General features: G+C 32.3%; 3 protein-coding genes and 1 pseudogene across 3 annotated transcripts; 3 read left to right on the top strand and 1 right to left on the bottom strand.

The window, feature by feature from the left end:
- The first annotated feature begins 1,397 nt into the window (after positions 1-1,397).
- On the top strand, positions 1,398-3,729 carry LOC110426665 (UDP-glycosyltransferase 83A1-like). The gene is made up of 2 exons (XM_021441946.2): positions 1,398-2,147; positions 2,670-3,729. Exons 1-2 carry the CDS (start codon positions 1,649-1,651, stop codon positions 3,551-3,553), a joined length of 1,383 nt encoding a protein of 460 aa, XP_021297621.1. The 5' UTR covers positions 1,398-1,648; the 3' UTR covers positions 3,554-3,729.
- A 1,334-nt stretch (positions 3,730-5,063) lies between these two features.
- LOC110426830 (UDP-glycosyltransferase 83A1 pseudogene) lies at positions 5,064-11,717 on the top strand (annotated as a pseudogene).
- A 17,241-nt stretch (positions 11,718-28,958) lies between these two features.
- Positions 28,959-30,979, top strand: LOC110426715 (UDP-glycosyltransferase 83A1-like). The gene is made up of 2 exons (XM_021442006.2): positions 28,959-29,672; positions 29,878-30,979. The coding sequence occupies exons 1-2, from the start codon at positions 29,192-29,194 to the stop codon at positions 30,768-30,770; spliced, it is 1,374 nt and encodes a 457-aa protein (XP_021297681.1). The 5' UTR covers positions 28,959-29,191; the 3' UTR covers positions 30,771-30,979.
- A 17,638-nt stretch (positions 30,980-48,617) lies between these two features.
- Positions 48,618-49,487, bottom strand: LOC149526485 (uncharacterized). The gene has a single exon (XM_089785360.1). The coding sequence runs from the start codon at positions 49,390-49,392 to the stop codon at positions 49,039-49,041; it is 354 nt and encodes a 117-aa protein (XP_089641486.1). The 5' UTR covers positions 49,393-49,487; the 3' UTR covers positions 48,618-49,038.
- Between the last annotated feature and the right edge of the window lie 12,801 nt (positions 49,488-62,288).

Genomic DNA, 62,288 nt, shown 5'->3' with positions numbered 1-62,288 from the left:
GGGATGTTTGGAAACCCTTGATTGATGGTGGCCCGATTGTGCTTGGTGATGGATCCCTAATTGATATTATGCCTAGGTTGATTTACCCTTGGGAGGTGTGCGAGACCTGTGTGTGCTGCTGGCTTGATAGTCCCTTTGGATTGGCCTAATCATGGTTCCATGGACTGTTACATTAAATCCAAGTTAGTTCATTTATTTTGTTGCGATGCTATTGTTTCTTTTGTTTCTGTATTATATTTGGTCTAGGCAATTGGAAGGATGGTTCATCTTTATTTCCAAATAAATACAAAGAATTTAGTCTCTACCATATTGATTGATTCTTGATTTATAGTCTCTTAGTTTATCTTGTTCCTGTGTACGGAGTTAAGTACTTGGATTATAATCATCCAGAGGAATACATCAAGTGTAGCAGACAATCCACTTGAAAAAAATCTTGAACCATACGTAATTTAGATCAATCTTGTTATCGTCTTGCTTGTAACACGTATCCACCCTGAACATCTATCTTATGGTTAAGAATTGACAAAATCTATCAGATACTGTTTATACATCAATTCAATATTGATAGCCCTTTGCAATCAAATTTTGTTTTCTTTCTATTTAACTGTTGCTTCATTTTTCTTGCATTGACTTCCTTCACCAGATAAACAGTGCCAAAGGCATTTATGCGTCATAAGTCACAAACCCAAGGCAGCCCTCAGCCAGTAGCAGATAGAGGTCTAACTTTTAAAGACAACAGGACCACACTGCTAATAATTCATTTCGCCAACCTTCAGTAAACTGGCAACCTCCTTTCATTGGTCTCACCATACTTTTTATTTTTTCTTCCTTTAACCAATTTTTATTTGTAATAAGGTCTTTTCATCCATGAGACAAAAGTTGTGTAAACTGCAAAAACAGTTTGTTTCCACACGCGACGAAGGAAGTTCAAACATGAATGCTTGAAGCAAAGCTGAGGCGAATGTATATAAGATAATAAAATCATATTAAATAAAATAATAAAATAACAAGCTTTTATATCAAAATTATGAAAAATATAAAATTTTCATGATTTTAAGCTAATTATACCTTACTTAGCACATCCTTAAAAATATTTTTTTTGTCTTTTTTTTTCTTTAGAGTTAAATTCTTCTGATGAACTTTTTTAAAAACTTGATGATATAAAATTGACATTTACTCATTTTGTTATAAAACTGACTCAACTTCTTTTGACTGTTTTTCTTTTAAATTTGATAGTATAAACCTGACATTAATTTTTTTGACTGTTTTTGTTTTTAACTTGATAATATAAAACTGACATTAACTTATTCAGTAATAATCTAAAACTTACATTAACTAAGATAAAACTCTCCTATTTGTTACAAAGTCCTTTCTTCTAATCTCTCTTTATTAATAAACCCAAGATCATAATTGTAATTATAAAATATTGGATTGATGTTTCATTTTATTTTTTTATATAGACTATAACTTAGTAATTAATAATTTTTTATAACATAATTAACTAAGTAAAATATTTTTTTTGAGGGGTATTACAGACATTTTAAAATTCAAGGGGGACACTAGAATCATGTGTGTCTGAAACCAAGAAAAGCATAAGAAATTGTCGGCTGCAAATGAGATCTGAGCTCACTTCTGCAAAAAAGAGAGAATGAGTGTAAAGATGGAAACGAGCAACCCACATATTCTAGTTATACCATATCCAGCACAAGGCCATGTCTTTCCTCTTATGGAGCTATCCCACAACCTGGCTAGACATGGCTTCAAAATCAGCTTTGCCAACACAGATTTTAATCACCAGAGGATCATAAATGCATTTGGAAAGGAGGTTGACGAAAATGGCCTTGTTCATCTAGTTTCAATCCCGGATGGGTTGGAAGATGGGGAGGACAGGAATCAGATAGGGAAGTTAACTGAAGCATTATCCCAGGTTATGCCCAGAGAGCTGAAGGAGTTCATTGTTAAGGTTAATAGAACAGAGGATGATAAGATCACATGTGTTCTGGCTGATTTAAGCATGGGTTGGGCGCTTGATGTTGCAGCAGAGTTGGGAATCCGGGCCGCTGCCTTTTGCTCTTGTTCGGTCGTCCAATTAGTGTTGTCTCTTAGCATTCCGAAGCTTATTGATGATGGACTTATTGATGAAAATGGTAAGATCACTCTTTAACTAACTTGTGAATGGCGTGTCTGGAGCTGACGCTTTAGAGAGCAAGGATTTGGATGAAAAGGAAACATACAAAATGATATTGTTTCTCTTTCTTACTTGCTCTGTTCTGGTTGGTAATTCTTTGAAGGATATTGGGATGTATAGCTGAGAATGAATAGGCTTATGTGAATGTTGTATAGTGATATGTTGATGCGTCTGGCTATCTTTTTGTAAAACCGGGGGCTGATCACAGGGTATTAAGACTGACTTACTCAGGATACTCCGTTTCCTTTTGTTAAGCGTTATACCCTGTTCAGACAATGAAACGATTTTAATTTTCATAAAAAAAAAAAAAACTAACTTGTGAAGCTAGCAAAAGTGTTATGCATGTCTAATGAGGGTGCCTTGAGCTCCAAGAACAAAGTAGTTGCTTTTGATAATGAACAATAAGCAGATGTAATCAAAAGCATGCAATATTCACATATGTTTAGATAGTTGTCAACAATGTTTGAAATCTTCTTTGCAGGTTTTCCAATTAATAAACATAAGATGTTTCAGTTGTCAGCAACCATGCCTGCTGTACACGTAACAAATTTTGCATGGCTCAACATTGACTCTACCGCACAAAAATTTATATTCCATTTTATGAAGGGAAAGAAGAAACTTGTTGACAGAGCAGATTGGGTACTTTGCAACTCAAGTCTGGACTTGGAGCCCGAAGGGTTCACCTTGGTTCCCAAGGTCTTACCCATAGGCCCACTTTCAGCCAGCAATCGGCTTGGAAAGTTGTCAGGAAATTTCTGGCCAGAGGACACATCTTGTTTGAAATGGCTTGATCAACAGCCACCAGGCTCAGTCATATATGTTGCATTTGGCAGCTTCACAGCTTTTGATAAATTCCAATTCCAAGAATTGGCTCTGGGGCTGGAACTCTCCCAGAGACCATTCCTTTGGGTTGTACGACCAGATATTACCAATGGAGAACATGATTTGTACCCGGAAGGATTTCAGGAAAGAGTAGCCGGTCAAGGTAAGATGGTTGGTTGGGCTCCACAGGGTGCAGTTCTAGCTCATCCTTCGATTGCTTGCTTCATAAGTCATTGTGGATGGAATTCTACTATTGAAGGTGTAAGCAATGGGGTCCCTTTCTTGTGCTGGCCTTACTTTGCTGACCAGTTCCTTAATGAGAGCTACATTTCTGATATTTGGAAGGTTGGATTGAAATTCAACAAAGATGAAAGAGGGATCATCACAAGAGAAGAGATTAAAACCAAGGTACAACAATTGCTTGGTGATGAAAAATACGAAGCAAGGGCTGTTGAACTGAAGGAAATGGTAACCAGATGTGTCAATGAAGGTGGTAGTTCTAACAGGATATTCAAGAATTTTACTGAATGGATGAAATCATAGACAAGTTCTTTGCATTTGATTTATGTCAATCTTTTTTCTTTTCGTTTTGAATTATGAAATTCAGAAAACAAACCAAGCAACAACTGTGGCTGCGTTGCCTATGCAAACAACAACAATGATCGATGAATAAACTTGCCTTGTTTTGTTCATCACCAAAGTATAATCTCCTTTAGAATTTTGTACACTTTTTTAAATGTTAAGAGTCCAATGAAAATTTTTCATAATTTCCCACAACAAAATTGTTGTATTTTTAGAGTCTTTTTCTGGAATACACTGAGTGCAAAGTAGTTAATATGTATGCAGCAAAGGGAAGGAGAAAACACCAAAATAAAAAACTATGCTGTAACAAAGGTTATACGACAAAGAGATGCTGCAACAATGTGAGTTGTGCGGTTAATATTCATTAACATGTTGATATATATTACAAACTTGCTAAGCAAGCTGTGACCAATGATACTACAATTGATTACTAGCTAAAATATCACTTTTGCCAGTAGGAGCATAGGCATCATAATTTTGACAGTAAAGTGGCCGTCACAACACAAATCATCATGGTAGAAACCATTGGTTAATAGCAAGCACTATGAAGGTCGTCAATGCAAGTCCTAATTCAACACTCCTCCTTAGGACTTGCTTTGCAACCCCTAACTTCAATCTAAGGTCTTCAAACCTCTGCTTTGGCAATGGTTTAGTGAAAATATAAACAACTTGACCTTGGGAGTTGTAGCAGTTGCGCTTAACTTCACCATTGCTTTCTACTTGACGTATAGTATGGAACCTTACTTTAATGTGTTTAGTTTTACCATGGTTAATAGGATTTTTGGCAATAGAAATGGCACTCTTGTTATCCAAAAATAATTAAGTGGCTCCTTTTTGTTCAAGATTCAGATCTTGAAGGAATTTTCTGAGCCATATTGCTTGATTAGTTGCAGTTGTAGCAGCAATATATTTTGCTTCAGCTGTTGATTGAGCCATAACATCTTGCTTCTTAAAATTCCAATTGAAAGCAGTATTCTGAAGGAAGAAAACATAACCTGAAGTGCTTTTACAATCTGTAGAGTCCTTTACAAAATCAATATCACTGAAACGATGTAGCTAGACTTCAGAAATTCTTTTGTAACTTAAATCAAAGTCTAGGGTGCCTTTTACATATCTTAAAATTCTTTTCGCAGCCTTGAAATGTTGAATTGAAGGAGTTTGCATGAATCTTGAAAGGTAACTTACTGAGCACATAATATCTGGTTGAGTGCCACATGCATATAATAGACTCCCCATTCAAGCTCTTATATAATGAAAGCTTAGTAAACTTAGGATTTGCAACTCACAACCATAAGGCAATCAACAGATTTGCAACTCAACATATTAAACTTCTTGAGAATATTAGAAATGTAGGTTTTTTTTAGAAAGAAAGATACCTTGTGAACTTTGATAAACCTGGTATCCAAGGTAAAACTTCATTTTTCCCAAATCACTCATTTCAAATTCAGATTTCATTGCATTCTTGAACTGCATGGTGAACTTTCTCTCTGGATCTGTAACAAATAGGTCTACATACAGTGATACTAACAATTTCACTGTTTCATTGGCTTGTAGCACATGCAAGGTGTGTTCATTCATGCTTCTAAAGAACCTCTTTGATGTCAGGTAGGTGTCAATTTTACTGTGTCAGGCTTTAAGGGCTTGTTTAAGCCCATATAGAGCTTTATACAGTTTGTACATAAGGTTGACGTTTCTGTTGACTTTTAATGTTTTAGGTATTTCTCTAAAAATATTTTCATTTAAGTCACCATTCAAGAATAATAACTTGATGTCTAGACGATGAACCTCCCAACCAAGACCACCAGCTATAACAAGAAAAAATTTAACTATCTCAAACCTAACCACCGGTGTAAATTTATCAGCAAAATCAATTCTTGGTAGCTGACCATATCCCTTTACCATAAGTCTTGCTTTGTGTTTATTGATTGACCCATCAACATTAATTTTGTCCTGAAAATCTATTTAGTGTCAAGTACATTCATAGTGTCTATCCTGTGCACCAATGACCAGGTTTTGTTCTTATGAATTGCCTTCAACTTGTCTTGCATTGCAACTTGTTAGTGAACTGAATCTTTAGCTTCATAATAGCTTGTAGGATTAGTAATGGCCATATTGCATCTGTTATAGATGCTTTCCAATGTCCTGGTTCCTTTGACAATAAATTCATTATCACTAAGATCATAATCAGGTTCATGAGTGACTTCTGGTAATGACTCATATTCTGTCATCAAATGTCTTAACCAAGTTAGACTCTCAATTCCACCTTGAATTTTCATCAAATATGACATCTCTTACAACTTGAACCTTTTTTGAGTTCACATTGAAGACCATGTAGCTCTTGGCTTGCAAATTGTATCCCAAGAACACTCATACCTCAGCCTTTGGTTCCAATTTAGCCATTTTTGCCTTAAATACATGAGTGTAGCAAATGCTATCAGTGATTTTAAGATGTTCCACTATTGGTTTGACATGGTGCCAAGCTTCATATGGAGTCATTTTATTTAACACGTTTGTTGGAAGGATGTTTTGCAGATAAATTGCAATGTTGGTAGTTTTTGCCCAAAAATGCTTAGGCATTGATTTTTCAAATAATAGGCGTGTAGCCATATTTAACATTGTCCTATTCTTCCATTCACATGTTCCATTTTGTTGGGGAGAATAGAAGATGGTAAATTGATGCCTAATGCTTGCAACAATTAAGAACTCCTTAAACTTAACAGATGAAGACTCTTCACTATTGTTTGTTTTGAGATTCTTTATTTTGCACCTTGATTCAAGTTCACCATAAGCTTTGAACTTCTTAAATGCTGAAAACACATCAGATTTAAGCTTGATGAAATAAATCTAAGTCATCCTAGTGTAGTCATCAATGAACAACATAAAGTACTTACTACCATTGAGTGATTCAACACTCATTGGACCACAAACATCAGAATGCAAAAGTTTAAGGTTTTCTAATGTTCTTTGGTGTTTTTCAAAGGAAATAAGAGCCTTATTTGTTTCCTTAATTGACAAACTTCACAAATTTTTTAATGAACATGTATGAGAGGCATTGTTGTCACTAAATTTTTAAAATTTAACAACTTCATTGTTGAGTAGTTGCAGTGTCCAAACCTTCTATGCCATAGCTCAGACAGATCATAATCAACCTACTCCACTGCATTCAAACATACATGATGCTAATCTTATGGAAAACATTTATTCTTCATATTAACAGTCATTAATACACTGCCATTAGGCTCAATTATATTGCATGCTTTGTTCTTAAACAGTATGGTATAATCATTCTCAAGCATTTAGCCAACGTTAAGTAAATTTTGACACGCTTGAGGCACTAGGAACACATTTTCAGCATACCTAGTCCCATTTGTTGTAGTAACAGCAATAGTGCCTTTGGTTACTACTTATAGGTACTTTTCATCTCCACTTCAATATTTGCACTCTTATTCCTATCAATGGAGGTGAACAAGGACGTGTTCGGAGTTATATGACTAGAGCATGCATTATCAATTAACCATGTTTCACTAGACTTTGTCATATTACCTTCTGAAGCTATGAAAAACAGCTCCTCAGCAGGTTTAATTTCTTCTTAAACTTGAGCTTGCTGATTTTGCACATTTCCCTTGTTCTTGCATACTCTTTCCACATGACCAAGATGATTACACTTTATACACTTAACATTTGGTCTAAACTAACCATACTTTTCAGCATGGTTAGTCATTCCGTAGTAAGAATGCATTGCATTTATGGTTTTTTTACCTTTTTGCCTCTTATTTGAAGTAGCAATCTTCTTTTTGTCTTTCTTTTCACTTGGAGACTTTCTATAATTTGACTTGTAAAGAACATTTTTCTCTTTAAAGCTTGCTTGTGAAGCTATCTCTATTCTTTTTTCAAGTTTAATTTGCCTTCTTGCTTCAAAAGCTTGAAGAGAATTAACCAGTTCCTACAAGGTCATCATGGTGAGGTCTTTTGATTCAAATATCTCAAGAATATTAACTAGCACCTTTTCCATAATTAATGCGTTTAACAACTTAGCTCCTAAAAATCTCACTTGATTGACAATCTTCATCAGTTTATCCATATAATCTTTCATTGTCCCATCATTCTTCATCTTCAACACTTCAAATTGTCTCATTACGTTCAAAATTTGCATCTTTCTAGTTTTGTCTGACCCTTGGAACTCCTCTTTGAGCTTATCCCCAACTTCCTTAGTTGATTCACAAAACAAGATTCTTGTGAATATTGTATCTATCACAACAGTGTGGATGTAAGAGAGGGCTTTGTATCTCTTGGCCACTTTTTCATTATATTGTCTCATTTGATTTATGGTGGGGTTGGCTCTCAGCTCAAGTGTCATCCATTTTAACTACTCAAACAACATAATTTTCACCATTGAAAAGTGGTGGTGAAAGAGATGAAGTGTTGCCACTTGAAGCCATGTTTTGATGAAGTGAGGGTTGCTTAGATTTTTGTGAAGGTTGTAAAGGTTTACTAACAGGCCTCTAAAACCATGAAAGCTCCAATACCATGTTATGTTTTGAGAGTCTTTTTCTGGTATACATTGAGTATATAGTATTAATATGTATGCGGCAAACAAGGGTTGCTTAATAAACTCAAAGGCTTAAAACTAAATACTTAATTGAGTTTTTTTTTTTAAATTGAGAAAATGAGACTTTTTTTTTTTGAAATAGTTGGAGATCTTGAAATACATATTATTGTTTGTTGATTGGGAATAAGAGAAATAGTTCAGAATTAATATCATTGTGAAAATTATGAAGTGATATAAAATTGAGATTTATTAGGCACATAATTAGGCAATTGTCAAAAAATGTCATTTTATTAATTACTTGATTTTTTTATTTTTTTAATGAAAATTGAGATATATAGTTTAGAATTAAAAGGAAAGTGAGAAGTGAAAGAAAATGGATTTTTATTAGATATGAGAGGATAAATAAATATTTTATTAATTATTTTAATTTTTATATATTCTTAATATAAATTAATTATATTATTATAAAGTTATAAGATTTATTAAAGTTTGAGGTCTAAAGCAAGGGCTTTGCCAGCTTTACCCTAGAGCTGGCTTTGGTAGGAAAAGGAAGGAGAAAAAAATAGAAAAAAATAATGTTGTAACAAATGTTATATGACAAAGAGATGTTGCAACAATGTGAGTTATGCTGCAACAATGTGAGTTCTGCAGTTGATATTCATTAACATACTGATATATATTACAAACTTGCTAAGCAAGCTATAAACAGTGATAATACAATTGATGACTATCTAAAACATCACTTAGTCCACCACTAGAAGCATAGTCATCATAATTTTGACATTGAAATGGTTGTCACAACACAAAACATCATGGTAGAAACCATTCGTTAATAACAAGCACTATGAAGATCTTCAATGCAAGTCTTAATTCAACAAAAATCAAATGATCATCATGGACCAAATTGAATGCAGATAGAAATTTTTAAACCCAATCCAAAGTAAAGGATAACAAGAACTGTACTTACATAAAATTTGTTCTAATAATATATAAAATGTAAAAAAATTACATACATAGGCAAATAGTTGATCTAACGTAGAAAACTAAAAAATTAATGATTATATATGTAAGTAAATAATATATCAGTACATTGAAATATTTTACTTTAGGTTAAGTATAGGTTTCCTCAACAAAGGAAGCATTTGCCTAACTTCCTCCTGCCAAAGTACCAAAAAAAACAAAAACAAAAGTCATAAGAAAAATTGTGTAAAATTGTTTTTGAGTTGAGATCATGCATCTCCTCCTTGAGTCATAGATTTGGATGTACCACATGATAGTATTACCAAGTGAGGGGACCATAGCAACTCGTAGCGTCCCTATTCCATTAGTGGAAGGCAATCCTTTGCTAGTACTTCCATGGTCGACACTTTTAATTAATTAAATCACTTTTCTAATCTTTACTCATAAACTACCCGTCTCTATTAATTCGCATCTTCGAAAAGAAAAAAAAAGTTTTCTTTTTGCATTAGATAATTTCTAGTTGTTTGTGTTTTTCCTTCTAATCTCTTCTGATTTGCTTAAGTTTCTGTCATGCATAAAAAAAAGGAGAAATAGATATATGTATATATACATATATATATAAATTATTACTATAGCAATAAGTTTTGCCACCTAACTATATATAAGTCGATGAAGTACAACACAAATAATTGCAACAAGTTGAAAATAAAATTAAATAAATAATATAGTTGTAGTAAAGGGAAACATGAATCACATGCTCACAACGAGGAGAATAAGCAAAAATTGTAGTTGATCACAATGGAGATGGATTATTGGTCATAGCCAAATCTTAGAAGCAAGATATGAGTTGATGAAGTTTGCAAGAGATGGTGAAATTAGTTGGAGCAAACAAAGTGCAGAAATGGCAATCCACATGTTCTAGTTATACCCTATCCAACACAAGGTCATGTCATTCCTCTTATGGAGCTATGACAAAGCTTGGTCAAGCATGGCTTCAAAATCACATTTGTGAACTCTAAGCTCAATCACGAGGGAGTAATGAATGCATTGGAGAAGAAGGTTGACGGTTCAATTCGTCCAGTGTTAATACCGAATGGGATGGAAGATGGGGAAAGCAAGAAACATCTAGGGAAGTTAATAGAAGTGATATGCCAAGTTATGCCTGAAAAGCTATAAGAGTTCATAAAGAAGACTAATAGATCAGAAAATGATAAGATCAAATGCGTTTTAGCTGATATAAATATGGGGTAGGCATTGGAAGTGGCAGTAGAGCTGGGAATCAGGGGAGCTGCCTTTTGGCCTACTTTGGCATTTTCATATCTATTGTGTGATAGTGTCTAGAAGCTTATTGATGATAAAATCATTGATGAAAATGGTAGGACCCTCTAGATCTATAACTGATTGCAACATGAGAAGTAATGGTTGAGTTAAATTTAGATAAGATTTCTTAAATGATTCTCTTTGAGTTACATAAGGCAATTCAGTCAAGCTTTAGAATTCTTTCATGTCATGCTATATGTTAATAAAAATGATGTTTCCAGTGGATCAGGTTGTGCCAAGATTGAGTTGGGCTTTAAATTTTTTTTTCTTTTTTTTTTGGGCGAGAGGTGTGGGGGAAGGGTTGTTCAGCTTATTCCAAGAACTCTAATAACCAATCATATATTTTTAACAATAATCATATGCTTAAATATCCCTTAATCATTTGTGAAATTTCCTTTACAGGTACTCTAATTAATAAGCATAAAGCATTTTAGTTGTTACCAACCATGCCTGCTATGCTCTCAACGGATATTTCATGGGCCTGCCTTGGTGACTTCACCACACAAAAGATTATGTTCGATCTTATACAAAGAAACAACAAAGTTGTTGACAAAGTAGACTAGCTATTTTGCAACTCAAGTTACGACTTGGAGCCTGAAGGGTTCAATTCGGCTCTTAAGGTCTTACCCATAGGCCCAGTTTTAGCAAGAAATCTGGTAGGAAACTTGGTAAGAAATTTTTGGCCGAAGGACACAAGTTGTTTAGAACGGCTTGATCAGCAGCCAACAGGCTCAGTCATATATGTTGCATTTGGCAGCTTCACAGTTTTTGATCAAAGCCAATTCTTGGAAATTAGCTTTGGGGGCTGGAACTCTCCAACAAGCCACTCCTTTGGGAGGTAAAACCTGATATTATGAAGGGGATAAATGATTCCTATCCATAAGGATTTCAAGAAAGGGTGACTAATTAAGGACAGATGGTCAACTGGGCGCCACAACGTAGGGCTCCAACTCATCCTTCTATTGCATGCTTTATAAGTCATTGTGGTTGGAATTCCATTGTTGAAGGTGTAAGCAACGGTGTTTCCTTTCTTGTGCTGGCCTTACTCTTCACCAATTCATTGATGAGAACTCTGTTTACAACATTTGGAAGGTTGGATTGAAGTTTACAAGAGATGAAAGAGGGATGGTGACGCGACAAGAGATTAAGAACATGGTGGAGCAATTACTCGGTAATGAAAATTTCAAAGGAAGAGCTCTTAAACTAATGGAAATAACTAGAAATAGTGTCAAGGAAGGTGGTAGCTCTAATAGGATATTCAACAACTTCATTGAATGGATCAAGTCACTGACTTAGTCTAGGTGTAGAGTTTAGGGTTTAGTTGCTTTCTTGTCATTTCATTCCGAAAAAGCTTGAAAATAACATAATTTTTTAAGAGAAAGGCCGATGCATTGAAAGGAGAAACTACTTTTAACCTTATAGTCTTATGAAGATTTTCCCTAATTCAAGTGAAGCTTTTGAGAATCCTAGAAGCAGGTTGTAGTAGTTTGTATTTTTCTTTGAAATGCAGTCATTATTATTCACAAGTGATCTCAAAAGAAGAGATTACAAAAAGCACTTTAGGAATGCCATTCAAAAGAGTAGCAAATCACAAAAAAAAAAGAGATTTGCTACTTCCGACATTGAGGTACAAAGCATGACAAACAAAAGATGAAGTGAGAAATCATATCAAGTGAAAAGACATAGAGGTAGATGAAAGTAACGAGATTAATAAATCCCTTGCATTGAAAGAAGAGTTCATGTACTCTCCCCTAGTTGGTTTTGAAAGTAGGCTTTAAAGTTTGAGTCTCTTAATACCCCTACTTTGGCCAATCCATTTGCAACATTGTTGGCTTCCTTCATTATCTGCTTGAAGGTGATTCTTGTGCTTCTACGTAAAATGGTTTCAATGGCATTTGAAATATTTTTCATCCGCCAAAAGACTTTGCAACGGTGTTGTGCCCAATTGATAACATTTTCAAAGTCGCTCTCCACATTAAGAGAATGAGTGGTAACTTAGGGAGATGAAAAGAAGAAGTTGATTCCTTCCTTAATGGCATAAAATTTCACAAAATTTGAGTCATCAACACTAATGTTGTCATAGAAGGTTCCTCGAATGAAGCCATGGTGGTCCCCGATCACTCCTTTAATACTAGCAGGTTTGGTTTACCTTTTGCTATGCCATCAGTGTTGAGTTTGAGAGTTCCAAGCGGTGGAGTCGACCAGTTGGTAGCCATTCTTTGGTTTTTCTTTTTGGTGTTCATGTTGATGTTAAAGGCTTCATGAGACATAGGTTAGTGGGAATATGGTCAAGTTTCGATTTCCCTATACACCAAAGCGTGTGGCATAAAAGGGTGATGTCCATCATTTGGTTTGGACTGAAGCTTTTTTCCTTGAAAATAATCTCATTTCTACATAGCCAAAAGGTCCAAAGTGTTGCAATAAAGAGCATTCCCCATGTATCTCTTTTGCCCGTAGGCATGGAAAGTTTAAACCATGTCTCAAAAACAGACAAAGCATCACCAGGTTGAACCCAAGTGATACCCCATAAACAATAGCAAGAAGACCATGTTCTCCAGGCAGTGGTGCAATCAAAGATCACATAAAAGGGTTTGGCGTCATCAATCGTAAGAATTCCAAGATGCATCAAAACAAATTTGGTAGCAATTTTACCATGGAGGGTTTGGCAATAGAAAGTTTCAACTTTCGAGGGAGTGTAGCTAATCCAAACATTTTTTCAAAAGCTTATAAAGTTAGGAAGGGTACCGTTGCTTGCTCTAATAAAAGAGGAAGAGTGTAAAGACCACTAGTGATTTTCTTCCACACCACCATATCTTTGTCAGTGGGGTGAGGTTGAAAGTTCTTAATGACGGTAGTGAAATCTCTCCACTGATTTTGCTCTTAGCTTAGAGACTGCCTTCTTAACTTAACATCTCACCTCCAATTGCCTTCGACCCAACTTCCCATTTTAGCAATCGTGGCTTTCTTGCTTATTGCCAGTGCATGAATGCATGAAAATTTGGTGGCCAAAGTGGAGTCATCAGCACATAAGTCTTCCCAAAAATAGATGGTGGTGCCTTTACCCAGAGAATGAGCAAAACCATTGGTTACAAGTTCATGATATTTGTTAGTTGGGTCAATTAGCCTCATGATGTGATTCCATAAGGGGGAAGGCTTGTGAGGTTTGTCAATAGGAATCATACAATCTAGTTTCAACTTGTTTTTGGCTGAGACAACTTACCTCTATATCTTATCAGGTTTATTTACATGCTTCCAAAGCCATTTATTGAGAAGAGCTCGATTTTCTAGCTCTAAATCTATGATTCCTAATCCTCCTTGAATTTTTGGGTTACTAATAGTGGACCAGTTGACATAATGAATTTTCTTTTTCTCAGAAGAACCAAACTAGAGAAAGTTTTTTTAAATAGCTTCAAGATTTTGTTTGGCCATGGCTAAAAGATGGAAAATGGAAAGGTAATAGAGGGGGAGGCTTGAGAGTACTGAGTTGATAAGTGTAAGCTTGCCTCCCATAGAGAGAAATTGTCCTTTCCAGCCAGCTAATTTTAAGTTAAATTTGTCAATGATGGCCTGCCAAGTACCCATAAAGCGAAGATTAGCTTTTAAAGGTAACCCGAGATAATTTATGGGGAGGGCTCCCACCTTGTAGTTGATTATTGAAGCCTAAGAACTTAACAAAGAATCATCGATACTAATGCTTATTAGACAACTTTTAGAGAAATTGATTTTGAGCCCTGAAACTGATTGAAAAATTCATAAAATCCCTGTAATATTTATAATCTGATCAAAGTGAGGTCCATAAAAAAGTAAGGTGTCATATGCAAATTGTAGATGAGAGATAGCAATGGCAGAGTTCCCAATTCTAATTCCTTCAAAAATTCCCAGATTATTAGCCTTGCTAAGAAGGATGCTAAGAGATTCAACAACTATATTGAAGAGAAAAGGGGAAAGAGGGCATCCTTGCCTGAGTCTTCTTTGAGAAAAAATTAAGTAGTAGGGGTGCCATTCATAAGAATCGAAATGCTAACAGTAGAAACACATTGCCTGATCCAACCTCGCCATCTTGGACCAAAATCCATAAACTGCATGATTAAGTCCAAGTAGTCCCATTCAACATTATGAAAAGCTTTTTCAAAATCAGCTTTGAATAGAAGACTGCTTCTTTTGGTTTTTTTTATAGAGTCGATGAGCTCGTTAATTATTAAATAACAGTTGAGAATCTGCTTTCCTTTGAGAAAAGAAAATTGGTTTTCACCAAGGATAGATCCAATCACCACTTTGAGTTTGTTACCAAGAACTTTTGCTCAAATTTTGTTGATGCAACCTACAAGGTTTATGGGCCTGATGTGAGAGATCGCAGTAGGATTACTTATTTTTTGAACCAAAGTAATAAAGGAGGAGTTTATATTTTTGTTGAATTTCCCAGTGCTGTAGAAATTTTTCATAAAAGTAAAGATTTCCTCTTTGAAGAGTGGCCACTAATTTTTAAAGATCTCCATGTTGAAGCTGTTCGGGCTGAGAGCTTTGTTCCCGTCACATTGTTGAATGGCTAAACAACCTTCTTCCTTAGTGAAAGGGGCTTCAAGGTTGCTATTTTAGTCAACACTAAGTTGTCTAAATTGGCAATTAAACTCTTTAATTTTCAAGGTATCTTGTTTGAGAAAAAAAGTTTTGAAGTGACAGAGTACCTCATTTTTTATGCTAATAGGGTCATGGGTAAAAGTCTTGTTCCTCTGTATCTGATGGATTAAGTTCTTTCTCTTTTTGTTTGAGGCTGTAATGTGGAAAAACTTGGTGTTACGATCACTTAATTTAGTCCATTGCAGTTGTAATTTTTGTAACCATGATTGCTCCTTTCATTTGTATAGGTTCCATAGTTTTGATTTGAGGTTGGTGTGGTTGGGTTTTTCAAGTACAAAGAGTTCTCTTTTTTTGTCTATTTTTTCACGGTATCAATGTCATTCTCGAGGATAGTGATCATTTTTCGGTCCTTAAGATGATATTGCTGTTGCCAAGCTTTCATTGAGAGTTTAAGCCTCTTCATTTTGTCAAAAAGACCACCAAAGCCACTATTATCTTGATTGATCAAATCCCATGTGCTTTTCAAGAAAGTGACAAATTCTGTATTTTCGAGCCAGTGAGAAAATAGTCGAAAGGGTTTTGGGCCCCAACTCGATTGGTCAACTACAAGTGTGATGGGATTATGGTCGGAAAGGGACCTTGGGAGCACTTTCTGTATAATCTCAAGGAAGCTAAGGATAATCTCACTATTAATAAGAAAACGGTCGAGGTAGCATTTGGTAAGACTGTTATCTGTCCATGTAAACAACCCTCCAGAAAGAGGAATATCAATAAGATTCATATTATTGATAAAATCAGAAAATTAAGCCATACTCGTGAGATCCAAGTTGTCTCGTTTTCTCCTCAGCAGTCTTGATAATATTAAAGTCTCCACAAACACACAAAGGTCTCGTTATCTGACTTTTAAGCTCTAAAATTTTAACCTAAAGACTAGCTTTTTCCACTGAGCAATTAGGTGCGTAGATATTCAAAAACAAACATGGGAGATTGACCAGTTTAATGATTCCAGAGGTAAGGATGTATCTTTGTTGGACTACAATAGAAGAGGTCTTAAAAAAATCTTTTGACCAAATGGTAAGGAATTCACCTACCGTACATATGGAGGCCGCCATCTCATAAGAAAATCTCTTTTTTTTACATAAGGATTTGACAAATAAAGGGTTTATAGTGTTTTTTTTTTGTCTTTTGTAAGAAGAGTATTTTTGCCTTTTGGGAGGTGACTAGCCTTTTCACTACTCTTTGCTTAATCCACAATCCTAGGCCCCTAATATTCCATGACATAACATTAATCATGGTGGAAGAGTGAGGAGACGTTTATCACACTTAGGGAAGTCCTTTAGCCTCCTTGGTCGAGTCTACCAGAGACTTCGAGAAGTATTGGATAGTTGTTTCATCAACATTTTCAAAGACAAGTCCCAGCACTGAACATATGTTTAGTGTGTTTCTTGCTTTTTCCAATATAGTGGAGTTTCTCTCTATTTCACCTGTTGCACAGCTTTCGAGTTCCATAAGGTTGTTTGTTTTTATGTGGGCTTTCTTCTTTTTTTTGTTGTTGCCTCATTCTGGATTTTTTGCTCGAATCTTTTTTTTTTACTTTGTTCTTCCTCTAAACAAAGGCACTTTTTGAGTTTTCTTGGCTTCTTGAGTTATAGAATGACTCTTTTATCCTTTTTTCTCGCTTTAATCTTTGCTTGGAGCTTTAAAAGTTGGGTAAAGTCATTGTTTGAGGAGTGGTGATTTTTGCCAATGACTTTGTTGCTCCCTTACTTTGGTTTTTTTGTGTGGAGATCTTGGGCATTCGAGTTAGGTGACGCTATTGCTTTATTTTTGATTGAGTTGCTTGGTTAGCTTTTCAAGGCTGTTGTCTTTTTGGATTGCTTTGTTTTTCTGGTTGAGTTGGTTGGGTTGATGGACTTGAGCATTAGCCATGATACGAAGTTGGGTATCTTTTGGCTTAAATTGTGTGATGGTGGGTTTACTTGTGTGAAGTTGTTTTGTGGGCTTAATTGGTGATAGGGTGGAAACTGTAAACTAACAGCATGAGTGGGACTTTTGTTTTGTAGGTTGGTTAGGGGAGTCATTGTGGTGCTACTCCTAGTTATGATGGGCTCGAGATGGATAGTTTCCCTGAGGCTATCATTCCTTGTATAGTATTCATTTTGGGTTTTACAGGTTGCTCTACTCAAGCCCTACTGTTTTGACATGTCCCATCCAATAGATTATTGCCCATTATCACAGTACTGCTTGGTTTGAATCAAGGGGTGAGATGTCGTTGGAGCTCTACCGAAGCTATGGGGTTTATGAAGGTCTTGCACATCTTTTTCTTTTACGTGGACCTTGTAAATCACTCCATTTGCTTTGAAAGTAACTGAGGTGGGAACACTAGTGTTCTTTTTGATAGAGATGAGCGTTCAAGCAATGTCGTACCATCGACGGTGGTAAGTGTCCTTATTTGTCATCATGAATGAGCCATATTGCTCCTTAATTTCACTGAAAAGTGTTTCAGTCCATAGGTTGATCGGGACGCCATCGACTCTTATTCATGTTAGCTTTTCAATCGAAGGGGTTGTATTTTTCTAAGGGACAATGGATCTGAACTAGAGGTTAAGCCATGCTTTGTGTTCTTTGGTGCAAACTTTCAGGTCTTCCTTGAGACAGAAGGTGAGAAGAATGTTTTTGGCCCCCATTGGCTTGATCACACATTGATATCTTTCCTCTGCAAAAATCTCTTGGAGGATCTAGTGGTGGACGTAGCTTAATAGTGTGCCTACAATACTGCAGTTAAGCCATGCGAATTCTTCTTGACATACCTCAATGTTAAAACTGGCTTGTTATTGTGGTGGTTGTGGTAGTGATTGCAGACTATTTTGTAGGGCCTGGAGATAAGTTCTATCATCTTTTGGCGAGCTTGGCCTTGAAGGGTATTTTGGTGGTGGTTGTGCTGGCTGTCTGCTTCCGTTGGCTTGGATAAGTCATCTAGTATGGCTTGGTTGCGTTCTTACCTTTATTTGGTCCCATCCATACTTAGCTTTTTTGACAACAATATAATGCCCATCAAGTCTCCTTCCATTTCCATAGGTACATGCTTTGTCCATCTCCCGTAGCTCTTTGTACTTGACAAAAGCGAAGGTGGTGACTTTATCTTGGCTTTGTCTGTTGGAGATGAAGATGTACCTTATTTTGCCATAAGCATCGAAAACCTCTTTGAGTCCTTGCCTGGTGACTCTTCTACTCAAATTTGAGATGTAGACTGAGTGGAAAGGTGATTGCCAATGGTAGTCAGCAATTTTTAGTGGGGGGTTTATGGCTTGTGGGTATGATAGTGCAAGTGGATATTTGAAGGCTTGGTTGCTTGGCTACGTTGTTGGCCGTGGCATTGGAAAAGGATGGTTTTGTTGGTAGATGTTACCTTGGGGTGGGGCCGGTTAGGGGTGTTAGGTGTTTGAGAAGGATGAGGTTGGTGCATGATGGTAAAAGGTTGATGGGGCTGGTGTGGGTTGGTGGTGGTATGGTGGGGCTGCGTAGGGTGGTGGGTGGTTTATTTGTTGTCGGTGGAGGTGGGATTGGTTTGGGAGCATGGTTTTTCTGACTAGGAGGGTGGTTTTTTAGACAGGATATTTGAGCAAATGGAACCAGTAGTTTGCAGTTGATGCTTTTAGACCTCAACCATAGTAGAGGGATAACATTAATTGTAGGAAAATTGATTTGAGTTTTTCTATAATACTTTTGACTATTTATAAACTTAATAACCATTTTATCACTTATTTTATTAATTAAATAATTTAATATTTATTTGTTTGGTTAGAATCCTATCTATTAAACAACTTAATTCTCGGCATAATTAACAATCAAACCAAGTGATGGCGTGAATTTCTTTACAAAAATTATGTTCCAAAATATTGTCCTTCACTTCGTGATGTGGAGAATTCCATCGACTCATGGTGAAAAATACATCTGCTAATTGAGTCAGAGTTGACTATTAATGACGACAAATGTTGCATCCATTGAGAAATCTTTATTAATTTGGCTACGAAAATCTGTCACAAACATGAGAGAGAAAATATAATTAGGACAAAAATGTGCTTGGTTTTGTATTAATTAAAAATAAAGTATATTATATATATAAGAGTATTTGACTATTTATATGCAGAAATTATATTCAATAAATGTAAAATAGTATTAAGATCTAATAAAGAGAAAATAGTGCTGCAATACTCTCTCTCAAGATGAAACACGACGATTTTGAATACCATATTTTGGTGCATAAAATATGAAAGCCTCCCTTACCAAGAACTTTGGTGAATAAGTTCATAAGCTGATTTTTTGTGGAAACAAAACAAGGAAGAAGGATGCCAACTTGAACTTTCTCATAAATGATATGACAATAAATTTCAACATGCTTAGTGAGCTCTTTGTAAAGTAGATTAGTTGCAATGTACAAGACTACTTGATTATCATAGAACAAAAGGACTAGCTGGACAAAAAGAATATTGAGATTTTCGTTAACATTTCAACCAAACAATTTCACAAGTAATCATTGTCATGGCATTATACTTAGCTCATGTAGAAGAGCAAGAAATAGTACCTTGTTTCTTGCTCCACCAAGAAATGGGACTAGTACCAAGAAACATACAGTAGTTAGTTATTGAATGACTAGTCATTAGAGATATGGCCCAATCAAAATCATAAAATTTAAGTAATTAGAGAGAATTATTAGCTAGAAAGAAAAGGCCTTGAGCTATAACTCCTGATCGCTATAATCTTCATAGTTTAACTGACTCCCTATAGTTCAGCTCAAGGTCTTTTAGGGTCACACCTTGAGTGGGAGCATAGTATCAACCTCGGAAGGCTGACCCTCCTTTTGACACTAATGGGTGTCTTAGTGTTTATTGGTCTTGCGGCTTTACCACATCTACCATGGTCTTTAATTGTGGACATATGTGGCCTAGTAATCTCTATAGGAGCATTCGACTCTATCGCATCTTTAGAAGCCGCTCGAGTCCAAGGCGGTATATTCACCTAGACAAGGGCAATCACTCATAAACACAATCCACTAAACATATATGGGTAACAAACTATAAGTAAATGCTTAGCTTGGAAGATAAAAAAGGAATCCCACATAGGTCTCCAGTTTCCAATTTGTGTTTGGGTACACAAATTAAGAATAAGATTTCCACATATGACGTCAACACTCCACAACAAGACCAAAGAAAAGCTTAGAACTTAGACAAACCTAATACTCTTTGATACCAAATTTGTCACATCCCAAAAAGATATGACTGATGTAAGGGTTTACATGGGTATGGCCCATTAAACCCAAACAAACATTATATGTCCTTTACATAAATATGTTTAATGTACAATTCGATACATAGGTGACTATGTACACCATTAAATCATATCAACTAAAAATAGTCATGCATAAACATAAGTATGATTCATTCATCAATATTCATATATTCACATAGTCATAGTCGACATGCTTACTGTGCCCATATTCATCTACGGCCTCATTATCATAGGCATTGCATGTCATATGCATTCCTTTCAGTGCTTAACATAAACATCTTGTACATGAATAACATAAACATAATAATTCCCAATATATTTATTTAACATATATCCCCATAGAGTAAATGACAAGTATGACTTGACTCAACACCACTACAGAGTGTCTGGAAGGCTTGAAGGATGCCACTATTACATCTATCAAGTATGAGCTAAGCTATTTCTCCATAAGACAAGCCAAGTGAGCTACTAATATGAAACAAAACAAAATAATCTTTAGGTGTGAGTTATAGAACACAATGAGCATATGTGGGAAAAGAACAAGCTAAAGTGGAAAAGCTTTTGCAATAATTCATAATCTTGGAATAAACATAAATTTAAAGACAATCATCACATTTCTTTCCAAATACTTGAGATAATGTTGTTACAGGATCAATTCACGTGATTTTAGTTGAAATCCAAGTCACACAAGAGTTTGGTTAAAAATAAAAGAGCATAAAAACAAGTGAAAAGCCATTGGAAAGGAGAAAACAAGTAGTCCTATACCTTAAGTATTGATACCTTCTGGAGAGGTATCGATACTTTTCTTCAAGAATGTTTCTTGAGGCATTTTGTTTGCTAGGTATCAATACTTGTTATTCAAATATCCATACTTCATTCATAAAATCTAGAATTTAAGTATTTCCTACCACATACAAATCTCTATAATCAGTCTAACCTCTATATTTACTATATCTCTTAATCGTTCTTTCAAAATACATGAAAACATAACTTGTACATATAATCGTAATGTAATTCAACACTCTTACAACAACATTCAGATCATACACATTCTATAACATCATAATCATTATGCATTTATTATGTAGGTCATGTAAATGAATGCCATGCCTGAGTGGTACATACGTCCTAAGTCAATGCTACATAGTTGTGTGGTACAATGCCTCACATCAAGACCTTCATGTTTGTGTAATACAACGCCTCACATCAAGGCCCTCACGCTCTTATAAAAATAACACATCAATAACATGCCATCACTTAAGCTTACTTTGTAGCACATATTCCTTCAACATACACATATCATCATATATATATATATATATATATATCCTCTTTTATGTATTCAATTAATTCACGATCACTATTATCATAGTCATATACATACTTCATGTTCATCTCAATATCATAGAGTGGGTAATCACTCATCCACATTTACATTCACCTAGTCATGCATCAACTTTCTTATCAATCATACCATCATAGATTCATTTTGAGGGAAAACGTTTAAAAAGGATTGTCCCCCTTATTCAAAACTACTACATGTTAATCATATTTACATAGTATAAATACTTTTAAAACCATATTTGAAAATGTTCAATACAATGCTAAATCATTTGTATTCATAGAAGTAACATTGAAATCATATAAAACAATGAGTTCACTAAACATGCTAAATTGTATATGTAACAAAATAATTTAATATGTTGTATATACCCACCTCGATCGATTTATCGACTAGCATGCAATCAAAACATTGACTCTTCACTCCAACTAAATCCTTGGAGCTTAACAACACTATTATAATTAAATTTCACCACAAGTTTCATAGTTTGCTCTCAAATTCATAAATTCAAAACAAGTTGAGTAAACTAAAAATCCTACGATTTAACACCAATAGGCTTTCAACTTTAAATACATAATCTAAACTACTTAACTAAAAAAGTTCTACCTTAGTAAGTCCTATGGAAGGTAAATCCTACCAAAATCCTTGGTGAGAGAGAGAAAAAGAGACTAAAATTATAAAGAGAGAGAAAGAAAAGATGAAATTGTAAAGATAGGAAGGTAGATCTAAACCCATAAATTTATAAGCTTAATAAAGTCAAACCTTACTTTAAATTTGAGTTTGGAAGCTTAATCTTAGCTAAAAAATGGATAAGAGTTGAAAGGAAAAGATAAGGAAAGTGAAGAAGGTCGAGTTTATTTTTTGCCACGTTGGGCTACAAGGATAAACTTTTTTTCCTTTAGGGGTCAATCCTTGAGTTCATAAAGCTAAAAATCATGCTTTCTGGACTACAAGATCAATCTTTTTCCCTCCAAAGGTCACTCCCTAAGTTCTCAAGAGCTAAAATCGTGTTTTGGACTATAGGGACCAACCTTTTTTTTCTACAAGGGTCGATCCTTTAGTTCCAAAGAGCTAAAAATTGATCTTTAACCTCCAAGGATCGACACCACTCTCCACCCTTTATGCCTTAACTTGTAAAAGTTAGTTCTTTTATGATTCATTTCTCTCCCATTCTTCAAATATTCATTCCTTCGTATGAAAATATTATATAAGGAGGGAAGTTTAAGAATATTTTGGGTTGAGAAACTCATATTAATAATTCATAAAGAAGTGACTCGATATATTTTTTGAAAAATTATCAAACTACACTTGCATGAAAATATGGGGTTTCACAACATCATATATATAAAATAATACAAATTAAATCCACTAAAATAAGTCCATGTCTCTCCATTATTTACGAAGAATTAGTTTCAAGAAAATGTTAACTTACTTTAAAGTCAAATCAATTAAAGCAAATTCAAAAAGTAGTGGAAATGTAGCACTTTTAGCTCCATCCTTGATGTAAATATATAGATAGGCTAATATTTATTCAAACATGCAATTTGAGTTTAAAACATTTTAGGTCAACTTCAGTTAAACTCCTTGTAATTTGGTGTTTTTCCATTTACACCCTATGTCATTTTTTCTCCCACTTAAGACCCAAAGGTCTTATTTAGTTTTCACAGTTAAATATTTTTTCTCCCTAAATCCCAAAATCCCTTTTCACCATCTTTTAATATTAAGGTTGAAAATTACATAAGAAAAAAAAAAGAGAAAGCCACATGATAGCAAGTCAACATCAAACACAAAAATGTGTTAATTAAAATTTTACTATGCAAGTATACGTATCGAATAGATAATATATAAGCAAGCAGAGTATCGATCTCACGAAAAATTGATATAAAATTTTAATAAATACTAAAATTAGAACAATGTAATCTTATCCAAAAAGTAAAAATCAAATAATTAAAATAATTAACTAAAACTAATTAATCAAAATGTAAACTAAAAAGAAAAATCAAAGTAACAATAACTGGAGTAAAAATCAAATCAAACATGCCTAGGATTACAATGTCCCTCACACTTCATCTAAATCTTAACTCTCTTTCTCAACTTATTTCAATGGTTTGAATTGCTAACTTAGAGTCCTCAATTATTTATAAAGGTCTCCCTACTCATCTTATGAAAATATCTTTTTTAACCAAAACACTATATCCCTATGTGAATTGAAATTAAAATAGACTCATTAAGTTTAGGTTCTAATTTGACTACATATGGCCTATAGGTATATCCCTATTCTATACGCAAATCAATTAATATGCTCATATGCTATCCCAATTTTAGTCTACACTAAACTCCCTATCCTAAGTTTGTTTAAATTCCTAAATCAACTTAATTGGTAGCTAAGTAATTACAAGCATTAAAAACAAATTGGAATAAACAATTCAATTTCATTGAAAATAAGCAAGAAAGAGATTAAAAGTTCATATTACATGAGTGTCAGTTAAAATTCTACCACGCAAGTATACGTATCGAATAGATAGATATTAGCAAGTAGAGTATCGATCCCGCAGGGAATTGATCTAAAAGTTTACAAGTACTAAAATTATTGCAAATTAATCTTATCCAAACAATATCAAATAATATCAAATCAAACTAAGTTATAGCAGAATTAAATTAAGAAAAATCAAAATAATAAATACTCAAATAAATATCAAATCAAACAAGCCTAGGATTACAATATCCCTCACACTTATCTAAATCTTACCTCTCTTCCTTAACTTATCTCAATGGTTTGAATTGCTAACCTAGAGTCCTAAATTATTTATAAGGGTCTCCCAACTCATCTTATAAAAATATCTATTTTAACAAAACACTATATCCCTATGTGAATTGAAATTAAAACAAACTCATTAAGTTCAGGCTCTATTTTGGCTACATATGCCTATAGGTATATCCCTATCCTATACGCAAATCAATTAATATGATCATATGCTATCCCAATTTTAGTCTACACTAACCTCCCTTTCCCAAGTTTGTTTAGGTTTCTAGATCAATTTAATTGGTGGCCATGCAATTAAAAGCATTAAGAACAAATTGAAATAAACAATTCAAATCCCATTGAAAATAAGCAAGAAAGTGATTAAAAATCTAGATTACATGTGAGTTCAATTGCAATCCTAGAAAAATAAATTAGTTCATAATATCTAATAAAGACAATATCCAAAGAAATTTAGCCATGAATCCAAGTCAAAGAAAATAAGAAAAAAAACACAAAGGTAAGAGAGAGAAACTAATAGTTAGAGATGTATGATCTTGATTCTCTCTCCAATTCTCTTGTTTCCTTGTTTGTTCTTGGCTCCAAATCTCTAATAGTTCTTGCTGCCTCCTTTGCTGCCTCTCTTGCTGCCTCTCTTGCTGCCTCAAAAATCTCTGAAAAAGTCTCCTTAAATAGGCTCCAAATAACCTAATTTTGCGAAATTCTGTTAATGTCCTTTATTTTTTTAGGGAAGTCGCGCAGCGCTGCGGCGCTACTTCTCCAGCGCTGCAGCGCTGACTCTCTGGAATTTTGTATGTGTGCTTCCTTTCATCAACGCTGCAGCCTTGTTCTCCCAGCGCTTGGCAGTCTATCAACTTCAAACATGAGTTCCACCCTGATATGTTAAGAACTGGCAAAGTAGTAAACATAAAAGTTTTATCCCTGTCTCTTAACTTTCCAATGGATTAAAAATCACATCAATTGGATTTCTGGATTGAAAGATTTGCTCCAAAATCTGCATCATGTTCAGTCTTTACATCCTGCTGCAGTGGTCCGAATTGACAAATATTTTGACCATGATCCAATCATAACTGGGCCAATTGGTGAACATAAAAATTGTTTCCCTTCTTCTTATAATTTGATTGGTCAAAGAATCACCTCATTTGGAGTTTTTTAGAAAGAGATATGGTCAAAATATTGAAACATATACGAATGAAGCTATCACCATATCTGCACTGATTTTCATAAATGAGTCTTTTTCATCAATTTCTACAAAAGCCATAGGAGAAATTAGCAATAACTACTCTTAAAGTAATTTAAAATAAAATAACTAAAATTTAACTAAAATAACTTAAATTAATCACTTAACAAATAATCAAACTTAAACTAAAAAAAACACCTATAATGCTAAAATTCGAACATAAAATCTCAAAGATCTAGCTACTTAAGCTCCCAAAATGAGTCAAAATAACTCTATATAATAGAGTTATCAATGAGAATTTGGTTGCAATCCTAGAAAAATAATTTAGTTCATAATATCTAATAAAAACTTCATCCAAAGAAAATTAGCCCTTAATCCAAGTCAAAAAAATAATAAAAATAAAAAAAATAGAGAGAGAGAAATCTAATAGTTGGAGTGTTGTGAGTTTGATTCTCCTTCCAATTCTCTTGCTTTCTTGCTTTTTTTTTTTTGCTCTTCTTCTCTAGAGAAATTGCTTGCCGTCTTTTTTCAAAAATCTCTAAAAAAGGCCCTTTAAATAACCTTCAAAAGCCCTAACTACCAAAATCTCATAAGCTTGTTATGTTTGGAAAATACGTCAAGTGCCACAGCTCTGATTTTCTAGAGTTGTGGCTCTCAAAGGTTCTGTCTCAATTTTGCTTTTCTAGTGCAATACTTTTACTTCGACAAAGATTTGACTACCTTCCGATCCAACTTGAGGAAAGTGGTAAATATCAAAGTTGTAGTCCTACCTCTTAGGTTTTTAATGGTCAAAAAATGATGTCATTTAGCATTTTGTAGTAAGAGATATGCTTTGAAAAACCAAAACATATGCAAACAAAGCAACAGTCTATTATGCGCATTTTTCACCATTTGAAATTATTTTTGATCCTACTCTTACGAAAAGATAAAAATAATATAAAACTAACATTAATAAAATAAATATTTAAAAATAAATTAAACTAAACTAATAAAATAACTAAAAACATCTAAATCCAATCCTAAATCTAGTCTAATTTATACTAATTAGGTATTTAATCTCCTGTTAAATATATGTATTTGATGCACATATCAAGGGGTGGAGGGAGAAAGAGAATTGCAGACCAAAAGAGTTTGAGAAAAATAGAGATGGAAAGAGAAAGGTTTAGTAGAGAGAAAATTCAAGTAGTGGAGGAAAGGAAGAGGTGGAGTAGAAAGAATGGCACATCATTAGAAGAAAAATGGAGCGGAAAGGGGAGAGATGAGGCTAGTTGATGGAGAAGGTTATGTTCTGCGAAAAGAAAGAGAAGGAAACATAGGCGAAGAAAGAGAAAAAAACAATTGAAAATTGTCAATAAGAAATATAGGGTATAATTGGAATTTCAAGTTAATTAATTTGAGCATGTGATGGAACTCGAGAAATTCTAATGCTGTAATCCTAATGGTTTGCAAATTCAAACTCAACTGAAGAATCGAATCGAATCAAATTTAGTTTAGTTTTTTTTATTTGATTAGTTCAATATTTGGTTTATTAAGATAATTAAGTTCAATTAGAATGATTTAATTGATTCAATTTTCAGTTTGAAATTTTTTCAATCAAACTAATCGAATTAATTGAAGTGAATAATATTTAAAAAAGATAAGTGATGTTTAATTCAAAAAAACAAAACAAAATTCTTCATTCTTTATTATTCAATTAAAAAACCAAATAAAAGAAAATCTTCACAATTTAAAAACCAAAAAAATCTCAATATGAGATATTGTAAAAAAATGTTATATCCTCACATTTATTTCCCTTTATCTTCACGAGTTTGGTTTTCAGTAATTGAATTGAACTAATCCAAGTAGTTCGGTGTTTGGTTTTTTGATTACTAAAACTACGTCGGTTTGGTTTCCATTTTTTAAGAGGAGTTTAGGTTTTTTGGTTTTAGGATTTTTAGAAGAAATTTCATTAAACTAACCGTTTGCACACCCCTAGTACTCTTATGTGGGAATAGAATAAAACATCAGAATGTTAAGTGGGAGAAAAAGCATAAGGTGTTTGGTGGGAAATCATCAAACCACAAGTGATGTTATTGAAGTTTACCCAACATTTTATAATATAATCACCCGTTTCAAATTAGTTATCCACCTTTATCTTGGTATGGAGATTAAAAAAGAGTTTTAATAGAATGTATTAAGGAGGCATTTGGTGAATCAAATTGCCAAGAAGGGAAAAGAAACATGGGAAGAAGATAGTGAAGAATCTTGAAATGACTCACTTTCGGATGGTGATTTTTAAAACAAAAACAAAGCTATTATGGAAGGGGTAGTCGAAACATGGAATTCGGTCCTACTGAAAATTGTGATGAAAAATTAGTTGTGCAAAAATTTAGAGATATGTTGGCTAGAGAGCCGAAGAGTTTCTCCTATGGGGTAAGTTTTTGCAGTTGCATGTGTTCTTAGATTTTAGGTTGCCATGGCAACTTTGGTGTTTTCTCTGTTCTTACATGGCAATTAGCTTTTGCTGGTTTCAAAGAAATTATATATCTCATGGAATAAAATACCCTTTTGGCTTAGCACAAGAATAATATTAACAAATCCTGTGGTCTTAAAATGAGAAACTCAACAAGTTAATTTCAAGCCTTTAACATTGATCAGTGTGCTGAGATATTCAAACAAATATCTTATTATAATAATAGAGTGTGAAAAGAGAGTATAGTGTGTTTTATTATTATAATATGTTAGGAAACTCAGTGGCATCATATGATGTTAGTTTTAACCTGCAAGCATCCATCTAAATTGACTATAATCCTTTCTTGTGCTCTAATTAGCACAACCATGACAGATAGAAGAATATGATCATGACATTATCGATTCTGTGTTATACTTAACCATCCTTTTTTTAAAAAAATGTGTCCAAAGTTGCACACAATTATGCAAAAATAATCCTTAAATTCTCTAACCTATATATTCTCATGGATGTATCTCCAATATAGGAAGATAAAAACCCAAGAGGCTGTGTATCTTAATCTTCATTTTACTTTCTTGTGACTAGTGACTTAAATATGGATTACTGTCACCATGGATCACATCAATCCCAAAGCCAAGGCATCCGGTTGCAAAGGGTTGCCTGTTTATACATCAATTCTTTCGCCAAACTATGCCAATTGTCTCATCTTGAACTCTTAAGATTTTTCATTTATATAATAATTATCTTTGTCCCATTGCCTGCTAACCATTTACAAAAGTTTCACATCTGAAATAAAAATAAGATTATGATGTCCTTAGCGTTTATAAAATTCCAGAAAATTCACAGTAAGTCCCAAGAGCTAAGCTTATAAAATAATATTGAGAAGACTAGAAATAGCACTAAGTTTTCACCTAGCTAGTTCAGCCAAAATAGTGGGCGGTAAATACCAGGCAGAAGCACCAAATCTTAACAACAACTGAAAATTAAAGGACAATCACTAATATGTTCGATTGTAAACAAGAATCTTGTTTCCCCAAACCTAGAGAATATCCAGCACACGGAGACAGGAACTAACATTGCACAAGGGATCCTTGGGGATCACGAAAATCTCTCTATAAAACGAACATAAGCTAAATTCTGTAAAATAGATAGAGAGAATTATAGAGTGTAAATGGGAAATCCACATATTCTGGCAATACCTTATCCAGCACAAGGCCATGTCATTCCTCTTATGGAGCTGTCTCACAGCTTGGCCAAACATGGCTTCAAAATCACATTTGTCAACTCAGATTTTAATCACCAGAGAGTCATGGATGCGTTTGCCAACAAGGTTGATCCAGAAGGGCCAATTCATCTAGTTTCAATCCCGGACGGGATGGAAGTTGGCGAGAACAGGAGTCTTTTAGGGAAGTTAACTGATGGACTTAGCCAAGTCATGCCCGGGGAGCTGAAGGAGCTCATACTGAAGATTGATAGATTAGAAGAGAATAAGATCACTCATGTTATAGCTGATGTCAACATGGGATGGGCACTTGAAGTTGCAGCAGAGATGGGAATCCCCGGAGCTGCTTTCTGCCCTGCATCTGCCCTTGTATTGAACTTGCTTTTTAGCACCAAGAAGTTGATTGATGATGAAGTTATTGATGAACATGGTATTGACTCCAACCGCAGCATGTCTAAATAACAGCAAATAATTATTACTATCAGAACTTCATGATTACAATTTTGCCTCAAACTTGGAGGACAAATATTACTACTTTTATTAATTTGAGCCTGAATCGTAAGCAGGAACAAGAAAGAGGGAACATTAAAATATGCCCTGATGTTGTTTAACAGTTGTTGAAATTTGGTTTGCAGGTACTCCAATCAATAAAGAAAAGATGATTCAGTTGTCCCCAAACACACCTGCCATGCACCCAAAGAATTTTCTGTGGGTCTGTCTCGGTGACTTCAACACACAAAAAATTATTTTTAAATATGCTGAGAGAAACATTAATGCCATTGCAAAAGCAGAGTGGCTAATTTGCAACACAACTTATGACCTGGAGCCTGAAGCACTTATCTTAGTTCCAGAGATCCTGCCCATAGGACCAGTTTCATCAACCAACCAGCTTGGAGCCTTGGGAGGAAGTTTCTGGCCAGAGGATGCAACTTGCTTGAAATGGCTTGATCAACTGCCACCAGGTTCAGTTATTTATGTGGCATTTGGCAGCTTCACGGTTTTTGATCCAATCCAATTCCAAGAATTGGCTCTGGGCCTGGAACTCTCAAACAGGCCATTTCTCTGGGTTGTCAGACCAGATGTTGCCGAGGGGACTGAATCTGATGATCTTTACCCCAAAGGATTTAAGGAAAGAGTAGCCAACCGAGGAAGGATAGTGGGCTGGGCACCCCAACGTGCGGTTCTGGCTCATCCTTCCGTTGCTTGCTTCTTAAGCCATTGCGGTTGGAACTCCACCGTTGAAGGCGTGAGCAATGGGGTCCCTTTTCTGTGTTGGCCATACTTTGCTGACCAGTTTGTTAATGAGAGCTACATTTGTGACATTTGGAAGATTGGCGTAAATTTTACAAGAGATGAAAGAGAGATCATTACAAGAGAAGAAATTAGGAGCAAGGTGGAGCTGTTGCTAGGTGATGAAAGCTTCAGAGCAAGAACTCTTAAACTAAAGGAATTGGTTACACGTAGTGCCAATGAAGGTGGTAGCTCGAACAGGATTTTCAAGAACTTCATTGAATGGATGAAATCATAGACAAGCTTTTCACATTTAGCTTCTGCATTGGTTTTGTTGATCCTTTATATTTCCTTTTCTGTTATAAGAAATATATAAGAGAAGCAATTTATGTCCATAGACTACGATACGAACAGATCCTTCTCCATCTCAATTTCTAAAGAAATATATTTCCTTTTCAGTAATGAAAATTCAGCTCAGGTCACATAGTACAAAAAGTACTACGTAAGTTTTAGGCTTTGTAACCATGTACAATGTTCTGACTACACTCCTCAAAAGAACTGTAGCCAACCATGTTGATGTCAGCAGAAAAATTGCACAGCACCTCCTCTGTACACACACCGCCCTAACATGCCAGTCCCAACACAAGGCATGCTACCAAGAATCAACAAAAACAAAAAGGACCATGCATAGCTCTCCTTCTACACTTTACTACATTCCCTAGAGATACCCTTTCTTGTACTGACCGAGGCGGACGGGAGGGGGGGACAAATAATTTTTAAGTTTTTATAATATATTTGTATTTTTAAAAAATTTTATAATTTCTCTTTTCTAATAACTTTTAAATTTTTGTAACTCACCTTTACTTATTAGAAATTTTATAATTTCGTTATTGAATTTTTATTTTAATTCAAGATTTTTTCCTTCTTATAATAAAAATTATTCATGATCAATGGAAATTGGAAGTACAAAAAATCAATTCAAGTTTAAAATTTTCTTTTTTGTTTTTCAGAGAAAGAGGGATTAAGAAAGTTCCAGAATGCACACACACATGACCCTCTGTTCTTTATATTCTTGTTTTTGTCGGGAATTTATCAGCTGATGGTACAATTATTTTGCAGCAAATTTTTGTTTGTTGATCAATTCAAAGAATTCTAGTACCGTAAATCCATCTTCCAACCTTAATGAAAATGAGGTAATGTATATCTTGGTTTACTTTTATATATACTAAGTACAAGCCCCATGCGTTGTTACGGGTTATTTAATTGATGAAAATTATTTAAATAATAAAAAGAAGATTGTGAGATTTATTTGTAAATATATTATTATATTTATAAATGGTAGAATAATATCGATAAATGGAAATAGCCAAATAAATGGAAAATTGATTATATAATGCTACTGTTTTGAGACAGTATTATTTTAGCTGTCTAGTAATAAACAAATGAAAGACAGGATAATAGATGTTGTTTGCATGTATCATCATGAATACCTCTGTAGACAATGATAGTGTTTACACTACGGAATGAACATTACATACCAAGGACTTTGCTCACAAAAGTTTATACAATAAAGCACAATAGACTAACTTGAATATCTATTCAGAAATTGAACCATGTAATAAGTAAAATAATTATAAAGCTGTATCAGGAGCCTGGAAAGAGAACGGTAAAGGAATCAACTGGCACGTCATGAGCAAACAATCAAAATAACAAGCGGTAATATTTAATATATCTTCAATACAGACCAACATTTGATCATTCACGTATATAAACATTGTATATATATTAGAGTGTTGTACAAAAGCTTTCATCAATACCTGCGTTTAAAACAGAGCTCCAAACACATCTTCCATATAGTCCTGCATATGTTGTCTATACAATTAACCTGTTTTATAGGACCATTGATTTACCGAATGAGACTAACATAAAGATTAAAAACAGCCTCCACATAGTCTGCCATAAGTTCTCTATGCAATCAAGTTCCAAAAAGATACTGTTTAAATGGTCAGAACGATATGGCAATTAGTTGCCCTGGACAAAATGACATTCTTGTTCCTTTGTGTACTTATATTTTTATCATAGATATTGTAATAGTATGGAGTTAAAAAAAATGCTCCATATATGATAAAAGTTACCTGGTCTGCTTTTTCATAAGCCTTTCTTGGCATGCCTACCCTCCTTGCCAGCTTCTTGTGTAATTTATCTATTCAGTTTTGATCGTTTTTCCTAGTGACTGTTCTAGAAACAGTTCCTTTGTCACTTGTACATTTGTTAGAGATGGTGGCACTTCCATCTGGGTCTGTTTTATAGTCAATAACAGGGTTTCAAAGGGTTCGGGAACTGGTATCTCTTCCAATCTGGAACTTCCAGCGAAAGTCTTTTGTTGGTATTATAGTCAAAACTCTTGAACACTGTCAATCCTGTTGGAATGGTATGAAATGACATGAAATTTAGGTTGCGTTTGATACTTTACAATGCAATGTGATTACAGCCAATGTGATTGCAAGTAATATGATTGCAAGCAATGTGATTGCAGAAAAAATAACATTACAGTGTTTGGTATACAAGCAAAATAATGATTAAATTGCAGAAAAGAAAACATTGCAGCGTTTGGTTTACTGAGAATGTAATGTTAATTTTCAAAATTACCCCTAATTATTAAAATACAAGTTTAATATATTTATATTTTTTATTATTAATTTTTATATAATATCATCTCTTAGATATATTTTTAATATCATATATTTTATTTTCATTTATTATTATAATTTTTTATATATATTTTTAATCTATTTATATTTTTTATTATTAATTTTTATATAATATGATATCTTAAATATATTTTTAATGTCATATATTTTATTTTCATTTATTATTATAATTTTATATTTTTTTATTTTTTAATATATATTTTTATATTATATATTTTATTTTAATTTGTTTTACCTATACTATATAAATTTTAATTTTTTATATTTTATTTTATTTTAATTTTTGATTCTTATATTATATATTTTATTTTAATATTTTTTATTTTAATTATAACTTAATAAAATATTTTTAATATGGTAATAAAATTGAAGAGTAAAATTATCTTTAAGAACATTACAAAGTGCAATTTAATGTGATTGCATTGGTTTTGGACTGCAATCACATTATATCCCTTGGCTGTAATGTAATTGCATTGCAATCTTACATTGCAGTGGTTTATTACAAAACAAACACTGTAATGTAATTTAATTGGACACATTACAGGAAATGTGCTCTCCCTTTCCTCGTACCAAACGTTACCTTAGAAATAACAATTATCATACGTAATAGAAAATAAAAATTTAAACATACCATGCCATGCCGCCACCCATGGATTACCTTAGTGATTTTAATACAAAACAAAACTAGAAGAGAAGTGATCAGAAAAATAACATTACCTTTACCAAGTGATGTGGCTATCACGATGGTACCTCTTCCTTGTCAAACTTATGAACGCCACAAAGGGAGTAAAGAACCTAAACCATTCAAATGCTTGGCTTCCAAAGGTTGCACACATAATTGCACTTGAACCTTCACAAGAAGGAACCTTTCTCAACTACACCTTTGTGCTAACAAGGTGGACAACAACGTGTCCTCTCCACACAATCACACTCTTCTTAGCCGAATTACAAAGTTAAAAAACTATTTTTCAAGTCACTCAAAAAAGTGTGCGGCTAGACTTTCTTGTTAGTTTTCTAACGACTCAAAAATCTAGGCTCTGTGTTTCACTTCTATTATGAGGAGTAATTGAAAAATGATAGTTATATCCAAGTTAATTAACTTCTTAAATTGCAAATAAGGCCTCAATATTATGATCTCTTATACTATTGGCCCAACACTTAATTAAACTATTTTAATCAAGTCCTTAGAAGTTAAAAACCTAATATATGATTTAAGTCTAACTTAAATCATCACACTCCCAACTCAATTTATAGTGCAACTTATTGTGTGTGACCTATTAGGTTTCTAATATATTAGCAATGGAATTGAATTATAATTTTCATTAAATTAATTAATTCAATTTCATAGACCAAGATTAGCATCTAGCAATGCATCATGGCCACTCAATTGTTAGGAGAGTCAAAAGGTTTTTTGATAACTTTTTAATGTACAATCTATCAGTATAATTCATTCTCTCATCATATATCTTAGAGATAATAAGAGCATGATATAGTATCTACTCTTATTGACCTCTATATTCGTTCTTACAATTAGATTATTAGCTTTGTAAAGACCTATGAAACTCTTTTCATAATCTCTAAGTCACCTTGACCAAGACTTCAATAAGCTAATATTAACTAAAAACTGTTAGGATATGTCTCCTAAATCACTTGAAGTGATGATTCTTTTCTTGACTACTCATTTGCCTTCACAATCTTCATGTTATACCTAAAAGCATCCTATTTGGGCATCCTTGGTTAGACACTTGTAGGGATGAAATAAAAGCATAACACTCCATAAATAAGATAAGTAGTGTCTCAAGTTTAGAGAGTATTTACATAACTAACATATAAAAAGCATTGCATAGGCACTTAAGTGAAATATTAAATGCACTTCTCATGGTGGATCATGTTCAGTGAACTTACTCTCCTAGGCAAGCATCTATATTCTAGTTTCAAGTATTTCTAAACTTCAACGTGTGAGATCAGTTGGTTACTTTCCAAGTAAGAAACATAAAATGTACCAATCTCTAGGCATCATTGATGTCTAGTCTCAATGATTCATCAACCAAAAATATTTAAAGATTACACTTTGATGCATAGGGATCTCATAACTGCAACCTATTACAATTCTCTTTCAAGGCATATTAATCTCATAGACTTCATTCAATTAGACTTATAACCCATTATAATTAATGTTTTATTGATGAAGGAAAACCTCTGTCATTCAACATGAATGACATTGTTGCATGATTATAATCAAGCCTTAACCAATCTTAATTGGCTGCAAGGCTCATCCTAACATCTCCCACTAGCACAAAGCCAATTCCTACCTCATCGTATATGGATCCAATCCATCTAGCAATCATGTCTTCATGTAGACTCGCTTGTGCCCTTCAATATGGTTAATTGCTTTTATCTACCTTCCTTATGTCCATGCATCACATCATGTCATATTACTATATCTAGATCTAATGAGACTCGGGTCCTCTTAATATGGCTTCATTGTTACATTCACAATGTTTAGAACCCTATATTAGTACTATGAACTAATGATCTAAATATCTTCCTATTTGAGCCTTCAATAGGTTGTATATGACTTTGATTATATACATGTATATAGTCCTCTTTCTTTCTTTAGAACCATTCCAACTAAATTATGTGGTATGCATCATATGCATTTGTCACTTTTCATTGTACCATCCATCCCTTTTAAATTTTGGCACTTTTTTTGTATACACATTGCATCCCATGTATTTGTATCAGTAAAGAATTACATTCACTCCTACTAACCTCCTCTTGTGTATGAGATAAGTACACTTGTACATTTTATTAAACCCAAACTTTTGGATACCATTTAATAAAACTAAATGTATAACTCTAATGAAAAACATATTTAGTAGATTCATCTCATATGGATAATACATCTCCAATGTATCCTACTGAATCATGGAGTTCTCATACATATGATTATGCAACTCTATGTAAAATCTTAAAAGTTAGATTCTAATGTAACCATGTAATACTAAAGAAGACCATTTGTTAGTGTCATCATGCTCTCACTAAATCCAAGATTCTTTGTGAGAGTATTGAATACTTATGATGTTAATACAATAGTAGTAACTTCTAGCTCAATCACAAACTTTGGCAAAGTAGAAGCTTCTATAAGCTTCTTCTTCTTCTTTAACTCTGTAAAGGAAACATTTTCTTCAATCCCTCTTCTGTCTATCTGTACCATAAAGATGTTTGAGAACATTTCCAACTTAATGCCCTTATCATGGTTGTATTCCTAATTCATAATTAAGGCAATGTAAATTCCATCTCATGGAAGCTCACTCCTAATTATGAATTGTATTTGGTAGAGATTATGGAACGAAGTCGACACTTAATTCATGATCAAGACATTGTTCTAGCTTTATCATAAAACCTAGCATCCTTAAATCTTGCTTCTAATAGAACTATTTTCTATTTTCTCACATAGAAACAATTTTTATGTTATCTCATACCTTTATGTATGACCTCGGTTATAAAATAGTTTTTTTATTACAAAGTCATATCATGTTGCATAAATGTTTTCATGTTGCCTTTGAAGCATTGTAGTCATAATAGCTAACATCACATATGTGGCTTAACGAGTCTAATGAGCATCCCATGCTTTATCACCATGTGCCTCAACATAGGCTTATGGCAAAGCCTCTTATGGATAGACAACCTTTTGCTTGAGAACATTTTTCAAGTCATGGTACCTTTCAAAAGGGTTTGGTCTAGCGAGTTTGATTTACATCCAAGATGTATCATAGTGATAGATTTTTAACCGTTTGCAATGTAAACAAACATGTTTAAATAGATAAAGCAATTGATAATAACATACATAAACTATTTAAAATAAGGTTTTAAAATTTTAAATAATTTTCCCACTATTTTTGACAAGATGGTAACCATCTATATCACCTTGAGATATCTCTACTAAGATTCTCTTAGTGGGCTAGGGTCCCATCCATCTAGTCATAGCCTTGTGTGTGCTAAACAAACCGTAATAGATGGATTAGGTAGGTTACTAAGCTTACCAATTGTATCTTTAAACAACTCAACTAGGTGACAATCCATTGCCTAAACATATCATATATATTTCTGTTAGTCTTTGCCTCTAGTTTCCATAATAATCAAATTTCTAAGCATCCAAATTTTATGAAACTAGTTGAGTAAGACCCACTAATAGCTCAAACATACTCGTATAAAAGTGTGACCTTGAGTGTGCTCAATAAGTCTTCGATTAAAAAAGCAACCAGCTTATCTTTCTATATGGTAGAAGGTAACTTGTTCATGTGTGGCATGTTACTCAATATATAATGAAGGATTTTGTTTTTGATTTTATTAAGGTCTCATCTTTTCATGCATAGCATTTATTAAATCATATAAAATAAATATACCACATGCACACTACCTTGCATTACATAACATTTATTAAATTGCACAAAATAAATCCATCACATATAAACTACTTTGGATCATGATGGACTTTAACTATACTAATTTCCTTAAGCCATCAAAGGAAACTAGTTTGGTTAAACCTAGGAGATTACGTATAAGAATCTTCTAAATCTGTTTATAATCTCCTCATCCTCCTTGGCACCTCAAATCTCGATTGTCAATTTTTTCAAAATTTAATTCCTAATCTATCCTAATTCATATTACATTTGAATGTAAAAACCTCAAGTTACATTTGAGGGGAATAAGATAAGGAAAGAATTTTACAAACCGAGATAAAGAGATAAGGCAAGACACGTAGCTATTATTTTAAAAATATAAAAAATATACATTCAATCATAGCATAATCATATTGGGTTTATGTCCATAATCATCCACATATATTCATCAACATGAACAAAATTTAAAGGCATGTCTCATTCAAATTGTTAATCATATGAGGTATTCGAGATTAGTAATTTTTAACACTTGAATTTTGCCAATTTCAAATGTTCGGATAAACATTTAATTCTATATATGGAAACTTCTTTCATATATGATAAGTATTACTCATCAAAATTAATAGTTTATCCATTCCTAATCTTAATAGCATTAGAATTAAATTTTATTATGAAGTAAAACATTTTTAATTTGTTGTCCTAAACATTTTAGGTAACCTTTTTACCAATCAAATTTAATTAAATATTGCATGTCTTCTATTACCTAATTTTTATTAGCTAATTTAGATCAAATCTAAGGCTTTCCTTCCTTAATTAAAGGAAATTTATTCAGGATTAAAGACTTGGTTTCATTTATTTTTGACTTCCATAATTCTAGGAATCAAATTCCTTAATTTTTGGTATTACCAAAAAAATTTCAAATATCCTCAAATTAAGGAATCAAATTCCTTAATTCAAAATATCTAAATTTGTTATCTTTATGGAACTATTTTCATAATTATCCAATTAGCTTTTAAATATTTTTGACTGCCACAACTTTAGAAATCAAATTCCATGATTTATGGGTGTCATAAATTAAATCCTGACATCCTTTATTTAAGAAATCAAATTTCTTAATTTTAATTATGTCAAAATTATCTTTTATGGAACCTTACCATAAATATTCAAATAGTTAATTTGTAATTTAAATCTCACCAATTAAAGATGCAATTTAAGCAAGTAATCAATGCCAAAACAATGGCATTAGTCAGCTGCAGCCAGCATTGGTGCAGTCACAATTTTCAGTTTTTATAAGGCCTTAAATTTAATAATTTTAATTTCAAAATTTTTTTCTGATTAGCCAACATATGGAACTATTCCATAGCAAATTTGCATGATTTTCTTATGCAAATTGATTGGTCAAATCACCCTAAAACTGTGACTTTTTGCTGTTGCTGGTAGCAATGGTGTAGTTATATTTCTATGCTTTAAAACGGCTCCAAAACAGGAATTCAATCTCCAATTTTTTTTCTTGATCAGCTAACATACGGAGCCTGTCCATATTAATTTTTCATAATTTTTGGAATCAAATAAGTTGTCCAAAAATTTCAAAAACCGTGACCTATGCCTGTTGGACACAGTAACGTTTTCAGCTGCTTAGGTGGCATTGACAATGCCAAAATCCTAGGGATCAAATCCCCTGATTTTTGAACTTTGACTTTTGGCAATATTTGAACTCTTTCAAAAGTTAAAATTTCAACAAATAAGTGCAACTAATTGCACAAATTTAGACTCCTTTTAAGTTGCCAAAAGTTGTTAAAATCGTAGCTTGAAACAGCTGTTGGCAGTGGCGGTTTCAACCATGATTGTGTGGTTATTGCACCACCATTCATCTTTGGCCGGGAATCCTTCTTGGAATTATTCCAAAGGACATTGCTTCCATGATTTTTCAAAAAATTTTCAAGGCCATTAGATGCCTTTTTAATACTAAAAACCAAACCACGACAACTGGATCATAACACTTTGATCATAGGGATCTCATAACTGCAACCTATTGTAGTTCCCTTGCAAGGCACATTAATCTGATGGACTTCATCCAATTAGATTTGTAATTCATTATAATTAAGTCATCTTAATGAAAGAAGACCTCTAATCATTCAACATGAATGATATTGTTACATAATTGGAATCAAGCTTTAACCAATCCCAATTAGTTGCAAGGCTCATCCTAACAAATCCATGATCAATGGCTTTTCTTGTCAATCCTACCCTTAATGTTCTTTCAGTGTTTGTCAATGCTTTGATAGGGTTGGAAGAGTCATTTTGTCTATCATTCGAATTATAGCTAGCTCAACAATGGTGGCTTAACTTAATTTTTTTTGCTTGTTGACCGAATGCTAATAGTTGAATTCTACCAATTGAATCCTTTACTGTTAGTTCCAAAATCATTCTATAAGAAGTTTATAAAGTTTCTATTAGTGTTACCTTGTAAAATGGTGTACTTGTTGTTAAGTTTGATGACAAATGAATTTTAGTTAACTTACATCAAACTGGTGTCTTTTCATCATGTACTAGGCACCAAAATTTTTTAACACAAAATCGTAACCCTGCTGCACATCGGTTGCAAGCATTGTGATACATACATTTGGTGCCTTTACATTCACAATGATAGTTGTTGCCTCAAACCTGGTGCTCTGTCAAGCACAAAAATAATGTTATGTATATATCATTCGTAGTTACATTATTGGTTAGTTAGAAATGTGCAAAGGGCAGTTCATATTAATACTGTAGAAGTATAAAAGCAAAATCTTACCATAATTTTTCTTGGTTCTATTGCTAGCAAATCTATTATTGTAACCTTTGGGATCTTTGTTAGTTAATTGAACCATGGCTACGTTTTCCCTTCATATGCTTGCAGTTGTTGTTGTATTGGTTGTTCTTGGTACCTAATAGTCAAGTTTGTATTCTAGATTATGATATTCTTTTTCAAGTTCCTATTAATTGTAAAATTAAAGGGTAAAATACTCTTACCCTTTAAGTTTTGATCGAAGTTATATGGTGTACTAGTTTTCGAAATGAATATTTTTTGTTGGACACGTAAGTCCAACCGTTAGTCAATCATTAATATTTTCGTTCACTATCTAACATTGTAATGGTAAAAAAATAATTTTACCCTTAATTAATTTTTATAATTACTATTATATAATTGTATTATTTTTTTATTCACTTAAAAAAAAAGGCCTCCCCTCTTTTGGGAGCACCGATCTAGTACTCCCTCTTTTGAAAAGCATTGCTTGGGAGCATTGGCCAATGCTCACCTTTCTTGGTGAGCTAGAGAGCACCGATCCCCTTTTTTATTTATTTTTTTAAAATATAATAATAATTTTTTAAATTAATAAAGAGAAAAAGGTATTTTAGTCTTTTCATAACTTCTGTTAACGATATTTGTACTTTTTGGGCTAAGTGTATATTTTGAAAATAAATGGACCTTCGTGTAATTTCGATCAAAACTTATAGAGGTAAGGGTATTTTACCCAAAATTAAATAATTTGGTTTCTCTTAAGATTAAAACTGCTCCGATACCATGTAGAAAATACCTAACAACTAAGCAAAGAACTACATTGCTTGAAGAAAACAAAAAGACTGCATAGAAAGCTATTTATAATAGCTCACTAAACCTAAACCTATTTAGTGTGCAAGTAAAGTAAATAACAGCTAAATGAGTATTATAATCCCAGACTTCATTAAAGTACAAATAAAGTAAAAAAAAATAGAGAAATATTCTCCCAAAAGATTCCTAAGGTTAATAATTACACCAAACATATAGCTCATGTTGACAAAAACTATGAACATAACCCATCAAATACCTAATTATGCAGGAAAAGGTAATATTAATCCTCATTTTTTTGTTACATTTTTTTTAAAGTCATATATATGGTTACATTGATTGAATTGCTTGTGCGTTTATGCATTTTCCCTGCTAGTTAAAGTTACCAAATGCATTGGGCAACCACTATATAAAATAACATAAATAGTTTAAGTTTGTTAAATTATTACTTGTTTCTTCATCTATCTTAGATCAAATTGAATCCACTAGATTTTAAACAGAGGAACAATCTATGACCAGCTGTTGCAATTACTTTGTTTACTTCCATTTTTCTTTTCCTTTTCATTTCAACCCTCCATTTGGATTTGTTTCCAAACTATTTATTTGATTAATATCACCATACCATCATTGATCATTTATAGAATTATCTATTGACCCCATAACTGCATATCTGAAAGATGGACTACTGTCTTTAAGGAAAGCAGCATAAACTCAATATTTGGTTTGAGATGATATCTTTGATGAAAGATCAAATTGGTAGAAAATACTCGAATGGACTCCCCAATAGTTGGGCATGCCTAGCTTTTGGCTGTGCAATAGTCTTAACCCTATTTAACAGCATCAAGCTTGAAGAAGAGAGTTGATAAAAAAACAAAAGACTCGAAATGAGTAATTTTGACTTGGATATACGTATTAGAGCTATTGGCGTAATATTTGAAGATGGTTCATATGAAAACTTTTGAACATGTATATATATGTAGACAAAATTTTATGATATATTTAGCAATGACAATATAAGATGCATAGCACAAAAAGATATTTAGTATATTCAGTTTCATTTCAAAGACATCAAAACATTTTCAATGTGTCCTTTCGGGCACTTTGAATAGCTAATCTTGTCAAGAATATATTGTTAACTATATAGAAATTTTATTACCATATATTCTTTTTATATTTTGGTGAAAATCTAAATATATTTGTATTGATATTTAATTTATTATTTGGGACTTCTATTAACCGTAGATGTATAATATTTTATCACTACAGGAACCAAATCGATTTTTATCATAGTATAAGGAATGTAACCCACGGCCGAGCCATCAAGCCAAACAATCCAACTCCAGAAATATATATATATATATATATATATATATATATATATATATATATATATATATTCTAGTAGAAGCTTGTAGAAGGCTGAAAACAAGTCCCTTTCAAAAGGCATTTGGGCTTGGCATGGGATTGGGATCAGTACTTGGTTTGGGCATCAGCAAGTTATGAAATGTTGATAACAAAAAAAATGGATGAAAATTAAGTTGTTCGTGTATGCTCCTTTATGAGCTGTCAAAACATCTTATGTAAATACCAACATGACATTTAGGAATTAAAGTACTCATTTTTTATCCATGTACTTACGATCTTTCTTTAAACTATACAATAAGAGATAGTTATCATTGAATCTTGGAGCTTAAGTAGATGAGTTAAGATCCAATAAATTAAGAAGATTCAATTATAAGCTCAAAACATGTAGCACTCTGACTTTGCTATGGAGCATCAAACGGCATGTGTGATGCTGGTTAAGCTATTTGATGAGTTAATTTGAAACTTAGTGTGTATACTTGTACATCTCTGATAATGTGTATATGCATAAAGGATGACTCTGAGTTTTTTCACACATTTGGAGATCCATGACAGTATAATACATATGTGGTATTTGAGAAAGTTAACTGTGGTAGTTAGGCCACAAATATTAAGTTTGAATGCTTCGAAGTTTAAAGTAGGATTTTGAATTATATTGGAGTATATGTAAGAAAATCTTGAGTTATATGGATGATTTATGATGTTGGTTGAAACAAAAATGCATTGGGTACTTAGAGAAATGAATTTGGAGGCTTGGAGTTGTAAAAATTTATAGTCTAAACAAGAACTATTGATAGATGTTCTAAATCTATCGACAGTTGAAAGTTAGAAAGTGTTTTGCAACAAATTGAGGAACATCTACCAATACATTCAAGCAATATTTGATAGATATCCACCCATGAGTAATTTAGAGCTTTTGGGACAGTATCTATCGATAGATATGTCGAATCTATCTATAGATAGCAATAAGAGAACGATCTAAAAATGCCCAGCTCACCATCTATCGACAAATGGAGGTCAAGTGATTAAAATTGTAAAGGATCTATCAATAGATGCATTCCATCTATCGATAAATGCATGGAAATTGTGAAAAAAAATAAAGGGCTTTGGGAAATCTGCCCATTTAGAAAACAAAAGGAAACACTCCCATGCTCTACCCCCTTTAAAAGTCTAGGTCTCCCATTGGATTTTTGAGCTAGTTTGAAGTGATTTAGAACTTGGGAAAACATTATAAAGGTAAGATTAAACCTTTTTACTAATTGATTTTTAATTTAATCAATTGTAATGTGAAATTTGCGTTGCTCCAACTTTAGTGACAACTTCTCTTTAAGTTAGCTAGTTGATTGAGCTAGAGGTTGGGTTTGTTTGACATCAAAGGTAAGATTCCAATTACCTTTAGCTTTAAAACCTAAAGAAAATATGATTTGTGAAATGTGGATTGGATAGCTGGAAATATGGTAAGTTTTAAATTTTGAAAATGTGTTGAAAGTTGAGAAATAATTATTATTTTGATTTGTACAAAAGAGAAATGAAGCTGTTAGAGCATTATTGAGTTAGTAATCGTAGTTGAGTCAGTTGAATTTATTAGTGACAAAGAAAGTTCAAGTTTGGTTATGGAGGAGCCTTCGCTTGTTATTGTGAATGGGGTTTGTTTGTTTGAATGCTTGAATTAATGCATGTAATGTATAATGCATTGTTAATGCACTACCATGGTACTTAATTGGTTAATTAATGCCTAGGCTAGTAAATTATTGACATATGTTAAATTATGTATGTGTATTGTGTTACGAGCCACATGGTAGCATGTGTGCTCTATTTTTCCTGTGCTCCCAGCCATAAGGTTTGCTACTTTTGATTTTATGACCAATGAAATAACTATTGCATAACATTAATGTTTATTAAGCTTGTTATGTACATGAGGAATTATGTGATATTTGTGGGAGAAGTTTATTATGATGAATAGTTAATTTAAGAAGCATTGTGCTAATGTCTTTGATGAGTAGAATTATATAGAATTCGAAGTTGAATTAGTAAAGCATGAAAAACTTGATAAGCTATGACCATTTGATGTGAAATATGATATACGAGTTTGTTAATGGCATGATTGTCTAGAAGTTGATTATGTTTTTGTTCAATGGGTAAATTTCATACGTTAATTTGATTATGGTTGAATTGAGTCCTATCCTCGTGATTGTGATTTGACTCTCCGCTAGCTGCTTTAGCGTTGTGCATAAGTTGAACCTCCACTAGTTACTTCGACATTGTACTTGATTTGAACCTTGGCTAGTTGCTTTGGCATCATGTATGATTTGAACCTTCATTGGTTACTTCAGTACCATGCATGATTTAAGCCTTTGTCAGTTACTTCAGTATTGTGTGTGATTTGACTCTTCATCATTGTTTCGACACCATGTGTGATTTGACTCCGTCAGTTGGCCACCGTTTATGATTTGACCATGGCCAAGGAAGACCACTCATTGACTATGCTTCGACTATGATGATATGATTTATGAATAGCATGTTATAGTGTTGACTATGTGATTATTTATGTGAGAATGTAATTTGATCAATGTTTGATGGAAAAACTTTGAGGTAAGCAATAATGTGTGTGGTTTTGCTATAGTTCTCGGCAATGATGTGATGCCCAAGGAACATAACATTTAATAACGGCTTTTGAGGTAAGCTTAATTTGATATGCACTGCTTGTGGAGATTAGCTACATTGGTTATGATATATGAGAATGTCGTTTAAGTGGTAATTATGATAAGTACCCAATAAGGATGATTTCAGTATACCTCAATTGTTAGAAATATTTGCTAGAATATTTTGGCTGCATTGTGAATACATTTGAATACAATTATCTGCACAAGTTATATTTGAGTTCTTTACCCCCGCTCATTGAGTAGTAGATGATTCACCCAAATCATTGTTACCGTGTATAGATAAATAGGCTATAGAATTTGCGTGGCTAACATTGTCTCTAAACCGACAATTTTGGCATATGGTAGGCATTCCATACTTGACGAGTGTTAGTTAAAATTCTATTATGCAATTATACGTATCGAAAGACAAATATTAGCAAGTAGAGTATCGATCCCACAAGAATTGATCTCATAAGAATTACTAAGTACTAAATTATCGCAAATTAATCTTATCCAAACAATATCAAAATAATATCAAATCAAACTAAGTTATAGCATAATTAAATTAAGAAAAATCAAAATAAAAATACTCAATAAATATCAAATCAAACAAGCCTAGGATACAATATCCCTCTCACTTCATCTAAATCTTACCTCTCTTCCTTAACTTATCTCAATGGTTTGAATTGCTAACCTAGAGTCCTAAATTATTTATAAGGTCTCCCGACTCATCTTATAAAAATATCTATTTTAACCAAAACACTATATCCCTATGTGAATTGAAATTAAAACAAACTCATTAAGTTCAGGCTCTAATCTGGCAACATATGGCCTATAGGTAATCCCTATCCTATACGCAAATCAATTAATATGATCATATGCTATCCCAATTTTAATCTACACTAAACTCCCTTTCCCAAGTTTGTTTAGGTTTCTAGATCAATTTAATTGGTGGCCAAGCAATTAAAAGCATTAAGAACAAATTGGAATAAAAAATTCAAATCCCATTGAAAATAAGCAAGAAAGTGATTAAAAATCTAGATTACATGTGAGTTCAATTGCAATCCTGAAAAAATAAATTAGCTCATAATATCTAATAAAGACAATATCCAAAGAAATTTAGCCATGAATCCAAGTCAAAGAAAATAAGAAAAAACCCAAAGGTAAGAGAGAAACTAATAGTTAGAGATAAAACTAATAGTTAGAGATTTATGATCTTGATTCTCTCTCCAATTCTCTTGTTTCCTTGCTTTGTTCTTGGCTCCAAATCTCCAAAATAGTTGCTTGCTGCCTCCCCCAAAATCTCTGAAAAAGACTTCTTAAATAGGCTCCAAATAACCTAATTTTGAAATCCCGTTAATATCCTTTATTTTTTTTTGGAAAGTCGCGCAGCGCTGCGGCGCTACTCTCCAGCGCTGCAGCGCTGAGCTCTCTGGATTTTGTATGTGTGCTTCCTTTCATCAACGCTGCAGCCTTTTTCGCCCAGTGCTGGCAGTCTATCAACTTCAAACGTGAGTTTCACTATGATATGTTAAGAACTGGCAAAGTAGTAAACATAAAAGTTTTATCCCTGTCTCTTAACTTTCCAAGGATCAAAAATCACATCAATTGGACTTCTGTATTGAAAGATTTGCTCCAAATACGGCATCATGTTCAGTCTTACATACTGCTGCAGTGGTCGACTTTGACAATATTTTGACCATGATCCAATCAGAACTGGGCAACTTGGTGAACATAAACATTGTATCCCTTCTTTTTATAATTCTATTGGTCTAAGAATTCACCTCATTTGGAGTTTTTTGAAAGAGATATAGTCAAAATACTGAAACATATACGAATGAAGCTATCACCATACTTGCACTGATTTTCATCAAATGAGTCTTTTTCATCAATTTTCTACAAAAGTCATAAGAGAAATTAGCAATAACTACTCTTAAAGTAATTTAAAATAAAATAACTTAAAATTTAACTAAAATAACTTAAATTAATCACTTAACAAGTAATCAAACTTAAACTAAAAAAAAACACCTATAATGATAAAATTCGAACCTAAAATCTCAAAGATCTAACTACTTAAGCTCCCAAAATGACTCAAAATAACTCTATATAATAGAGTTATCAACGAGTCTACTCCACTAAGTTCGAACTTATGTTGTCTTCCTGCTTCTCGTATTAGTTTTCAAACTATTTCTAGAACATGTTGACACTATGTTGCCATTATTGTGTGGGTTATATGCAATGAACCCGTTGATATAGCGAATGTATGGCTTTGTGAACATTGTAAAGTATTCTTATATTATGTATGTGCCAAGGAGCATTTATTGTAAATTGGAAAGTTTTGTGCTAAATGAACATGTAATGGTTATATAAATTGATGAATTTGTGCAACGTATTTAAAATGGATTTAGAAATTTTGAGACTTACTCGAATCTCGTGGACTCTGCCCGTTGGACTCATGCATAGATCGTGGCCCCTTGATTTAGATCGTGACAAAACAGACGTCGCATGATACATTTGCCCACTTTGGAGACTAAGGATGGTGAGATTATCCAAAATGAAAGGTCCAATTTTGGAGAGAACTACTTGTCAGAAACATGACTTGTCAAGCTTAGTGGATGAGAGAGAGATTCAATCCCTAATCTAATTGATTCAGAGTTGGTAGAGTGTAATTGTTTGAGTGTGGTGGTACTATATTGACCATTAAAGCCAAAATTATACCCATGACAAGTTTGTTCAAAGGTTAAGCCAAGATTAAAAGGCTTATATCCACCAAAATTTTATGTGCCAGAAAGATAATTGAAGCCAAAAATTATGCTAAACATGAGGAGGAATTGGTTGAGGACTAAATAATTCTTAAAAGATCCTTGAACTACTTTTTAGTGCCATGATCATCAAGGTTGGTTATGTTAATCATAAATTCCCAATTACTTTTACATGTATATATATCTCCTTCTGCCACAAAGAATTTATCTTCTCAATCATAGACGGTACTTGATAAACATTCAGATATTGGATATTTGGAAGAAAATAAAGAGGCAAGCACTCACCATCCCATGTGAATGAAAGGAGAGAGAGAGAGGGCCAAACTGCAAGCTTTCTTACCAAAAAAATTGGCTTTTGCACGTGGGTTTCTTTCACAGCTGAGTAACAAGTCACTTTCATCACAATTCATAACCACGGAGAGAGACAGAAGCATGCCTTCGCCCATAAGACAAGGGCCACTCCTTTCCATTTTACTTAAAAGATAATTATGTCAAATATCATACTTCTCTTCCCATACTCTTTCTCTCTGCACTCCCTTAAATTCAAGACATCTATCTAAAAAAAAAAATAGTTCACATCGGATATATAATTCATAAATACAGCAATAATTTCTGTATTAATGGGAAATTGATATTTTTCCTGTTTAGTGTCAAAGCAAAATAAGCAACACCATGGTTTAAAAAGTAGTAAATAGTCTCTTCAAATAAATGAACAAATTTCAATAATACAATACTCATTAAGAAAAGAAAATCTTTACTAGTAGTATTGGAAATTCCAAATCCCAATGCACTCCACTAGGATTGTTTTTTTTTTTTTAATTTTTCTAGTCACACCTAAAATCTAAACATGCCAAGAGAATGAGAAAAGAAGAGAAAAAATTTCTTTCGTAACAAGGACATGCCTCCCAAGTCCAGCAATTTGCATATATGTAATATATTCCGAGGAGAACCCTTTCCTCTTCCTTTCCATTTTCCTTCGCTTTCTCCTTCATCAAACAAGTACCAAAAGATCTTCTCTTCTTTTTTTTTTTTTCTCTTTTTTTCTTCTTGTCTTGCATGAAAATGAAAACAGAAAAAAAAGAAGTTCAAAATAATGACTATGATGATTCTTCTTGAACATTTTGCTTCTCATTTCTAGACCCATCGTAAAACTCAATCAGCTTTTGCAAGACAAAAGCTTGGGTCTTCAAAACAATGATGTAATCAGCAGTTTCTTGGAACAGTTGTTCTGCTTTAACTATCTCGTTGCTTCCATTAGGGACATGAGGAATTAGGCTCTTGAGAGCTTTAAGCTTGTCTGAAACCTTCTTGGAACACTTGACAAAGCTTCTTCTCTTGCAGCCACGTGCATGAACAACTCGTCTTCTCGCTATATTCCTTGCTCTTCTTGATGTTGATGGTTTTCTTTGAGTTTTTTTGAATGAATTTTTGAAGGTTTTTTGGATTCTCATTTTTTTTTCTTTTCTGGGGAATGGGGGGAGTGTTGTTTCCAAGAGAAAGAAAGAAGAAAAGGGTGAGCAGGTTTTTCTTTGGAGAGTACAGGGAAGGGGTAACGGGGTTTTTGTAAGTGCAAGTTAAGCATTTGCCACCTGTTTTATGAGTTTTTACAGAAATGCCATTTTATTGGCTTTGATATTTTTAAGATAGCGTTGCGTATGAAATACCTTCCAAAAGAGAAAACGTGGTTTAAAATTGATCATGTATGTTAAGTCAAAGAAAAATGATTTACACACGATAAAGAAATGATAATTTTATGTATGTATTGCTTAGCCTTCTTTTTCAATAGTTTTGAAAGAAAGAGAATTGAAACTTAAAATCTTAAATGGTCATAATTATGATTGTTAATTGAATTCAACGGTATTTTTCAAATTACAAGATCATACGTGAATTCAAATATATTTTTTAAATTAGTCATAAAAAAAATTAACATTGAACATATAAATGGTTTATATTAAACATAATGCACGTGTGTTTTGACCATAAAGTTTTAATTGGCATTATGCAATAGTCGGTAAAGGAAATCACAAATAAAAGATAGTCAAAATTATCATGCATGACTTTAAAAGTTCAATAAAGATTTTACATATATACCACTTGAATTTACACCCCATTTGGACAAGTTTGATGGAGTTGGATGAGTTCAAATTAACTTTGTAGAATACTTGTAGTATTTACCTATCCATTGACATTAATGTGTCATGTCAACACAAAGGTTAACCACCCTCATGTACTAAATACGGATCGGGTAGCCAACATCCTCCTTCATTAAATAAAAATGAATGCTTTTAGGACCCTTTTTTCCTCATATGTATACATTACGTCCAAGTAATTTACAATACTTTCATCACTTCACATACAAACAAACAAAATAGTTGACATACTTTCTCTCTTATAATTATGGACGATCCCTTGAAGATATCAAACTTGTTATCTTTGGATCAATCAGCTTTTTTCAACATGAGAATTTGTACGGTAATTTTATAATTAACTAATGTATTATTCACAAAATTATATATACAAATGTATATATGTATATGAATATATCTGTATATGAATGTAAGCGTTCAATGATGAAAGATACATTTAAAATTGCGATAGGGAGGATTTTATTTAAAAAAGGAGCCCCTAACATAGGAGCAACTTGGCTAGTTGAATTAGCAAAGGAAATTAAAGAGTAGTAGGAAAAAGACACCAACAAATTTGCAACAAAAATATCGTCATAAAGGAAGGGCAGATCGTTGAGTTTTGATTGGGTGTTTGAAAGTCCATGGGTGTGGCTCCTAATCATATAGGATGCTGTTGAAGGAGGCCCTACGTATACAGATTTTTCTTTTGCTTTCTTGCTATTAGGTTAGGTTGTTTTTCTGATTTTGGTGAGAAAAGGACGCCAATTTCGTATCTCACTCGAAAAGTTAGAGTGGGAAGAGGAACAACTTGCCAGCCCACAAGGGAGGGAGGGAGGGAGGGAGGGCGGGCTTGGCACCCAAAAAAAGCCTGCCTATCTGTAACGCCACATGCAGAGTGGGGAAACGTTCAAATTGTTTCTTTCCCTAAACACCCTTCCCTCAAATAAAATTGCATTTTTAAGACAAAATATTATAAGAATTTATCTTTGTTTATTTAAAAATGATTACGGTCTTAAAGGTTCAAATCTCCTCTTCTCCTTAAACTCGTAATTCATGTATTGATAGTTAAAAAAGAGAGAGACAAAAAATAGGTGGTCTCCAACGTTTGAGGAATTAAAAAGAAAAATTGAAAAGAAATTAGAATTGATTGATAATTTGATAGACAAAACGACCAAAAATTTGTCAACCTAGAGATGTGAAAAGAGGATAAACCCAGGTGATTATTATATGTACATATAGATGGAGATAATGTCTTGAGTATGGAATGGAGCCGACAAGATTAGTAATATAATTGACATTTGGAACCCATATGATCCAAAACTTAAAAGGTAAAAGGTAACAATAATGAAGACTGATAGGGGTACGATCCTAAAATAAATACAGGACACTGGTGACTCATGTAGGTAGAGAGGGCATTTGAGTCAATGAATGGGGCAAAATGGGGAGGTTCTGAGCTAGTTGGATTTAGGGTTTTACGGCGTTGTGGCTTCCCTAGAGGGTGCATGTGAAGGTGATATGGGCCAGCAAAGCCCCATTGGGAGTAAGAGAAGCACATGGGGGAAGAGAGAGAGAGGGGGGATTTGGAGTATAGATTTGAAGGAGTCATGGCATGTGACAAAGGTGAGACAGTGCAGCAGCATGAAATGTACAGCATGTTCAGCACATTCCCTGCATGGGCCTGATCAAGTAGCTGCAGCCTCCCTTTTCTCTTTTCCTCAGCCTTCTTTCCCAAACTTTCCCATAATTGTTTATTTTGCCTTTGTTTGATCATTCAATCCCATAATCATTTATTGGCAGAATGGATTTAAATCACATGTTTGCACTTGGGGTTTTCAGGCTATTTGGGGTTCTGCATGTGTGCCATGTGTAAATGATGTTGTAAGATTCTTCTTCTATATTATTATTATTAGTCTTAGTAGTATTATATTAGATTAAAGTCATTGGAAACTCTTTTCCATCAAAGCTATCAACATGTTTGAGTTTTGAAAGAAAGTTTTCTTTCCAACAAGCTTCATTCCTTAAAGTTGACTCAATTTGCCTTGGAATACACATTTCTTTGTGGATCATCAGTTGATCCATAAGGGAGGGACTTTAAAAGGACAAAAGAAACAGGAATAAGTCTATGCTTGTTTGGTGAACTTTTGGTGAGCTACAAAAGAAATACTTAAGCTTATTTTGTTGGAGGGTTCCAAAAATTTTAATTATTCTCACTCAAAAGAATCATTAAATTATCATGTAAAAGACAAGGAACGTGCAAGTATGAAGAAACATGAACGAAATGTGATAGTTCAATAAATTATGCATATAATCACCAAGACACAAAGGGCCAACACAACTCAGCATTGGAGGAGCACCCCTACAAATGTACTAGCACAAACATTTTGTAGTTAAAAAACCCAAAAACAAATAATATACTCTTTGGGTTACACTTAACCTGCAAACGTAGAAAAAATCTTAAGCTACAATCACACAATTCATCATAAAATGTTAGTCTTAACTTCTCTATGAAATGGCCTATATTACATTGGGTAAAAGCTGAAGCTGAAAGCTGAATCCCATCTGACCCATGCCCCTTTGTAATTCCCTTTTTTTGTTCATAAACCACACGATTTGAGGAAGAAGCTCAAGCTTATTTCATGTGGGACTTGTAATTCACTGATATCATGTGTGAACAGTTATATCTCGAGTCTCCTCTCTCTCTGTGTATAGCTTAGTTCCTCTCCAAAGGATAAGCACAAAAAACATGTATAAGTGTAAGGACAAGAGATAATTAGGTCCATTGTGGAGACTTCTAGGAGATGAGATGAAAATATAACAATATCGTTTCTTTCTTTCTTTTTTTTTAAATAAAAATAAAAAAAGAATTGGGTTTATCGAAAAAGTTTTGTTAGAGAATTCGGCTGTTCAAGTCATGTGCTGCTTTGTGCTTTATTCCTTTTGTTTTTTGGTCGGCCAAGGGTAGCATAATCAACATGGATACTTCGCCCTTTTTGGCTACGAACCCATGACCCACCTGTTTTGTCTGACTTGCTACAATTGCTGGTTCACACTTTTGCAGTTTTCTTCTTTCTTTTTTTTTTCCCTTGATTTTTTTCTTGGTTGCATTTTTGAGTCCATAGCTAAAAACAAGAGTGGGGTTAAATGTTGGACCAAATCAAATATTAAAAGAAAAAACAAAGCCATAGATTATTGAGATATGAACCAGCCACGGTTTCAAAGGTACAAATTTATTGAGTTAAGAATTAAACAGACCCACTGAAATGATCTTTAGGTTTTTTCCCTTTTTTTTTCAGGGCTTTACCCCCAAGGGAGCCCTTGAAATGATCTTTAGGTTTTTTTTATATATATAATTGAGAGAAGAGAGATTCGAATCATATTTTTTAAATAAAGAGATTATGTATTAACTAATGAATCAAATACTCGAATACTAAAATGATCTTTAAGTTGATTGAGAGATGTTTAGAGATCATAATTCATTGTAAAGGAGACAATTCCATAAATCCTAGATTTGTATTTGAGCCCAATTTCTCTCTTGGTATATACAAGAATTCCGATGAAGGAGATGAATTCGAACCTTAAATCTTATTCATTTTAAAAAGGCATAGTACTCAAATAAGCTCTTAAATTATTTAAAAATATTTAGATAAGCGTTTATTTTTTTTATTGCATTCAATCAAATTCTTATATTTTTATTTTGAATCAAATAAATTCTTATAATTAATGATTAACTAATTGTTATTAGTAAAAATGTCAGTTGTTATTTTATATCGACATGGCTCTAATATGAAATATGATGTAAAGGATAAAAAAATGTCACATTGTTATATAATCATACCAAATTAGTATGTTATATAATCATCACTTATGATATGTCAACATGTCACATCATTATCAATTATAATATTTTAACATACCACGTTAGCGTCATATGGTATAGAATAACAAATAATATTTTGACTAAGTCAATCATTAATCATAAAGACTTATTTGACTTAAAATAAAAGTATAAAAACTTATTTGATATAAAATAAAAGTATAAGGGTTTGATTGAACGTAATAAAAATATAAAAATTTATTTAAATTTTTTTAAATAACTTAAGAGTTTTTTATATATTATTCCTTCTCGAAAGGAATAGCAATCACTAAGGTGACATTTGATCTGAGATGATCACCTTGAGATTCATAATGATCAACACTTGGTGATTAGATTAACCATGTTTAGGAACTTAGTTTTTCTACTTGATGGTGATCTAAGATCTTTAAGAGCGAGTATATCACTTTGGAGGGTGATCTAATCCCATCCGAAATGATGAAAAACTATTTTAATCGATGTGAAGTGATTAGTAAGATTAATTATGAATATTATTATATTTTTAATGTTTGAATAAATAACTTGTTTTCTCACAAGATTGTAGTTATTTTTACATAATAAATACTTGTCATTTTCAAAACGAATATTTTTATATGAACTCAAAAGTAAATAACATGGTTTTCTTTTCTTTTTATTTTTTAATATTAAATATAATTTTTGTTTTCTCATTAAATTTCATTATCATTTTGTCATTCAAGCAAAGATTTTTATGTGATTACTATTTTGAAGGTTAATTTACCTATTCATAAATATACTTTTCATATTTGTTCATTAAATCTTTTATGTATATCCTACATATGAGAAATTAAATAAAAATTTAGTATCTTTATAAACTATTAAAATTATTACTATTATTTTAATATTTTAAACAAAATTATATATGATTTTTATGTGATACCAAACACACAATGGTTTTTAATTCCTCATTATCAATAATTATTAATTAAACACGATACTATTATCAGGCCACTTGAAATGACAATACTATAATAATGTAATAAGTAAGAAGTAAGAAGCAAAAAGTGATGCCTAAGCATTTATCCTCTCACTGCAAGACGAATTAGACTTTGCACTCACTTTTCTATTTTTACAACAGCCAACAAAAGAAGCCATGAAGATTGTCAAGAAGACAACAAAGAGAACCAGTTTCTAAATATGAGATGATTTTAATATTATGAAAATTTCATTTGTTATCCTTATCTGTCGTAGGTACTTAAATCAATTTAACTAATAAAAATGTTAAATTTCTTATGAATATTTTTTGTGAATGTCCATGTTATCTATATCTAGATTTAAATGTAAATTAGATTTGATCAACATTAGGATTTAATCCATCTAATCCCTTAGTATTATCTTCATTTTGTAAATTCAATCTAAATAAGAGTTATTAGCCTATAAATAGGCCCCTTCACTTTCTTTGTAAATACACACTTGAATTAGATCTTCTTAGTCTCTCTAAATACTTTGTTTCCATTTAAATAATTTTTCTTATATTTCTCTATAGTTGTTCTCTTAACATTATCAGCACAATTCTCTAATATCTTGGTATCACAGAGTTCTATTTCTTCTATTTCTTTCAAGCTTCAAAATGATTTCAATAGTTGGTCTTTGATTTTTTATGGTTGGTCTTTGATTTTTTATTTTAGCTAATGAGGTAAGTGACTTAATATTTCTTTAGTATTTTTGTTTTAGTGAATCAAGTAAGTAACTTGATATCTTTTCGGTATTTTTATCTTTAAAAATTAATTTAAATCTGAATTAGCTATCATATAATATACATTATATTTTCCTCTTTGATTGGAAAATGCATTTGCTATTTTGTAGTTATTAATGAAAAATCATGAATATACATTAGTTGTAGTGAATGTGACATTATTTAATAATTATGCTCACTACAATAATTTACACTATCATTATTCTAAGAATAATTTTACCACCAAAAGTAGATGAATAATTTTACCATTAGAATCTAAGAATAATTTTACCACTAAAAGTGGATAGATAATTTTACCATCGAAAATAAATGGATGCCTTAACCCACTAACCCACTAAATAATGAATATTCTACCAAAAGTGGATAACCAATTATAAGTGGATCACCTACCAAGGTGGATGGATACTTATAACCTACCAAAAATAGATGAATAATTTCAACTCACCAGAAGTGGATAAATAATGAAAAAGAGAAAAATGGAAAGAGAAAAAAAACATAGAAAATGTGTTATCATTGATATGGCATGAAAGACCATTGGTACGTACCTATTGTATGTCTTAAATTTTATCAAGTATCACTAAAAACTAAAATATCTTGTGATTATTTTAACCATAGCAAAGTTGATATAGCACATCAAGATATTATTAATTTTCTTGTCCACATTGAAAAAGAAATTGATCATATGATTAATAATGGAAATATCTATTGTTGATTTGTTTATCCACCCTGAAAGAGGATTATTCATTTGATTGATAATGAAAATATCCAAGAATGAAATTTCTTAATAATTTATTTGTATGTTTTAGTATAACTTTCTTATAAAAATGTTTTTGTGTGTTCTTATTATATTTAAATGATATGTTTTTATTATGTGTCTTAATTAGTAAATTATATATTTAATGTTCTCTTATGTCAACTTGTAAGTTTCTTGTTATGTGTCTTATCTTATTAAAGAAAAATATTCATATTTATTTTGTTGGATCTAAAATCAATCATGCAAATATATGTCTAGCAGATATTACCACAATTGATAACTATATTTAAAAATAAGAAATATTTTTCTCAATTGACAATAGAAGAAACCAATATCAATATAATATCTGATAGTACAAGATTAATTGAAGGCTCTAAAGAGCCAATATTTTACTACACTGAGGAATAAAGATTATAATAGAGAATGTATTATTTTTTACTAAATCTCAAAGAAGTTTATTAAGTTTTAAAGATATTTGTCTGAATAGATATCATATTAAGACAATAAATTAAAGAGACATTTAATGCCTCTATATTACATTTATTATCTGAAGTAGGAAGTGTGTGTTAAAAAAAATTTATTCGCTTTTTTCTTTGGATTAAATTACACAAATATAAGAATAATATAAACCCATAGTAAACCAAAAGTTTACTAATGATTTTAATATTAGGCATGATCGGTATCCTAGATCAATAATGACACAAAAATTACCGAAAATTAATATGATCATTCATTGAAAAACTTAAAGATTTTTCAATCTAATGAAATACTCATGTGCTGCTTGCTTTCAAGGCAAATTAATTATAAAACCATTACTAGCTAAAGTTGAGATTGAATCCCCTACATTTTTGAAACATATTTAGAGTGATATATGTGAATTCAATCATCCATCATTTGAACCATTTAGATATTTTATAATTTTAATAAATGTATCGACTAGATGGTCATATGTGTACATATTATTAACTCATAATTTGACATTTGTAAAATTACTTGCACAAATAATTCATCTACAAGCACATTTTCTTAATTATGCAATTAAGATTATTCATCTCGACAATGCTGGTGAATGTACATCTCAAGCCTTTAATATTGCATATTAGTTGGAATAACTATTGAGTAGCCTATTTCTTAGCAAAATCATTTATTAAACACTTTCAACTGATTGTAAGACTATTGTTTATGAAATATAAACTTTCAATTTCTATTTGGGGGCATATCATTTAGGATGCAGCAGTAGCACTTGTACACATAAAGCCAAACGAGTTATTATAAATTCTCTCTTATACAATTGATTTATGGTCAAGAACTAAATATTTTCCATCTAAGAATTTTTGGATGTACGGTATATGTTCCAATTGCTCTACCACAATGCACAAAAATGAGTCCTCAAAGGAGGTTAAGAATATATGTTGGATACGAATCTCCATTTGTAATTAAATATTTAGAATTATCAATAGGAGATTTATTCATGGCAAAGTTTGTCGGTTATCATTTTAATGAAACAATTTTTTCAACATTTAAAGGAGAAAATAAATAGCTGGAAAAAGAAATTTCTCAAAATGAATTATTATTATCTAGTTTTGATCCTCGCACAAATCAATATGAACTTGAAGTTCAAAAGATAATTCTTTTACAAACTATAGTAAATCAATTACCAAAGTATTTACTAACTTAAAAAGAATAACTAAATCTTAGATACCAGTTACAAATGCTCCTATTAGCATTAATGTCCCTATAGGAAAAGGCATACCAAAAGCGTGGAGACTAATCAATTCTAAAGATAAAATCCTAAAAGGAAAAAAGGAACAAATATTCAACATGGTCAGAAAGAGAGAGTAGAAACTCTAGAAGAGACCCCTAACATAATTGATAAAATTCTAAAGAAAATTCAGGTACCTAAAATCATTGAAAATGAAGAGAACTTAATTAATTATATCATGATGGGAAAAGATGGAATTGGAATGAAACAAGTATCGATTATATTTTTGTATATAATATAGTGTTTAATATTATGAAAGAAAAATGAGGATCTTGAACTTATATTTATTGAAGAGTGTAGACATAAAAATGATTGGTCAATGTGGAAAACGCAATCAAGATCGAATTTACTTGCAAAACATGAAGTTTTTTACCTTATAATCGGTACACTAAATGGTGTAAAACTAGTGGGATAAAAATAGGTATTTGTGCAAAAACAAAATGAGAAAGATGAGATTATGAGATATAAAGCATGGCTTATCACGTAAAACTCTACTTAAAAACCTAGTATTGATTATGAAGAGACATATTCTCCTATGATAGATGTAATTACATTTCGATATTTAAGTTTGGCAATACATGAAAAGCTTGAAATGCTTCGGATGGATGTAGTTACAACTTATTTATACGGCTCACTAGATAATGATATCTAAATGAAAATCCTTGAAAGATTTAATTTGCCCGAAGCACAAATTTTGAATTCTTGAAAATTTTATTTGATTAAATTGAATAAATATGTTATGGATTAAAGCAATTCAAACACATGTGGTATAATTGCCTTAGTGAATATTTGTTAAAAAAATGTTATAGAAATAACCATATATGCCCATGTGTTTTTATAAAAGATTTAGATTTGAATTTGTGATAATTGCTGTTTATGTTGATGACTTGAACATTATTGGAACTCTTGAAGAGTTATCGAAAGCCATGGATTATTTAAAGAAAGAATTTGGGATGAAAGATCTTGAAAAAAATAAAGTTTTATTTAGATCTTCATATTGAATACTTGACAAATAGAATTTTTGTCCATCAATCTAATTTTATAGTAAAAGTACTAAAATAATTTTATATGGACAAAGCATATCCATTGAGTTCACCAATGGTTGTAAGGTCACTAAATGTGAAAAAAAGATCCTTTCCCACCTCATGAGGATAATGAAGACTTCTTGATTTTGAAGTACCGTATCTTGTTACAATTGTAGCACTAATATATATTACTAGGAATACACGACCTGATATATCAAATGTTGTAAATTTATTAACAAGATATAGTTCTTCTCTAACTCGAAGGCATTGGAATATAATTAAACATATATTTCGAGGAACAATGGATACAGGCTTATATTATTCAAATGCATCAAAATAAAATTTAATTGGTTATGTAGATGTAGGATATTTACCTTATCCACACAAGACTCGACTTCAGACATACTACTTATTCATATGTGAAGGTATGACTATTTCATGGCGTTCTGTAAAACAAATTATGGTTGTTACTTTTTCTAACCATGTAGAGATTTTAGTAATTCATGAGACAAGTCATGATTATGTCTGGTTAAGATCTATAATTCAACATATTCGAGAAATGTATGGTTTGTCAACTAAGGAAGAAATTTCAACAATATTATATGAGGATAATACTGCTTGCATTGCATGGTTAAAGGAAAGATACATTAAAGGCGATCAAACAAAAAATATCTCGTCAAAATTCTTCTTTACTCATGATCTCCAAGAAAATGGTGATATTCGTTTTCAACAAATTCAGTCAAGTGACAATCTAGAAGATTTGTTCATTGAAATCATTCTTATTGCAACATTTAAAAAGTTGGTATAAAATATTAGAATGCATCATTTTAAAAATCTCTATAATACAGTCATAAGAGAGAGTAAAGTATACACTGTACTTTTTTTTGTTATCAAAGTTTTTCCCATTGGGTTTTTCTTGATAAGGTTTTTAATGAGTTAATATTTCAAAAGCATATTCTTGAAAAGAATTATGTACTCTTTTTCCTTCACTCGAATTTTTTCCAATCAAGTTTTTTCCTAATATGGTTTTAATGAGGTATATTCAAGATAAAATGCATATTTAAGGGAAAGTATTATGAATTTTTTTGTTAATATCCATTTATATTATCTATATCTAGATTTAAATATAAATTAGATTAGATCAATATTAGGATTTAATCTATCTAATCTCTTAGTATTATTTTTATCTTTTAAATTCAATCTAAATAAGGGGTTATTAGCCTATAAATAAGCCCCTTCACTTCATTTATAAATACACATTTGAATAAGATCTTCTTATTTTTTCTAAATACTTTATTTCCCTCTAAATACGTTTTCTTACATTTCTCTATTGTTATTCTCTTAAGATTTATTTCATAACAAAATTGAAATTATCTATATATTTAAGACACGTTACATGCATGTCCGAACTCCTAACTTAACTTTCCTCTTAAAATTAAAGATATTAAACACAACAACAGATGAAAATGAAAATCATCAAATTTGGAGATATATCAATCTCACCCAAATCCCACAAGGAACTTGATTCTCTATCTCAATGGGGTGAGTTTGAGAAATAAAAAACAAGAAATGGGGATGGGGAAGAAATGACTTTTTCGGCACAGATAAGGGCGAAGATGGGAATATATATTTATATCCTTGCCTCACTTTCATGATATATATGTAAAATATTTTATATTTTAGTGTTTGATTAATGGCTTGGTTTTCGTGATATAATTTATAAATTTTATTTGGTGAATTTTTTTATATTTTAGATTTATATTAGTTTAATCGTATTTGTATTTGTATTGGAACTTTTGGTAATTTTACTTTGTTATTATTAGATTTTTTATTTGAATTTGTTCATTTTTATAATAGTGTGCATTATTGAATTTAGTTTAAGTTATTTTCAAGTAATTTGTTAATTAAACATGACAAATTAACAAAATATTAAGCATTGAAATTTTAATTTTTTAAATTGCAAAAAAAATAAAAAACAAACAAACAACAAATGGTGACTCCCCATCCCCGCTAATTCCCCAAGGGTGGGACGGGGAGAAATTTCCCCTTAAAGGTGAGGATGGGGTGAGGATAGTGATGGGGTATAGGAAGCCCGATCAAAGACAAGTATGGGGAATGTGTCTCTAGCCTCGTTAACATCCTCAATCATATTTATCTCATATCAATTTAGTTTTTTCAAAAAAAAAGGATCTATTATAAAAATATTATTATATATCATCATTAAAATTTTTAAATAATTCATATAAGATTATTTCATTTTTTTCAAAAATAATGTCTTTGATATATTTATATCAAGAAAAAAATGATAACCCCTTAAAATTGTTTCCAATTCAAGAAAATGTTTAGAGATGTAAACGGATAGAGTATTTGTTATTTTTTAAGGACCCAACCTTAAACCATTTAATTAGTAAAATATCTAAACTCTATTAAAACCAATATAAAATTATAAAATACTATCCAAAATCAAATCCTAATAGTAAAGAACTATCTATTATTCGAGTCTATTAAATACCGCTAGCGAAGAGTTAGAATGTTTTTCAATCCTCTTATGAGTTAAATCCCTACTAATAATAAAATTTTTACCCATTTAAATTTGCACTATAGTTCAATTAATATAAATTAATATTACATTTATTAGTTTACAAAAAAATGAAGTTAGTTGATATGGCAAAGATTGTGTTAAAAGTAAAAAGGACAAATGGTCAAATTCCACAAAATTTAAAAATTTTGTAATATTATATATACTTTAGTTTGGGTTTAAAGGTATCCTAAAGATGATATTTGAAACCTACTTGAATCCATGCTGAGTTTTTAAACCTTAGCCTAATCTATTCATAATTGAATCTTATATTATCAGATTAGATAATCACAGCTATCCATATAACAAGAACTCATTACATCTTTAACAATGTTAATTCAAAAGGAAAAAAGTATCAAATCGTTGCCAGGCTTAGGCCCATGTACAGCCATGGCCCCAAAATGCCGGGTTTCTGTCGCCTGGGGTTGGGTCGGCTAGAGCAAAGAATGCTACAAAAGCATACCGCTGGTCCAAAGTAATCGCATGCAATATGGGACCTCACGGTTAAAGAATGGCC

This window comes from Theobroma umbraticum, unplaced genomic scaffold (assembly GCF_002168275.2).
Source record: "Theobroma umbraticum cultivar Fairchild unplaced genomic scaffold, ASM216827v3 scaffold_12.0, whole genome shotgun sequence".
NCBI lineage: Eukaryota > Viridiplantae > Streptophyta > Magnoliopsida > Malvales > Malvaceae > Theobroma > Theobroma umbraticum.
Note: the sequence above shows the minus strand (reverse complement) of the source record. Positions and strands in the feature narration are given on the sequence as shown.

Coding starts and splice junctions, on each gene's coding strand:
- LOC110426665 (XM_021441946.2), top strand. CDS start 1,649: ATGAGTGTAAAGATGGAAACGAGCAACCCACATATTCTAGTTATACCA. Junction 2,148..2,669: donor TGGACTTATTGATGAAAATG/GTAAGATCACTC, acceptor TCTTCTTTGCAG/GTTTTCCAATTAATAAACAT.
- LOC149526485 (XM_089785360.1), bottom strand. CDS start 49,392: ATGAGAATCCAAAAAACCTTCAAAAATTCATTCAAAAAAACTCAAAGA.
- LOC110426715 (XM_021442006.2), top strand. CDS start 29,192: ATGGGAAATCCACATATTCTGGCAATACCTTATCCAGCACAAGGCCAT. Junction 29,673..29,877: donor TGAAGTTATTGATGAACATG/GTATTGACTCCA, acceptor TTTGGTTTGCAG/GTACTCCAATCAATAAAGAA.